This window comes from Bubalus bubalis, chromosome 13 (assembly GCF_019923935.1).
Source record: "Bubalus bubalis isolate 160015118507 breed Murrah chromosome 13, NDDB_SH_1, whole genome shotgun sequence".
Classification (NCBI taxonomy): Eukaryota; Metazoa; Chordata; class Mammalia; order Artiodactyla; family Bovidae; genus Bubalus; species Bubalus bubalis.
The window spans coordinates 420,344-481,567 of NC_059169.1; the positions used below are offsets into that span (position 1 = coordinate 420,344).

Consider the following 61,224-nt stretch of genomic DNA (forward strand, 5'->3'; position numbering starts at 1 on the left):
CACTTTTAGCACACATGTATACACATCCAACACACGTGTACACACAGCACACACCCAGCACACACACGTGACACACATGCTCGGCACACACATTTACACACATGCTCAGCACGCATGCACACACCCAGCATGCACACACATTGTACACACATGCTCAGTACACATACTGTACACATGCTCAGCAGACACGTGCACACATACACACACTCGGCGCACACATCACACATGCACACTTGTGACACAGACGTGCACACATGCTCACACACGCTCACATGTACACATGCTCAGCACACATGTGTACACACTCACACACCTGCACACACATACACGCACACACTCAGTACACATCAGACCCCGGCCCGATGTGCGTCACACAACTGCAGCGTTCAGTGCAAGATGTTTCTGATGGTGACAGTGGGCACTGTCAGATGGAAACCCGTGCCTACATCTCCCCTCCAGGAGCGTCCCGCACGCTGAAAACCCCCCGACCGGGATCTTCTCACCAGACCCAAGGCACAAAATAAAACCCGCAGACACCCAGTTCCGTAAATCAAAAACCAATGAACCACGTGTTCACTCACCAGGGCAACAGGTTCCCATGGGGGAGGGAACAGGTACCCCTGGATGGCGCCCCCAATGCCACAGTCTCCCCCCCGCAGGCCTCGCTGACCTGGGGGTCTCACTGCAAGATTCCTGGAACTACCCCACGTGCACACGAAAGACAGCCCCCAAGCTCCAAGGCGAGTCCCACAAACCAGGGCCGAGGGCCCAGGGGCAATGACAGGCTGGGGAGTGAAGGATGGCGCTGAGACCCACTTTTCAAAGGAAACGTGGCAGCGAACCCCGAGGCGTCGGGCTTTGTCCCCTACCACAGGAAGGTTAAACACAGGAATAACAGTGTCCCGTCTGCGCGTCTCTGTGAACAACAGAGACTCACACCTCTCTGAGCACTAGAAACAGCAGCCCCAGGACAAGCCGCGGCTCAGAGCTCAAGCACGGCCCCCATCTCACCCTCCAGGTTCAGGGGAAGAGCATGCTTTTTCCTTGACTCGGGCCCACCCTGCCCGCCACCACTCCTGCAGGCCCCACAGCCCCAGCGAGGCAGACGGAGCACAGGGCCCGCGGTTTGGAGGTGCAGGGTTCTGAGCCTGATGCAGGCTCAGATGCAGCCTGAACAGGGCAGGGAGCATCTCCAGCTCGCCAGGGAGACCTGCCCACCCAGTGGGGATGCCCAACGCCACCCCTCCCCAGCCCCTCAACCTCCTCCACTGGGACCCCCAGCATCAACTCCAGCCCCCCAGGCCCCAACAGCCCCCACGGCGCCCCCAGAGCTCTGCCCCCATGCCCTGGCATCCCAGCCCACCCACTTCACCTTGAGGGGCTTCGATTTACATCTGAGACCATAGTGAGGCCCTGTGACCTAAGTCAACACTGGCTGCAGAGTCATCTTCCCAGACTCAAACGTCACACGCGCCTTAGACACAGTCAGCAGGAGAGGGGCCAAGCCTCCGTCTGCCGACCACCAGCCCGGCTGAGACCTGGCTCCAGCACACCAGACGGCTCAGCTCAGCACAGGCGCAGCCACGTCACCTGCGCCCCACTCAGCCTAGTATCATCTACTCCAGAGGCACCTCCCTACCCCACGGCGGATGGGCCGTGTCACTCCATCCAGCACCGGGCTGCACTCCGTGAGGCTGCATCTCCAGGAGGGACGGAGGACAAGGTCGCTGGGCAGCGCTTCTCCTGCAGCCGAGCGGGGTGACAACCATCCGCCCTGATACCCTCCAGGTGCCTCAGAGGAGTCAGAACCCTCGGGGCTTCACATAGCAAGGCAGCAAGCCAGGCCCCCGCCCGGCCTTCATCCTGGAGCAAACAAAGCAGAGGACCAGGTGGGACCGTGGACTCTCAGAGATGATAAGTCACCCCCACGGCACACGCAGGTCATGACATTCACCACAGACACGCCACCTGGGATGCCGGGCTCACCCCCACGAAAGGGCTCAAGTGTGCTATTCTGGCCCCACAGATACGGATACACTGTGCCTCGGGCTGTATTTCCAACTCCGTGCAACTGATGAGTAAATAAGTAAACAGCCTCTCGTCCCTGACATTCACAGAACAGCAAGTTCCAAGAAACACCGACAGACAGAGCTGGGGTTTCAGGGAATTTAACTGATGCTACCAAGGGTAGGACGGAGTGCCAGGGCCCATGAAGTCAGCTCCGCGTGGAGGCCTAAAAGCCTATTTCTTGCAAAATGTGAAAAAGTTTACTCACGATATTCTATGGGTTCATGACAAATGTAAACAAAGCAGATTGTTCACTTTTGTTTATCACCACATTTCATTTTTTTCTGAGAAAAACAGTTGCCAAGCCCAGTGCTGAGCGTTTTCACGGCTGGAAGCTGAACTAATTCCCAGTAGGCACACAGAGCAGGTGCTCAGGGAGGCTCCGCCTGCCCAGTGCCTCTGCAGGCAGGGGGTCCTCCCACAAAGCCCCGACTGATTTACAAGTCAACCAGCCTCCAAGAGACCAAGGAACGTGGCGGTGACCAGCCTCGAGACGCAGCTTGCCGCAGCTCAGGCCTGCGTGGCCCAGGCGGAGGCCAGCATCGCTCAGGCCGCGTGCGGCACCACCGGCTGTCCCCACCTCCTCACCTTTACTTTGTCTCTTTGCTTGAAAGGTCTGAACACCAACACGCCCGCAGTTTATGGGTGGTCATTCTGAAACAAGGTGGGGAGTGACCGAGAACGCAGTGCTAGGCAGACATCAGTCCAGCACAAAGCAGACACACGTACTCACATCTTTTGCCATGTTACCAGATCCGTGAAATCGATGCTAGTAATGGTCACCCTCCAGAAAAGAAAAATAGTTTTCCTGGTAAAAAGAAGGAGAGAGGAGGAATGAGCCAGGCTGAAATGAGAAGTTGACAACACTACCGTCCCCTCAGCATCACCACCCATCTAAGCGGCAGGAGTCCCTTCCTCTCCAAGCCCACACTCCGTCCCTGGGGTGCGGCCCAGAAACGCCCCCCACCCAGGGACTTTAAAGTCATCTCAGGCAGGGAAGCGTCCACAACCCGGCTGCCCGCCGGCCTCCCCGAGGCGCACAAAGACCCGGCGTGGATCAGCCTGGCACCGCGGCCCGAGCCCCCACCCGGAGCGGCCCCGCGCGCACGCGCTACCCGTAGACGCCCCCGGCCCACCCGCGACCACCGGCCAACCGGTAACTCTGACAGGTGGGCTTCCGGGGCCCCGGCCTCCGGCCTGTCACTAGGCCGCGGCCGCCTCCCGCGAGCGCGCCCCGCGCGCCGGAACCGGCAGTCGGCGGGCAGGTGGGGCTCGCGCCCCGGACCTCGGACCCCGGCCCCGCGCGCCCGGGCCCGCCCCGCCCCGACCCCGCCAGGCGCGGATGCGCGCGCCGCTCCGCCCCGAGGCTGCCCGCAGGCCCCGCCCGGGCCCCCGGCCCGCGCCCCCTCCGGGGGTCACCTGGGCGCCCAGGCGGCGGCCCCGGCGCGCGGGGACCGGGGCGGCGCACGCGGCGCGGGGCGGGGGCGGCGGGTCCGGGCGCCCGGCGCGCGCCCCTGGGGACCCCGGCCCGCCGCACCTGGCGGGCGGGCGGCGCGGGCAGCGGGCGCGCACCCGCGGGCGGCGGGCGGGGGGCGGCGGTCCCGGCGGCGCTCGGCCGGGGTCCCTGCCCTGCCGAGGCGCCGGGCGCGGGGCTCACCCTGCGAGCGTCGGGCGGCGTGACGTGCGCGGCGCGGTGACGTGGGCGGCGGCCCGACTCCCGCAGCGCGCCTGCGCGCCTTTTCGCGCCTTCGGCTCCCTCCTCCTCCTCCTCCTCCCCCTCCCCCTCCCCCTCCCCCTCCCCCCCACTCTCCTCCCGCCCGGCGGCCCGCGCTCGGAGAAGATGAGCTGCTCGGGCGCGTGCACGCGTGTGTGCACGCGTGCACGCGTGTGCGCGCGCGCCGGCTGGGGATGGAGAGGAGGGCCTGGTCCAGGACTCCGCGGTGCGCGTGCAGGGGAGCTGAGTCAGGGATATGAGCACATGTGCGCACACGGGGGACAGGCATGGGCGCGCGCGTGCGTGTGTGTGCACCCTGGGGATAGGAACTGGGACGTGTGCACCTGTGCGCACACAGGGACAGAGGCCTGGTGTGTGTGGATGTGCATGCACCTGGGGGTCACGGGCTGGGGGGGGTGTATGCATTTCGTAGGCACTTGGGAAACAGTGGAAGGTGTGCAGATGAGTGTGTACACACACGGGGGCCAGAGATGGGGGTACACTGGCATGTGTGCACAGCCAGGAGTAGGGGATAGATGCAAGAGTGTGCACACAGAGGCAGGAGTCAAGTGTGTTGTGGGTGTGTGTGTGTGTGCATGCATGTGCAGATGTGGGGACTTGGAGGAGCGGGGTCGAGTAGCACACAGTGTGTGTACTCTCGGAGGAGAAAGGCAGGCTGGGATTGTGTCCGTAGGCGTGTTTGAGCAGGTGCATATGTGTGTGCACAGGAAGGAGAGGAGGTCGGGTGTGTGCTCGTGCGGATGCTCGGAGGAGACAGTGTGTGCACGCGCAGCGCCCTGTCCGCCAGGTGCTCACCTGTTCCTGCCCAGCCCGAGGTCTCCATGCCCACGCCCGGCCTCTGCCCAGGTTCTGAGTCTTCTGGACGGAAGGTGCGGGCCTGTTCCTCATCGCCAGGTGGCCCGGGCTAAGTGGAGTCTGAGTCCTGGAGACGTGACCCCCGCGGTTCACCAGCAGCAGGGCCAGGGCAGGCGGGGCGTGGGGGCCAAGTCCAGAGTTCATGGGGCACAGAGGACTTCAGCGTGGATGCACCCTCAGGTGCTATCGCCTTACACGCAGCCTGGGACGGTTTCACAGTTTAACCACTTTCAACCTGCTTCTCTAGCAAGCCACTCCAGTCTTGAACTGTTAACCCTTAATTAGCGCTGGTTTCTTGAAAAGCAGGAATCTTTCCATTCTTTCTACTGATCAGTACACTGCACTTAGAGTAACAGGGATGATGAAAACAGGGTGGGAGGGGTGGGAAATAAAAGGCTTCGGAGGGACCGTTCCCTGTCCCTGCAGGCTGGACACCTCCGCTTCCCTGTGGAGAAACATGCATAGCTCCCCACTGGAAGGGCCGTGGTGCCTGGACCTCCCGCCCCGTTCTTTCTCAGAAAGTCTGCGTTCCTCGCTCCGCCGCTTTTTCCCAGAAACTCCATCTTTCTCACAGTGTTGGAGTCTTCATCCCCACGTAGCAGCCAGAAGCCCCTCCCTGGGCTCAGGTGCACAGACGGACAAGCCTCTGGGTGAGGGCTGGGTGCTCGGAGAGAGGAGAAACAAGGGATCAGAGTCCAAACCCAAGTCCTCTCCCCACAGAGTCCAGTCGTTGACCAGTATTTACAGGGGATAACCAGCTCTCATATTCAAAATCATTTCTGCACAGAAATCACTTGTGAAACACTCTGAGCTCGCAGGCGCTGCTGCAGCATTGAAACAAACCCCTGGTTTGCTCGGAACCTCTGCCTCTATAGTCAGTTACCCTAGAGAACGCCTGTGCCTGTGTTGAAAGGTGACAACATAATTTTGGTTGAAGATCCAAATGTTTTTGGCCACATCTCGCCTTGAAACCCCTAGGCTGGCAGAGATGTGACCTAGGCAGGTGATGACCCCACGCATGTGTCCATCGGTCCTGTCTGCTTTGGGGAGTGTCCCAAAAGTTGGGGTTTTAGTGAGCCTTCCACCAGTGTTCAGTTGGTCCTCCTCCCTGGGGCTGTGCCGCCACTGTGTGGGATGGTGCTGCTCTGTGTTCCGTTAGAAGGCTGGCCCGTGCTTCCCAGGAGAATGCCCACCTGTCACAGCGCCCCCTTTCTTTGTGGGCTTGATACAAAGCCTTACCCCACCCCTATTAAACTCTCCTTTGAAGGAGAGAAAGTTTTCTAATCCCTTGAAAATCTGAATTCTAAGTCTGTTAGATATCCAACTTGTCTTCGGCTCCCTCCTCCATGACAGGTCTTTTCTCTGTTTTCCATCTTCTTGGGTGACCACGGCAACAGTAACATCAAGAGGTGGGGAGACGGAGCGGGGCAGAGGCTCAGAGACTTGGGTGGGGATTCTGCGTGTGCACAGGTGACATTTTCTCTTTCTTTGACCAGATAGCAATAAAGGCGTCTTTGGAAAATTTTGTTTGCTTGCTTCTTTCTGCGTATCAGGAAATATAAGCGAATCAGGTGGCTTGTTGGCAAGCCTCAGGAAAAGCCCCTGGCCCCTCACAAAGAGGCCACCACTTCTGAGCCCCACCCACTACCTGGACACACCAAAGTGGCTGTGTTTCTCCCTCTTCCTTACTTCACGATTCCGTTTGAAAACTTCTGGCCAAAACCAAGCCGCCCTCCGGGAAAGACGGTCAGACCCTGGCCTTCCTGTGTCACTGTGCCTTTAGCGTCGCTCAGTCTTAAACACCTTCACAACCACCTACAGACTGAAGTCGTAGTCCTTTGAAAGGCTCCCCTTGGACCTGACAAGTTCTAGAAGGTCATGGCATCCAAGCTGACTCAAATTTACTCAAAGAAATCCCTTTCATTCCTTTGCCCATGAACTCCACAATCCACCCAGCATTGATCTGGGTGACCTGCCTATGCTCCTGTTAAGATGATATCCAGGTTGTTCTCCACGGACTCATACAACGTCAAGGCTCAGATTACTTCTCCAAGGTTGTCTGACTTCCCTTCATCTCAGCTTCATCGTAGCAGGTGGGCTGGAGGGCCTTTCTCTGAATCCACAAGGTAAGTGGACAGCAGCGGGGAAATGACCAGAGATGTTGAACGTCCACCTCTCCTTGTGTTACTTTCTTCCTCAAAATAATCCAGCCAGGAGCCCACAGCACGGTTTTAGGAAACCTGACTTTGTGTAGAATTTAATGTCTCCGGTCATTTCCCCGCTGCTGTCCACTCACTTGCTGATACAGAGAAGCGCCATCTAGCCCACCTGCTACGATGAAGCGGAGATGCAGGGAAGTCAGATGACCTTGGATAAGTAATCTTAGCCTCTCTGATGTGCAAATCCCTTTAGCTGAGAAATAAATAGAAAAAATAGTTCTTTGCTAAAAAGACAAACCACAGTTTCAAAGGCTTTGCCTGTTCTGCATTCCTCACTCACCTAACATTTCTGAGCCATGAACATGTGCAGCTTAGTGTGCTGATGCAGATTAATAAGACAGAGGGTTGCTCAGACGGGACGGCCAGACTCCCGTACGACCAAATATGATGGGGGCAAGGGTCGCTTCATGGCTGGAAGCGGGAATTGTGGAAGCAGAGAGCCAGAACCATCATGGCTCCTGTAGGCAATCAGGGAAGGCTTCATAGCGAAGGTGACGTTGAGATGGTCTGCGAGCAGCTGAGGGGTGTGTGTGCAAGTGTGCACACGTTAGGATTCGCGTGTTCCTGCAGAAAAGGACACATCTTGGAAAATGCTTGTGGCTGCTTACATCCATGTCTTAGGCAGGGCAGCTGCAATAAAACCCCACAGACTGGTAGCTCATAAACAACAGAAATTATTTCTGACGGTTATACAGGCTGGAAGTCCAAGCTCAGGGTACCAGCCTGGGGGGTTCTGGTGAGAGCCGTCTTCCTGGCTCACAGATGGCTCCCGCCTCGTCCTACGCGCGAAGGCTGCTGCCCGGCCCTCTTAACAGGCACTAACCCCGTTCGCAGGGCACTGCTCCCAGGACCTAATTCTCCCCAAAGGCCCCACCTCCGAATGCCACCTGCAGTGAAGGAGAAGTAATTCCCCTCCACTCTAGGCTGTGGCCCCCATAAAAGACAGGTTAACGAGAGAAAAGCAGAAGCTGAAAGTGTGCACCTCATGAGGACGGGGCGCACCAGGGAGAGTGGGGTGCTCTCAGAGTGGCTCGGAACTCAGGCTTAAGGACCGCCTCCAGCTGAAGACAGAGCGGCCGGGCGAGGAGGAGCGCGGAAAGGAGAGCAGGGTGCCTGCGGTGACACCCAGTCCCCTGCCTGAGGAGTGCCGCTTGTGGGCTCCCTGCCGTCTCCTCCCAGGTGGACAGGGAGGCGCCTGCAGAGACTCGAGGTGGTGGAGAGGGCGGCTGTGCTCTGAGCTGTGAGCCGCCCCACAGCAGGGGGGTCCTGCCGGTCACTCCAGCTGGGGGCGAGCTGTGAGTGGCGCACGCTCAGACCATGAAGTCCTACTGGCTTGGCGAGGCCGCACCTGGCTGTGAGCGACGCTAGAAAATGCAGGCACGGTTCTGGGCCCTCTGTCTGCCCAAGCGCTTCCAGGTCTGTAAAGAAAGGGGCAGAGAGCTGATGTTCCGAGATGACTAGCAGTTTGTTCTGAGCAAGGAAGAGAGGACTTGCTCTCAGAGACGTGAGCCCCACGTGGAGTGGGGAGAAGGGCTGAGCCTCCGGCGCCGGTGGAGAGGGGCCGCAGAGGCAGTGCCGGTGCGCGAGGCGTGGAGGCTGGAGGGGCTCTAGACGGCGCCCAGCGGGAAGGAGCCGCGGATGGGAGCCCCGGGGTCAGACCCGGACCCTCGTCCCGTGGGCCTCGCCCCGCTGCAGCTCCCGCAGTGGCGCCTGGGCCCCCAGGGTGGCACGCAGCACCTGCCTCCCGCCGCTGATGACGAGGGCACATTTGCTGACCACCGAGAGTTGCTTTGGACACCGGCAGCCTCCAGTGCGCAAGAGCCTGCGGCGGAGAGCGGGCGATGCGGCTGCCCGGGGAACAGCAGGGCAGCCCCAGGGCCCACGTCCACGGGCGCTGGGCGGAGACCCGGAAGGCGGGTGAGGGAGGGCTGGGCCGCTGGGCAGAGGACGGGGCTGGGCGGTCGCGCTGGCGTTTCTGACAGTTGCCTCGCAGGCCGCAGAGAAACGTGACAGAGACACGGGTGGACGTTCACGGCGCGAGACCGCCGGGACTGCACTGGCCGGGCGGCGCGCACAGGCCGGGCGCTCTGGGGGTGTCTCCAGGCGCCGGCGGAGGACGCGTTCCCGGGAAGGATGACCCTGCCGCCCTCCCGGCTGGCCTCTCATCCCCACCCCGCCTCCGGGCCGTTCTGCCCGTCCCTGGATTCGGCCACCAGGACGAGCTGCAGAGAAAGGCGGGAGAGGTCGGTCCACGGGGTTCTCCTCCTCCCCAGCCAGGGGGCTGTGTCCGCATCCCTCTCTGTCCACCGCCCGTCCTCCGACCCAGGCCGGGGGACCCTCCCCGGGGTACTCGCCACCTGCCCCGCCCACACCCACCTCTGCAGACAGTGCGGTCAGATGGGCCTCTATTCCTGCCAGAACGCTGGCTGCTTCAACCTCTAAACATAAAAAGTGGTCACTAATGGCACGGGTGGACTGACTCAAGGAACCAAGAAAGTATGTATTTCAAACAGGAGGGGAGATAACAGTGTCAGGTGAAGAGAGGTCATTCAGCTTGGCAAGCAAATGATTGATATTTATTTGAGCATTTTCAATAAAGTAGAGCAGCAAAGCCCTGCAGAAGATCTGCTGAAGGGAGGCAAGGAGGAGGGCATGGAAGGGCAGGCAAGGGAGGTTGGCAGGAAACCGGTGGTTTGGGGGCTCCAGCTGGGGGCTGGGGGGTGCCGCTGGGGAGATGAAGACCTGAGGGGTTTTTGCAGGCTGAGAAGTCTCTGAAAGGAAAGAGATGAAAAAGAGAAGGGCACAGGACCCAGGGGAGGCAGAGAGAGCATCAGAGAGGGCAAGAGAGTCTGAACTAGAGACCCACATTCTAAAACCAGTGGGGGAGATGGGCATTTAGTTGTTTGTTTTTTTTTTTTTCATCCAATCTATGATATTTCTGGAGAAATATCTGGAGAAGGGAATGGCAACCCACTCCAGTACTCTTGCCTGGGAAATCCCATGGACAGAGGAGGTGGTGGGCTATACAGTCCATGGGGTCACAAAGAGAAGGGTACAACTAAGCAACTGAGTGTGATATTTCTCTAAATTTTCATCTATACCATTCTAGACAGTCTCCTCATCCATTCTTTCCTCTCCCCACTCTAAACCCTCCAACACAACCGAGGTGTAATTTTTTTCCATCTAGTTTTCCATTTTATGACTAGAAAACAAAGTCCGTCAAGGCAACCTTGGTTTAAAATCTCGGTTTTGTATGCCATTGATGGGAGTGTTAGCTAGCGCAACTGCTCAGTAAAAAAAACTGGGCAAGATGATTGATCTTTAAAATGTCATGTGATACAACCAATGGTGAACTCACGACACTTCTCCCAAACCAGCCCCTCCTCACCCGGCTCCGGCTCACTCAGGAGAAGAACTGTGTCCACCCAGTTGTTCAGACTAGAAAAGTAGACAGAAGTCAAACACCTGACTCGTCCTCAGCAATTGAAACCAACCGCCAGCCTGAGCTATCTCGAGTTCTCCTGCTTTCCGCCCTGGCCAGCCGTCCTCTTCCTCATTGAGGGCTGGAGCAAACAATGCCCATCTCCTGTTCCTCCAGCCTTGACCTCCTCTCTCCTCTCTTCAGCAGCCAGAGTGATGTCTTAAAAATGGAAACCAGCTCAGGATTTCCCTGGCTTTCAGTCGTGGACTCCATGCTTCCACTGCAGCAGGTGCACGTTTGATCCCTGGTCAGGGAGCTAAGATCCGTATGTTGAGCCTTTTGGTCAAAAGACAGTGCTGTGCTCGTCCTCTGCTTCCTGTTGACCTTCTGTTCGGGTGTTCCATCCACTATCAAAAGAGGGACGCTGAGGACCTCCATGGTAGCTCAGTGGGTAAGAATCCACCTGCCAATACAGGGTTCCATCCCTGGTTCGGGAAGATCCGACATGCCGCAGAGCAACTAAGCCCACACACCACAACTACTGAAGCCCAAGCACATTAGACCTTGTGTTCCCCAACAAGAGAAGCCAGTGCATTGAGAACCCCACATACCACAGCGAAGAACAGCCCCAACTCTGCAGCTAGAGAAAGCTCAAGCAAAAGCAACAAAGCCCCAGTGTAAAACATGAGTAAAAATGAATTAAACTAAAACATCTTTTTTTTTAACATAAATTTATTTATTTTAATTTGAGGTTAATTACTTTACAATATTGTATTGGTTTTGCCATACATCAACATGAATCTGCCACGGGTGTACATCCTGAACCCCCCTCCATCCTCCCTCCCCATACCATCCCTCTGGGTCATCCCAGTGCACCAGCCCCAAGCAACCAGTATCCTGCATTGAACTTGGACTGGCGATTCATTTCATGTATGATATTACATGTTTCAATGCCATTCTCCCAAATCATCCCACCCTCTCCCTCTCCCACAGAGTCCAAAAGACCGTTCTATACATCTGTGTCTCTTTTGCTGTCTCGCATACAGGGTTATCACTACCATCTTTCTAAATTCCATATATATGCGTAGTATACTGTGTTGGTGTTTTTCTTTCTGGCTTACTTCACTCTGTATAATAGGCTCCAGTTTTATCCACCTCATTAGAACTGATTCAAATGTATTCTTTTTAATGGCTGAGTAATACTCCATTGTGTATATGTACCACTGCTTTCTTACCCATTCATCTGCTGATGGACATCTAGGTTGCTTCCATGTCCTGGCTATTATAAACAGTGCTGCGATGAAAATTGGGGTACACATGTCTCTTTCAATTCTGGTTTCCTTGGTGTGTATGCCCAGCAGTCCTGGGTTTGCTGGGTCATAAGGCAGTTCTATTTCCAGTTTTTTAAGGAATCTCCACACTGTTCTCCATAGTGGCTGTACTAGTTTGCATTCCCATCAACAGTGTAAGAGGGTTCCCTTTTCTCCACACCCTCTCCAGCGTTTATTGCTTATAGACTTTGGATTGCAGCCATTCTGATTGGTGTGAAATGGTACCTCATTGTGGTTTTGATTTGCATTTCTCTGATAATGAGTGATGTTGAGCATCTTTTCATGTGTTTGTTAGCCATCTGTATGTCTTCTTTGGAGAAATGTCTATTTAGTTCTTTGGCCCGTTTTTTGATTGGGTCATTTATTTTCTGGAATTGAGCTGTAGGAGTTGCTTGTATATTTTTGAGATTAGTTGTTTGTCAGTTGCTTCATTTGCTATTATTTTCTCCCATTCTGAAGGCTGTCTTTTCACCTTGCTTATAGTTTCCTTTGTGGTGTAGAAGCTTTTAAGTTTAATTAGGTCCCATTTGTTTATTTTTGCTTTTATTTCCAATATTCTGGGAGATGGGTCACAGAGGATCCTGCTGTGATGTATGTCGGAGAGTGTTTTGCCTATGTTCTCCTCTAGGAGTTTTATAGTTTCTGGTCTTACGTTTAGATCTTTAATCCATTTTGAGTCTATTTTTGTGTATGGTGTTAGAAAGTGTTCTAGTTTCATTCTTTTACAAGTGGTTGACCAGTTTTCCCAGCACCACTTGTTAAAGAGATTGTCTTTAATCCAATGTATATTCTTGCCTCCTTTGTCAAAGATAAGGTGTCCATAGGTGCATGATTTATCTCTGGGTTTTCTATTTTGTTCCATTGATCTATATTTCTGTCTTTGCACCAGTACCATACTGTCTTGATGACTGTGACTTTGTAGTAGAGCCTGAAGTCAGGCAGGTTGATTCCTCCAGTTCCATTCTTCTTTCTCAAGATGGCTTTAGCTATTTGAGGTTTTTTGTATTTCCATACAAATTGTGAAATTATTTGTTCTAGCTCTGTGAAAAATACCATTGGTAGGTTGATAGGGATTGCATTGAATCTATAGATTGCTTTGGGTAGTATACTCATTTTCACTATATTGATTCTTCCAATCCATGAACATGGTATATTTCTCCATCTATTAGTGTCCTCTTTGATTTCTTTCACCAGTGTTTTATAGTTCTCTATATATAGGTCTTTAGTTTCTTTAGGTAGATATATTCCTAAGTATTTTATTCTTTTCATTGCAATGGTGAATGGAATTGTTTCCTTAATTTCTCTTTCTGTTTTCTCATTATTAGTGTATAGGAGTGCAAGGGATTTCTGTGTGTTGATTTTATATCCTGCAACTTTACTATATTCATTGATTAGCTCTAGTAATTTTCTGGTGGAGTCTTTAGGGTTTTCTACGTATAGGATCATGTCATCTGCGAACAGTGAGAGTTTTACTTCTTCTTTTCCAATTTGGATCTCTGATTGCTGTGGCCAAAACTTCCAAAACTATGTTGAATAGTAGTGGTGAAAGTGGGCACCCTTGTCTTGTTCCTGACTTTAGGGGAAATGCTTTCAATTTTTCACCATTGAGGATAATGTTTGCTGTGGGTTTGTCATATATAGCTTTTATTATGTTGAGGTATGTCCCTTCTATTCCTGCTTTCTGGAGAGTTTTTATCATAAATGGATGTTGAATTTTGTCAAAGGCTTTCTCTGCATCTATTGAGATAATCATATGGCTTTTATTTTTCAATTTGTTAATGTGGTGTATTACACTGACTGATTTGCAGATATTGAAGAATCCTTGCATCCCTGGGATAAAGTCCACACAGTCATGATGTATGATCTTTTTAATGTGTTGTTGGATTCTGATTGCTAGAATTTTGTTAAGGATTTTTGCATCTATGTTCATCAGTGATATTGGCTTGTAGTTTTCTTTTTTGTGTGGCATCTTTGTCAGGTTTTGGTATTAGGGTGATGGTGGCCTCATAGAATGAGTTTGGAAGTTTACCATCCTCTGCAATTTTCTGGAAGAGTTTGAGTAGGACAGGTGTTAGCTCTTCTCTAAATTTTTGGTAGAATTCAGCTGTGAAGCCATCTGGACCTGGGCTTTTGTTTGCTGGAAGATTTCTGATTACAGTTTCAATTTCTGTGCTTGTGATGGGTCTGTTAAGATTTTCTATTTCTTCCTGGTTCAGTTTTGGAAAGTTGTACTTTTCTAAGAATTTGTCCATTTCTTCCACGTTGTCCATTTTATTGGCATATAATTGCTGATAGTAGTCTCTTATGATCCTTTGTATTTCTGTGTTGTCTGTTGTGATCTCTCCATTTTCATTTCTAATTTTATTGATTTGAGTTTTCTCCCTTTGTTTCCTGATCAGTCTGGCTAATGGTTTGTCAATTTTATTTAATCCTTTCAAAGAACCAGCTTTTGGCTTTGTTGATTTTTGCTATGGTCTCTTTTGTTTCTTTTGCATTTATTTCTGCCCTAATTTTTTAGATTTCTTTCCTTTTACTAACCCTGGGGTTCTTCATTTCTTCCTTTTCTAGTTGCTTTAGGTGTAGAGTTAGGTTATTTATTTGACTTTTTTCTTGTTTCTTGAGGTATGCCTGTATTGCTATGAACTTTCCCCTTAGCACTGCTTTTACAGTGCCCCACAGGTTTTGGGTTGTTGTGTTTTCATTTTCATTCATTTCTATGCATATTTTGATTTCTTTTTTGATTTCTTCTGTGATTTGTTGGTTATTCAGCAGTGTGTTGTTCAGCCTCCATATGTTGGAATTTTTAACAGTTTTTCTCCTGTAATTGAGATCTAATCTTATTGCATTGTGGTCAGAAAAGATGCTTGGAATGATTTCAATTTTTTTGAATTTACCAAGGCTAGATTTATGGCCCAGGATGTGATCTGTCCTAGAGAAGTTTCCATGTGCGCTTGAGAAAAAGGTGAAATTCATTGTTTTGGGGTGAAATGTCCTATAGATATCAATTGGGTCTAACTGGTCTATTATATCATTTAAAGTTTGTGTTCCTTGTTAATTTTCTGTTTAGTTGATCTATCCATAGGTGTGAGTGGGGTATTAAAGTCTCCCACTATTATTGTGTTATTGTTAATTTCCACTTTCATACTTGTTAGCCTTTGTCTTACATATTGTGGTGCTCCTATGTTGAGTGCATATATATTTATAATTGTTATATCTTCTTCTTGGATTGATCCTTTGATCATTATATAGTGTCCTTCTTTGTCTCCTTTCACAGCCTTTGTTTTAAAGTTTATTTTATCTCATATGAGTATTGCTACTCCTGCTTTCTTTTGGTCTCTATTTGCATGGAATATCTTTTTCCAGCCCTTCACTTTCAGTCTGTATGTGTCCCCTGTTTTGAGGTGGGTCTCTGGTAGACAACATATATAGGGGTCTTATTTTTGTATCCATTCAGCCAGACTTTGTCTTTTGGTTGGGGCATTCAACCCATTTACATTTAAGGTAATTATTGGTAAGTATGATCCCGTTACCATTTACTTTATTGTTTTGGGTTCGAGTTTATACACCCTTTTTGTGTTTCCTGTCTAGAGACTCTCCTTTAGCATTTGTTGGAGAGCTGGTTTGGTGGTGCTGAAACATCTTTTTAAAAAGAAAAGTGGGACATTGAAGTCTCTTATGACAAACCTAGATAGTATATTAAAAAGTGGAGACATTAGACAGAGGAGCCTGGCAGGTTGCAGTCGTGTCTGACTCTTTGCAACCCCATGACCACAGCATGCCAGGGCCCCCTGTCCATCACCAACTCCTGGAGTTTACTCAAACTCATGTCCATTGAGTCATTGATGCCATTCAACCATCTCAACCTCTGTCTTCCCCTTCTCTTCCCACCTTCAATCTTTCCCAGCATCAGGGTCTTTTCAAATAAATCAGTTCTTCATATCAGGTGGCCAAGGGTTGGAGTTTCAGCTTCAAGATCAGTCCTTCCAATGAATATTCAGGACTGATTTCCTTTAGGATGGACTGGTTGGATCTCCTTGCAGTCCAAGGGACTCTCAAGAGTCTTCTCCAACACCACAGTTCAAAAGCATCAATTCTTCGACACTCACCTCTCTTTATGGTCCAACTCTCACATCCATACATGACCACTGGAAAAACCACAGCCTTGATTAGATGGACCTTTGTTGGCAAAGTAACATCTCTGCTTTTTAATATGCTATCTAGGTTGGTCATAACTTTTCTTCCAAGGAGTAAGCGTCTTTTAATTTCATGGCTGCAATCATCATCTACAGTGATTTTGGAGACCCCCAAATAAAGTCAGCCACTGTTTCCACTGTTTCTCCATCTATTTGCCATGAAGTGATGGGACTGGATGCCATGATCTTTGTTTTATGAATGTTGAGCTTTAAGCCAACTTCTTCACTCTTCTCTTTCACTTTCATCAAGAGGCTTTTTAGTTCCTCTTCACTTTCTGCCATAAGGGTGGTGTCATCTGCATATCTGAAGTTATTGATATTTCTCCTGGAAATCTTGATTCCAGCTTGTGCTTCATCCAGCCCAGAGTTTCTCATGATGTACTCTGCAAAGAAGTTAAATAAGCAGGGTGATAATATACAGCCTTGACGTACTCCTTTTCCTATTTGGAACCAGTCTGTTGTTCCATGTCCAGTTCTAATTATTGCTTCCTGACCTGCATACAGATTTCTCAAGAGGCAGATCAGGTGGTCTGGTATTCCCATCTCTTTCAGAATTTTCCACAGTTTGAAATGATCCACACAGTCAGAGGCTTTGGCATAGTCAATAAAGCAGAAGTAAATGATTTTCTGGAATTCTCTTGCTTTTTCAATGATCCAGTGGATTTTGGCAACTTGATCTCTGGTTCCTCTGCCTTTTTTATAATCTTTCTATAACCTTTTCTTGAACATCTGGAAGTTCACAGTTCACGTATTGCTGAAGCCTGGCTTGGAGAATTTTGAGCATTACTTTACTAGTATGTGAGATGAGTGCAATTGTGTGGTAGTTTGAGCATTCTTTGGCATTACCTTTCTTTGGGATTGGAATGAAAACTGACCTTTTCCAGTCCTGTGGCCACTGCTGAGTTTTCCAAAGTTGCTGGCATATTGAGTGTAGCTCTTTCATAGCATCATCTTTTAGAATTTGAAATAGCTCAACTGCAATTCCATCACTCCACTAGCTTTGTTCATAGTGAAATGTTCCTAAGGCCCACTTGACTTCACATTTCAGGATGTCTGGCTCTAGGTGAGTGATCACACCATCATGATTATCTGGGTCATGAAGATCTTTTTTGTACAGTTCTTCTATGTATTCTTGCCACCTCTTCTTAATATCTTCTGCTTCTGTTAGGTCCATACCATTTCTGTCCTTTATTGAGCCCATCCTTGCATGAAATGTTTCCTTGGTATCTCTAATTTTCTTGAATAGACCTCTAGTCTTTTCTAGGTTGAAGTTCATGGGGTTGCAAAGAGTTGGACAGACACAACTTAGCAACTGAACAACTGCCCCCCATGGCTTCTAGTGAAAAATTGGCTATTAATTTTACTGAGCATCCTTTGTAAGTGATGAGTCATACCTCATTGCCTTCACAATTCTCAGTCTTTGTCCTTTGAGTTTGATTATAAAGTGTTTCAGTGTTGATCTCTGAGTTTATCATATTTGACTTCACTGAGTTTCCAGGATTTGTAGGTTCCTATTTTTCAACAACTTAGACACCATTTATTCCAGGAATACAGAGGTAGTTCAACATAAGAAAATAAATGTATCACACCACTAGAACACACACAGACACACACAGAGACACACACACTCACACACACACACACTCACACAGACACACATGCACACACACAGACACACACACACTCACACACACACACACTCACACACACACATACACACGCGCACACACACACACACACACACTCACACACACCTCTTATATATTCACATGCTCTGAGCTGCACACTGGACTCCAGTCTGTGCTTTCTCTACTGAGGGCCTTGGTGTGGGGCCTTTGCTGTTTGCCTACATATCCTTGCAGACTGTCCCAGAGGGCTACGTTAGTGCTCACGGCACATCAGTGCCCTCAACAAGGTAAAAACCTCTCTCCCCCGGGTGAGAGTCTGGTCAGGCTGCTGAGGGCTGGTGTGGTCGCACCTCCTCTGAACCCAGTACCCACCGCTCCCGGGGACCCTGTAGTCGTGGTCGCTGTTTCACTGACAACGCGGTGCTAGTTCCCGGTGCCCGACACCGTGGCCTGACGCTTGTATACGTTACGGATTGATCACAACTGTAAGTCTAGTTACAACCTGTCAGACACTAGTTCTTGACTATATTCCCCTTGTTGTACATTTCACCGTGACTCGTTTGTTTCATAACAGGAAGTTTGTTTCTCTTAGCTTCCCTCACTTCACTCATTCCCTCGTACTCCTCCCCTCTGGCAATCTGTTTGTTCTCTGTATTTTTCTATTTTGCTGTGTTTGTTCATTTTTAAGTTCACATACAAGTGAAATCATATAGTATTTGTCTTTCTCTGATGTATTTCCCTCCCTCTACCCTCTAGTTCCATCTATGTTCTCACAAATGACAAGGGTCTTTGTTTTTATTTTTTTATGGCTGAGTAGTATTCCACTGTATATAAAAACACCATACCTTTTTTATCTACCCTTGCACACTTAGGTTGCTTCCGTATCTTGGCTATAGTCAATAATGCCACAATGAACACAGAAGTGCATGTATCTTTTTGACTTAAGTGTTTTATAGAGTAGAATTTGAGATTCTCTTGTCTCCTGACGTAGGCTTCTATCACTGTGAGCTTCCCTTTCAGAACCGCCTTGCTGCGTCCCGTAGATTTTAGGACCACTGTCTCGTTTTCATCCACCTCCGGGTACTCTCACCTCTTTGGTGACCCGTTTGCCATTTAGCAGCATCGGTTAGCTTCCACGTGCTCGTGTTTTTGCAGTTCTCATTCTCAGCTGATTTCTAGTCTTATACTGTTGTGGTTGGAAAAGATGCTTGATAGGATTTCACTTTTCTTAAATTTAGGGAGATTTGTTTTGTGGCCGAGCATGTGCTCTGTCCTGCAGAAAATCTGACTTGTCTGTAAAATTTCATTTCTCCTTCAAACTGAGTAACAGCCTTACTAAGTAGAGTATTCTGAGTTGTATGTCTTTTCTTTTCACTTGAAGTATATCATGCCACTTCCTTCTGGCCTGAAGTTTCTGCTGGGGCATGCACAGGCCCAGAGGAAATGGTGATGGGTCAAGGCTTGCTTCTGGGAGGCAGGTGGTCTGCAGTCCCACACACAGGGGTTAGCAGGACTCTGGGCCTGCTTGAGTCTACACGGGAAAGGGAGCATGAGGACAGGGGTTGAGAGATGGGGTTGAGTTTGTGAGTTTGCGACGGGGTAGCCTGGAGCAGGCTTATGGATGCTAAGGACAGAGAGAGGCGAGGGTGAAGACACTGCTGAGTAAAAGGTGAGGAGGCCACGTCCCAGGGCCAGAGCGGAGTGGGCCCAGGCCGGTGCCGTCCTCATGACTCCAGGCAGTGCTAAGGGTCCAGGCCTCTCCAAGCACAGGGCTTTTCCAACAGTATTTCCTCTTCACAGAGTGGTATTAACTCCACATTTGAGGGAACACTTGCTGCCAGCACATCAGATAGGTTTCACGCGGTCTTACGAGCTCCTGGCTCTGCCGTGGGTGCTGGAGACGCGAGAGCAAAGAGGACGCAGGCTGGAGGCGGAGGCACGCGGACAAGGTGCAGTGCCAGCAGGGGCGCCGCAGGGCCGGGCTCCTCAGGCAACCCCGAGCCCCTGTGTCCACGTGCCCAAGGATCGGAGGCCATGGCACCATCTGGAATGGTTTAGAAACGAGTAAAACCAATGCTGGTTTCTAAAAATAAGCACATTCACATCATTTCTCCATGGATTTACTTCACACTAGTTCAGTTTACTTCATCTTAATGTTTTAGTTTATATTACTGCAACTCCTAATTTATGTCTGTGATCCATAATCACCCTTCACGTGTCTCCCTCTATGCCAAGGGTTCTGGTCAAACTGTTGGGCTCTTAAGGCCTGTTTATAGGAACTCTCCACTTAGGCACGCCTTCAGGAAAGCTTTGTAAGGATCAGATCTTAGCTGCATGGTTTTCTAAAATGGGGCACATAATCACCAATACACACTTTTAGAATTAAAGTCAGAACTTAGCCTTCACAGATAGCTATGCATCTATGCGATCTCTCAAATAGTAAGGTAACAGGGGACACATCTTTATTTAAAAATATCAACGAAGATGAGCTCAACATAAAAATCTAATGAAATCAATAAATTTCAATTATTTATATTTTGGTCATAAATGATCTTTATTAAGAATGCATAGTCTCATGATTCAAAACAAAATACTTTAAAGGAATGGTATTCCTAATAAAAATTGACATGAAAGTGTTTTAAAATTGTAATAAAAAACAAACAGACATGTAAAAGACCTTTGTCTCTAGAAAACACAGACTTTAAGTATTAAAAGTAACTTTCCAAACTGTCAGAATTAAAAGCTCACATCACAGAAACATTTAATAAGTACTGACCAACAGATTACAACAAAAAGTTGTTCAATAAATAAAAAAGCCTCCTTAATTTTTTCCTTACCAAAAAAAACACACAAAGTGATGGAGTAACAACATGAAGTTAACGGTAATTTCAGGAGAAAAGGCACATCCAGGCACAACCGCCAAGTCAGCGTTACACGGAGGCAGCCTCCCCAGACTCTCCAGTGCGGGCACAGCAGGCCCAGGAGCGGTGACAGCCCCACCGGTCACCTGGCCGGGGTCCTCAGAGGCTGGACCGCCTCTCCGGCCGGGGCGCGCACCGGGCGACGGCAGCGCGCCAGAGCAGCGGGGCGAGGAGGAGGCTGAGCGTGGTCACGCTCAGGATGAGCAGGTACACCTGCGGGGGCGGGGCATCAGCGGGGAGGGGAGGGGCTTCCTGTGGTGGGGGCGGGGCACTAGTGGGTGGGCGGGGCTTCCCGCAGCAGGGGTGGGGCCATGGAGGGCCCGGGACCTCGACCTGCACCCCCAACCCCCGACCCCCAGCCCCGGGGCAGACTCACCTCTCGGGAGATGACTCGGGCTCTGCGTGCCCGGCTCCCCAGGACCAGTGCGAACTCGCTGACCTGGGCCAGCCCAGCGGCCACGATCCACTTGATGTACTGGCTTGTCTTGGGCAGGAGCAGGGACAGGACCAGGGCTGCCAAGACAAACTGCCGGGGAGGTGGGTCATGCGGCCCACCAGAGCGGCCTGCTCGGCCCCCACCACAGTGCCACGCGAGAGGACACTGAGCCACCCCCACCCCGGGGAGACCAGGCCTGCTGCCCAGGAGTATGGAGCAGCGGTCAGGATGGAACTGTCCTCTAAACACACTGTGAGGCCTGAGCAAAGCAGCCTGGGGGTGTGTGGCTCCTTCGCTGCAAACCCCTCCTCCGCCCTCCGCACCTGGGTCACATGTTAACACAGGCACTTCAAGAGTCTGAAGCCACAAAGGATACAAGTGGGAAGTGGCAAGATAGTTCTCCAGGGCCATTAAAATGCACATTTGGTACAAGACTGGGGTTTGTGGTTTATACTCAGGACAAGACAAAGTACAGAGTGAGGGTCCCCTGGAGAGTCCAGAGTTTCTCACTCCCAGCTTCTAAGACCCCATTTTCAACAGAGTCTGAGATGGAGGCTCACCCTGACCCAAGAAGCCCGAGCTATCCCAGTGGCGCAGGGTGAAGGAGGGGAGGCAGGGGTCACACAGGCAGGAAGCGGCGGGCGGGGTGTTGGGTAAACCAAAGACAGAGTGGACCTCACAAGCACGACCTCACCTTCATGACCACCACCGAGAGCGTGAGGACCAGCAGGACAGTGAGCTCGTAGAGCACGAAGGTGGGGAACACGTGAAGGCCTGCAGGGACAGGGCGGGTGACCCTCCAAGGCCAGGCGGTCAGACTCCCTGCACCTCTGCGTCCAAGACAGGAAGGGACAGGGGGTCTCCCCACCATCCCACCCAGAGCCCCGTGTGGCAGGCCTGGCCTTCAGGAACCAGGACCAAACCAGGAGCCCATTTACACAGCCACGCACTCGACGTCTCTGGGGCCGATCAGGCCCACCAAGCAGTGCCCGGCGTGAGTGAGGGGCCAGGCTGATTCCCCCATCCCACGGGTGTTCCCAGGGCAGCAGCCTGAACACCAGTTTGGGTTTTTTGTACTAAAATCAGAATTTCCCCCCACACTTGGTGTGGGTGCACTGATGTGGACCTGCCACCCTGCTAAGCAGGGGCCACGCAGGACCACCTGTTAAAAGCCCGTGTCCCTCAGCTCAGACCTGCCCTCCTCAGTGAAAGTCCCTCAGTCCCTAGCCTCCACAGGAACTGTTTTTGCCGCACAAATTGTTAGTAGAAACACGTGTGAGCAGACAAGACCCGGCGGGGGCATCAGCCCTGGAGGACAGTCACCTATGGACGCGAAGAACACAATGGCCAGAAAGTCGCGGACGGGCTCCACACAGGACACGACCTCCTCGGCGGCCGCGTGGCCCTGGGAGGACACCAGGGCTCCAGCCAGGAAGCAGCCCAGCTCCATGGACACACCCAGCAGCTCGGTGACCTGGGGGGAGGACACAGGCCATGCCGGGCACATGCGGCAGAGTCTCTGCCAGGAGGCTCACGCCAGAGGGGTCCCCATAGAACCCCACAAGCCAGTTCCTTGGCCCCTGCCCAGCATCCTGGGAGGACCCCGGGGAGGACACAGTGGCAAACGCCAGGCCACTGCCCACAGGCGAGGAGGAGCAGCCATAAACCAGGTGAAACCACCATTCGGGGAGACCGCTGTGGGATTTCTGAGTGAGAACAAGTATTTGTGATACATTTTCTCTATCCTGAATCAATAAACTGCCCGACTCCTGAGCATTAAAAACGTGGCATAGGAACCTGTGCCCACCCCCTGGCGCCTGCAGGAAGGGAGCAGACATGTGTTTAACTCGGGTTAAACCAAGACAAGAGCAGCACAGGCCCTACAGACGACGATGCTGGAGCCCAAAACACGCCCGGGAGGGAGCAGACAAAGTGCTCACAGCCGCCACAGCTAACAGCGCGACACAGACGGCCGTGGACCAACAGCGCCCTCGGGCCTGGAGTCACGGGCCAGTCCCAGGACTGACTCCCTGCGCGTGAACGCTGACTGGCTGAACACGAGGTGGGTCGGCCCACGCTGAGGGGCGCAGCTGCTGTCCTGCAGGTAATGTCGCCACAACTCGGACTATTTACAGGGTCTCCTGGAACTCCGCCCTCCTTTACAAGAAGCCTGTCCCTCAGCTGGGACGTGTATGTGTAAGTCGTTCAGTCATGTCTGACTCTTTGCAACCCCATCGACTATACCGTCCATGGAATTCTCCATGCCAGAATACTGGAGTGGGTAGCCGTTCCCTTCTCCAAGAGATTTTCCCAACCCAGGGATCGAACCCAGGTCTCCCACATGGCAGGCGGATTCTTTACCAGCTGGAAAGGCTCCATCCAAAATCAGCCTCCATGCGAGCCTCTCACATCACAGCAGCAGAAGTTATGCTGCAAACTAGCTCGTTCTCATCAAACACGATGAAAACGATTTCACACTGACTCTTGCCTTAGGTGTAAGGCATGCAGGACAGACACTCGGGCACACCCCAGCCGGGAGCATGAGCACAACGGCGCACACATGAAAACAAGTGCCTCACACGTGCCAGCCGTGAGCAGCGTGAGCCAGAAAGCCCTGCCCCAACCACTCGCATGCCGAGAGGCCGGGTGTTACCGTCAGCATGAGGAAGGTGAAGGCGGAGACGCCCAGGACCAGGATCTCCTTGTTCCCTTTGCTCTCCACGTGCAGCTTCCGGCAGTAAGGGCCTACGAGATAGGTCCTCACCAGCAGACAGACGAGCAGAACGGCGGCGAGCGAGAAGAGGACCTGCCCGACCAGGGCCAGGAGCCGCAGGGCCTCCATGGCGACGCTGGGGAGAGAGATAGTCCTTATTCTCCCCAAGGCACACCCCAGTCCAGCGGAAAGACCTTCCGTTCCTTTTCAAGGTTACACAACAAATTACTCAGATCACACACATCTTTATTCCCAAATGCTGGAATAAAATCTATTTAACGTTAACCTCAGGAACTCAGTTACTTGAATCAAATATAGAGGCTGAATTGTATTGTGATCAACAAACACTCTGGAGCAGGTATGCTGTTCAGGATGCAAAGATCCACGGCTGACGGCTCATGTGTCCCTGCCAAGGGCAGGGGATAGAATTCCTCTCCAGGGTTAACTGCCACCTGAAATCCTGCATAAGGCAACCGCGCCCTGAACACCGCAGGCTTCCCGCCTGGGGGTGCCAGTCCTTCACCCCAAGCCAGAGCTCGGAGGCCCCTGTCACTCCATCACAGAGAAAAGGGCTCTGCACAAAGCTCTTTAGAATAAAGGCAGTGTGACCAATGCTGCCATGAGCACTCACACATGAGCGTTTCTGTTTACTGCGGTAACACGTTCAGGTAGATTCATCCCCATCAGCGTGTGATTCAGGCAGGACCATGCTGCTGTCGCCCACAGGGGACGCCTGGGGACAGGTGCTCCCATTTCTGTGGGGCATACGCCCTGGCGTGGAGGGGCCGGGGCACATGGCAGCCCCAGCTTCACCCAAGAAACGCTGTACGTGCTGCTGCCGTTTCTACAGTCTTAACACAATGCAGGGGACTTTGCCTTGTCAGTAAAGTTCTCAGTCAACATAGCATCTCGTGACTAAACTGGAAGGAAATCAAGGGGACCAGGACCTGTACTGATTGAGCTTTAAATCAGGAAGATAGAAAAAGAACAGCTTTCCCAGTCTCTCTGCATGTGCTGTGGCTGTCTAGCCAGCAGGGGCCTGCTCCCAAGTGATGCCTGCGCTCTGCGGCGGCCCAGCACCCTTGGTTCTGCCTCCGTTTCGGGAGAAGGCCCCTCCTCTCCTGGGAGTGACTTACTGTACATCTCAAACAGAACTCAAGTGACCTCCAGCTAAAATTAAAATCCTTTTTCTGTCCAGAATTTTCTTCAGTTACCCTGAAAATCTGTAGCCAGAAGAAATAAGGTTGTGACTAAGGTTGCTCTTCTGACAGTTAAAGAACTTAGGGTCAAAGGGACAAACCAGTTAGCTTGCCTTCCTGCTAAACAGGCTCTGACGGCTGCATGTCCGAGGGTCGCGCTCGCGGCTCTGCGAGTCTCCCGTGGGCGACCCGCACACATCGCCCAGGAGGCAGGCTGCGCCCACCGCGGCGACCCGCACACATCGCCCAGGAGGCAGGCTGCGCCCACCGCGGCGCATCCTGCCAGTGAGGACGCTGACGTCCCGCATGTGCAGGAAGATACCTCACCCAGGCTGTGCGGCTGGCTGATGGTGAGCTGGGGGCCTCCACCCCCTGGAATCTCAGGTAACCAGCTGCCCTTCCTACCCTCCCCATCGGGGTGAGCTACCTGGGAGTGGAGCAGATATCTGAATCACTTTTGGATTGCTGAGATTCAGTATAACATCTAGCGAAAGGCAAATACATAAAATATAAAATGCTTCCACCTGCCAACGGGCGATGAGGCAGGCTTGTCTGAGCTCCGCCAGGCCGGGCCCAGCCGGAGGATGTCCCCCCAGCCCCCACCACACCTCAACATGGGGCCTCTGGCTTTAAAATGAGTCAAGAATCAGAGACTCATCAGATACAAAACTCCAACAATCAGGAAAACCACAACTTGAGTGAGATTCCAACATCAAGACCCAGTCGTTGTTAGAATTATCTGACAAAGATTTTAAAGCAATTGTCATAAAAATGATTCAACAGTAATTAAAAATCCTCTTGAAACAAAGGGAAGAAAAAAACAGAAAATCTCAACAACGAAACGAAGTTTAAAAAAAAAGAATCAAATGGAAATTATACAGCTAAACAACATACTAACCAAAGCTGGATGAGCTGAAGAGCAGAGAGGCGACGCCGGGTGCTGGGACCCCGACAGAATCTACCCAGTCTGAACCAGACAGAAAACAGACTGATGAAGAAGCATCTCGGAGGCCCGTGAGGCAAGAGAAGAGCCGTGTTGGCCCCATGGGGTCCTGGGATGAGGGCTGAGGGGGACTGGAAAAGCACCTGAGGAAACCAGGGCTGAAATCCCCGAATCAGGCAAGAGACGGAAACCTGTGGCTGCAAGGAGCCGAACGAACGCCGTGCAGAGCAGACCCAGCGAGAGTCACAGACTCACAGGTTCATTGCTGCGGCCCCAGTGCATCCACGTAGAGGGAGGCCTCGTGCGGCAGGGCAGCAGTGGGATCAGCGGCCTCGCAAGAGAGGCCAGAGGGCGCCCGGGGACACGTGAGAGGCCAGCGGTCTGGGAGGACGCCAGCCTCAGAACCACGTGCGCCGTCAGCCCAACCGAGATGCCAGGACACGCTGTAAACCCATGTCTGAAAACTAAAACAAAAGAAGAACAGCTGGAGCGGAGCCGTGCGCTGCTCCGGAGAAACGCAGCCCGAAGGAGCCAGTTCCCCGCTGGGCCGCCAGAGGGATGGGCAGCACGCACGACCAGGCCCTGGAAGGAAGACACCCCCCCGCAGACTAGATGGGAAACCGAGAGAGCCTGCTGCCCCCGGAAGGAAGACACCCACCCCGTGGACGGGCGCCCTCAGGACGAAGCGGGGAGATGCTCAGACGGGGAAACCGAGAGAGCCTGCTGCCCGCAGCAGGCTAACAGCGAGACAGGGGCCAGAGTCCTCAAGCAGGAAGGAGACGCACAGAAGGGAGGAGAAGGAGGGTCAGATGGGTGAAAGACAGGAAGTATAGTCAGTAATACTTCTCATGAGCTTCAAAAATCCTATTTCAGGGGAATTCCCTGGCAGTCCAGGGCAGTCCCTGGACTGCAAGCTTTCACTGCCAGAGGCCCAGGATCAATCCCTAGCTGGGAACTAATATCCTGTAAGCTGCATGGCAAGGTAAAAAAAAATAAAATAAAACTTAAAAATCCTATTTAATTATTGAAGCAAAACTTTAAAAAGCCATCAGATAACAGTACTCAACGTAAGTAGAGAAAATACAAAATACAACAATTACATTTAAAAAGTAGGGGAGGAAAAAGCCCTAGAAGGAAACAGGATCCACATTTCACACAAGTCGTGGAACGTTCTCCAAGAAATGGTGAAATGCTAACAGCGGTGACCAAGTCCACGTGGGGACACTGACTCCCGAAGGGTCACAGAAGGGGTCACAGAAAGCAACACATTAAAAAGCACTCTAAACAAACTAAGACGGAACGCTTAAAAATAAGCAAGTGCCACTGGGATGCAAGGGAAATGGAAAAGGACAAGAAACAGAGACAACAAAATGAAACATCAAGACTTAAGCCCCAACGTGACAGTATTCACCTTAGACGTAAATGGTCTCAATACACCAACTGAGAGACAAAGACTTGCTGAGTTGATCACAAAAACATCATCCAAAAAAACATGGTCCATAAGAAACTTGCTTCAGATACAACAGTACAAGAGGCTGAAAGCTGAAGGAAAGAAAAGATGTACTGTGGTCTGCATGAATAAAAAAATAATCAGGAGGAACTATGTATATTAATATCAGATAAAGTGAATTTCAGAGCAAGAAAGATTACTAGAAACAAAATGACACTAAATATGAATATACCAAACAACAGAGCCCCAAACACATAAAGCAAAAGCTGATGGGGCTAAAAGGAGGAGCAGACAAGTGGGGTTACAACTGAGGTTTCCAACCACCTCCCTCAACAGGTGGCTGAACTACAGCAAGAATTCAGAAAGACTGAACAACGTGTGAACAAACAGGAATGACTGATACATGTGAGCACTCAACAGTGATAAAAAAATACACATTTTGTTTTCAAGCGACTCAGAAGCATTTACCAGATCATATCTGGGGCCAGAAGACAAACCTCAATAAATGAGAAAGAGCTGAAATCATACAAAGTGTGTGTTCTCTTGCCATGGTGGAATCAAACTAGAAATCAATAAAATAAAGACAACAAGAAAATCACCAAACACTTAGAAATTAAGCAACACATTTCTAAACAATCCAGAGATCAAATAGGAAGTATCAAAGGAAAAATCCTAAATGCATTTAACTGAATGAAAATAAAAATTCAACATGTTTAAATAAGTCAGTGCAGCCAATAGTGCTATGAGAGAAATTTATAGCACTAAATACTTATAGTAGAAAAGAAGAAAGGTTTCAAATCAATAATCTGAGTTCATACCAAGAACCTAGAAAAAGAAGAGCAGAATAAACCTAAAGCGAACAGAAGGGAAGAAATGATACTAAGGAGGGTAGAAAACAATGGAAGCGAAACCGCAGACAGACAGCAACCAGTGAAACAAAGAGCTGGTTCTGAGAAAGGGCTAATGCAGAATCAAAGAGAGGCAATCCCTGCAGACCTCAGACACCAAAGGGAGAGAAAGTACGACAAACGGCTCTACACTTATAAACTTGGCAGTTAAACGGAACGGACCAACTCCTCAAAAAACCGAACTAGCAAAATTCAACAATAGGAACAGATAATTCCAGCAGCCCTGTAATTATAAAGCAAACTGAATTTCTAATTCCAGAAAACTCTCAAAAAGGAACTCTCAAGACCCAGATGGTTTCACTGGAGAATTCTGCCAAACATTTAAAGAAGAAATAACAGCAATTTTATGCAATGTCTTCCAGAAAATAGCAAACAGAAGAGGAATGAACACCTCCCAAATAATTTCATAAGCCTAGTATTACTCTAATACCAAAAGCAGAAAAAGAGAATAAAAAAGAAAACGACATGCCAGTATCTTTCATGACACAAAAGTCCTCCACAAAATACTAGCAAATTACATGATGCAATGCATAGAAAGATTTATACACCAGAACCAAGTAGAATTTATTCTAGATATGCAATGCTGGTTCAACTTTCAAAAATTAATCAATGTAATCCACCATATAAACTGGGTAAAGAAGAAAAGCCATACAATCATATCAGTAGGTGCAGAAAAAGCATCTGACAAAATCCAACATGCACTCAAGACAGAACTTCCGAGCAACCCGGGAACTGATAAAGAATAACTACAAAAATCCCAGTTAGCATCACACTAAATGAAGAAAAGAATGAATGCTTTCCCTTTCAGATCAGGAAGAAGCAAGGACATCTACTCTTACCATCTTCATCAACAAAGTACTGGAAATTCTAGCCAGTGCAATAAGGCAAGAAAAAGAAAGAAAAAGCATAAAGGTTAGAAAGGAAGAAATAAAGTGAATGCCCACAGCCATGGAGCTGGATCTGAGCCCAGGGGTGTGACGGCTGTCACTAAGCTCTGAGCCTGTGCTGCACAAGTTCCATGTCTTTGGGGAAAAGTGCTAAGCAGTGTTTCGATAAACAAATGATCTGAAGCCAGAAAAACAAACTGCGCTAAAGCACAGCATAAAGCATACCTGGCATGAGCACCAGCTCCCGCCTGGATGAGCGTGGGCAGGATGGCGATGAACAGCCCCAGCTGCACGTCCTGAGTCACCAGCATCCCCAGCAGCAATGCCCCATAGTCGATGTCGCCTGCTCGGGAAGACGCCACTAAGAGCGTGCGGACTCAGGTCAGTCAACTCCAGCATCACTCGGAACACACGCCCACCTACCTTCCTTGTCACTGCGCGCGCTGCCCACGAGGAACTTGGACACCAGAGGTGTGCTCGACAAGGACAGGCAGGCAGAGATAAAGACGCTCTGGGTGGGTCTGATCTGCAGAAGGTGGCCCCAGACCAAGCCGAAGGCCACCATGAGCAGAGTCATGTAGCAGGGCCCCTGCAGGGAGATCTTCCATACCTGGGGGAGCACAGGGGCGTGCACACACCTCAGCGCCCACGGCCCCGAGGAGCATGTGTGTACATGCCTCAGAGCCTATGGCCCCAAGAGACACGTGTGCACACGCCTCAGAGCACTTGCACGCACACCTCAGAGCCCACGGCCCCAAGGAGCACGCGCACACACGCCTCAGCGCCCACAGCCCCAAGCAGCAGAAGCGCCCCTGCTCAGGAACCAGCTGGCCCTGTAGAAAGCGATTCTGCAGTAAATGCAGGGCACAACACCAGGAAAACCGAGGTGCTCACACGTGACCCCTGAGCACTGGGCACTGCTGAGGACTAAGCACGCCCCCCCTCTCCGTGTGCACCCCATCCTCAGAACACAACTGGAGCTGAGGACCCCATGGCCCCTCTTCAAATGGCAACAGCGCCTGTCCCTGATCCTGGGGGTCAGGGTTGGGACACACCTGGGCGGCCCAGGTGGCTTAAGGATAAATGACACAATCCAGGGCACCCAACGGCAGAACAGAGATGTGTCCTCAGCCACAAGGTCCAGGAAGGAGCTCGCAGAGCCAGGCATCTCTGAACAGCCTCTAATCAGGCGTCTGGGAGAATTCACCCAAGGCTCGAGAGGGGCCTGCCCACAGTTACTAACACCTCAAAGCCCTACCAGTAATCTCCCACATGTACTCAACACAGCAAGAGAACTGTCAGCTCAGAGCCAACACACCGAGCCCCCAGCCTGCCTACGAACCAGTGGGCTGTGCCCCTGGTGCAGGTCAAGGGTCAGGGCCGCCAGGCGGGGAGCAGCCAGAGCTCAGTGGCGCTTGGGGATGTCGGAGCTGAGGGGCCGTCAGACCCCAGCTCACCCCAGACCCAAAGGCAGCCACTAGGGGCCAGTCCCACCCAGGCTCCTGCCCCAACTCAGGACACACACTTGCCCTGTAAGCCCTGCTTCAGGCTGCAGCGACAGGTGCAAAACCCCCAGAGCATCACAAACGTCACCCCGACAAAGACAGGGAAATGTCGCGGTGGGCGGCACCGCTCTCATTCAGCACTGAAGCCCTCAGTGCAGGAAGGGTAAATCGCAACACTCTGGAGCCAGAGGACACCTGTGTCTCCCCAGTGTTCACGGCCTGGATGAGGACACCAGCGACTAAGACGGCCAAGCCAGGGACACGTGGGGGCCAGACGCTGGCCCCCTCGCTCCCACCTTCAAGGCAACACCATCTGCTGTGAACGTCTGTAAAACGAACACACGTGAAAACCCAGGGACCTGGGAGCTGCCCTTCCTGCAGCCAGTGGCGTCCATCACCACCCCATCCTGTCCCCATCAGCTTTTTCCTCCTACGTGATGTGTCTGTTCAAACACAAAGTGGCTTTTCATTAATTTACTTCTAATCTAACTCCATTTCCATTCTGGAATATGCCAGCTTTCCAAGTAATCGTTCTAGAAGCCAAGCCACTTAGGGGAACTGCAGCTTCCACTAATTTAATGCTTATTGATACACATGGTCCTAAACGTGCACTATTAATCTTTCAGATATTTTCATCTCACAGTGACAGAGCAGTTAAGTCAAAATCTGCCCCTCATTTAGGAATTAGAACCAGGAACTTCCCCTAGAGTAACACACTGAATTTTTAACCCCTATGGTATTTCAGCCTCTAGCAGAGTTGGACCCTCTTGGTGGGACCCATAAGTTAGTAAGTCTGAACGTATCCCTTCTAAGACCTGGTCTGGAATTAGACACATAAAAGCTAATTCCACTTATTCATTGTATTTTCACTTAAAAAAAAATTTATCTTTTGAAATTTATGTTCCAAAAATAACATCAAACTATAACATCATATTCTACTCTGCTGGGCAAGCACGAACGTGGACGCTGAGCACAAAGCATGTTAGGCTGGAGGGAACACCAGCACAAGCACACGGGCGCACTCACCTTCCTTAGCTTCTCCGGGGAAAATTCTAAGCCGACGAGGAACAGAGTAAAGAACACACCAAATTCTCCTAACGTCTCCACCTGCACAATCGACTGAAAAACAAGAGAGTTCAAAACCATGTAACTCAACGCATTTAAGATATTCACAGAATCGTCCTAACTCAGTGGGACTACCCCAAAAGCCTAGAATTTAAAGAAAAAAAAGAAAAATGAGTGACCTGGACTTCCTCTACATCTGAGAAGATCTGGGCTTCCTGAGTGTGGTGCTTTTCTTCCTTTTTTCTTGATCAGCTGGAGGAATATTTTTATTTATTTTCTAGGAACCAGCTCACAAATTCATGTGTTTTCAAGCTCATTAACTGCCACTACATTTCTATTACTTCCTCCCACTGGCTTCCTGTGGGGATGGGGAGGCACTAACGCTGAGGTTGAAGCTTAACTGATAAGAGTCTCACGTTCCCTGGGTCTGGTGAGAGGGAGTGTGGAATCCCCCTGGGCCACGGCGGGCACCCCCACAGGCCCTGATGGACGGGAGCGTTCACCCCGCGTCCCTGCTCTATAGGAGAGAACACTGCTTTTGTATTTGGTGCTATACACATTATTTACATTTGAGGTTTTTGTGGCGGCCACCAACTGGTCAGTTTTTCCAGTGTTTCCTGAACACGTGACACTAGAGTCCGGGTGTTCGTGTGACAGTTGATGCCCTGGCCCCACTGGGCACGTCCACGGTCCACAGGCCGTGAACAGCAGCAACCTGGCCGCTTCTGCCAGCACCTTCCTCCTTTCACTCTCAACCTTCAGTCATTTTATTTTGAGTCAACCTTGTTTATGCTTTTTCCCGACACCATCTGCGAACCTGTGTCTTTTCATAGCGAAGTTTATTCCACGTATATTTGTTATAAAACATGTTTGCTCTTGCTTCTTTTACGTCTTCTGCTTTTCACACTTCTTTACTGCTACTATTTTTCCCCTTTTGAAAACTGGGCTCCAACCTGACTTTAAAGTAACATACTTAAACCTATATTCTTGACTTAGAAACTGAAAGTCTATTAACTCCCTATTAGGTAAGATAAATACTGGGGTACAGTTAAGTACAATTACACTTTCTCCATTACCCACTCCCACTTTTGGCTACTATGATCTTGGATTTTTATCTTACTATCTTTATCTATTATATTATTTTTCCATGGTATAGGTAATTTATCAAGAACAATTTTCAGAGTACCCAGTTGGATTTGATAGCCTTAATTCTTTGCTATTAAGAGAAAATGGAAAGGAAAATACGTCTGTGTCTCTACTGTTGGCAAGAGGGAGGAACAGGGCAGGAGGGGATTTTCCACCGACAGCCTTTATGCCGTCTCCTCACACGAAAACTGCCACTTAAAAGCCAAGTCATGAATGAAACCAGGCTCCCAGGAGGCGGCCACGCACGTCTCCCCACCGAGTCTGGGCTCTCGGCCGGCAGCACGGCCCTTCTCACCCGGCAGCCTGTCCGCGGTCAGGACTGCTCAGCGTGAAGGCCTCCCGCCTGGCCTGTGTGGTCTGCGGGGAGCCTGGGCTGAGGCGGGCGAGGCCGCAGGGCAGTGTCGGGCAGGGTGGGGACGGACGTGCCCTCCCATGCCCTGCGTTAGGGGTGCCGCGGCAGGGGGCCAGGATGCTGCTTCCTGGCTTTCTCTTTCCCTCGTGTCCACACTGTGCTTTCCTGAAAGGACACAAGGCCAGGGACTCTCTCCTCACTGCCAGAAGAGCCGCTTGTCGGCAAGCGGCCTCCACAGGGGCTGCCTGGGTCGCCCTATACGCCCCTGGTCGCACGACACCATGGCCTGATCACCGCTCAGCTCTCAGCTTCTCAGTGTGCAGAGTACTTAATCCAGCATATTCAGCTCCTTTCAGCATCTGAATAATCCAATCCACTGTATTACTGCACAGAGAATCTTTAAAACAAGTATCATTTTAAAGACGTGAACAGGGTCATTTTCTCTGGGCAACATGCTCACTCATTAATGAACAAAACGATGTTCCTATACTTTAGAGATTTCCTACTAAATTCTAAAGGACATCTCTGATGTGCTTTATAAGAAACGGCCACGTTCCTCGATTTAAGCTCAGCAGGCCCTGCACAGCAGATTCTGTTCTGACCTTGATGCTGTTGAGTCCGGAGGGCCCCAGCAGCACGCCGCAGATGATGTAGCCGAACATGGTGGGCAGTCCGATGGTGGTGCAGAGCCAGCCACAAGGCAGGGAGAGCATCACAATGCTGACGAGGTCCTGCACGAGGGCGAGACGCCGGTCAGCGGGGGAAAGGGGGCCGCCGGCCGTGGGGGACAGCGCCCTGCCTTCCCTGAAGGGGAGACGGAGGCAAGGAGGTGGGGTGTGGTTCGCGGCGCCTCCCGAGCATCCGGGGAGGAGCTGCGGCTCGCTCCCGGGGGTGTCTAACAACTACAGAACCAGAACACGTGAATCCGATCACGGGGGGCGGGGCGGGGGGCCAGGCTACCTTTATGAGGTGGTGGTCAGCCCGTGGGATGGTGGCATCCCGGGGACGCGTCAGGATGTACTGGTTGTTCTGGGAGTCGATAAGCATGCTCAGGCCCAGGTCCTCCTCCACCTCCCGCCTGCTGAGGTTCTGTTGAGGGTCGGCCTCCTCCTCCTCCACCCGCAGGACCGCCTCAAAATTGACCCCTTTGACCTTCAGGAAGGAACAATGTCACGTCACTGAAACCAGCCAGATGCGTTCAAATTCACGTATCCCACACAGAGAGAGACAGGAACGCCTCCAGGATTCTGTCAGGCGGGAGGCAGACGGGCCACCAGGGGCAGGGGTGCGGGGGTGCAATGATGGCCAGACGCCGGGCCAAGCAGGGGAACCAGTGCACGTCCGCGGGGCCACCCAAGTCCCTTTTGGGCACAGTGTTGCCCTCCCGCCTGCGCTTCCAGCCTGTGCCAGCACACACGTGCGAGCCAGCGCAGCCGCACACCCCTGCAGGGGGCACCGCGGCCACTCACCGACTTATTGTCATCGAAGGCATGCTCCTCGATCTCCAGCTCCAGACGGTCGGCTGCCCTCCGCACGTCTTCAAGGATCTCATCCAGCATGGACAGACTCTTGTTTCGATGCTGCATGTTTTTAAGGGCTTCAACTTGATGTTTTTCTGCTGCCAGAAGTTCCACATATTCTGTCTCCTCCTATTCATGCGTGAGAAATGAAGAGTGATGCTTATTAAGAAGGGAACCTGGCCAGCCCGCACACACCAGGAGCAAGCTCTCAGAGGTTCCCGGTCGCACACGGCAGGGAAGCACACAGGCAGGCAGGTCCTGGTCTGTGTCTCATAACAGACAGGCCACACCCGGGGGCTACGCACCCCATCACCTTACTGCTGGCAGAAATACCCACTTGGGTGAAAAAAAGCTTAATCATTTGTATCCTCTCACTTTTAAAGCTTGTAATAATATAGCCTTTCCAGGAAGATCAATAACAATACTTTGTATATTTAAAGTGTCTGCCACATAATAGATGGCGTAAATGATAGCTTTAAAATGTTATATAAATATTACATCTGATACAATAGTTTCTTTTAATTTTAAAAGTATCCTTTATCAAAGTCCTTAATTCAAGTGTATACATTTGTTTAAAGCTACCTTAACCCTTTGGTTTTCAGAGTGTGGGCCTTTAAGAAAATCAGCTTTTGCGCTAAAAGTTCTCATCAGAGACTTGAAACACGGCAGCAACACAGGGGGTTCTGCCTCCACGTGGGGTCACTGCAGAGCGCAAGCCGCTCTTCTCAGGACGCAGGGATTTCCCACGGGCAGGCGCCTGAGAGACCCAGCGAGCTCAGGTGTGGCCCTGTGCAGCGCGCTGGACCGGATCACAGCCCCGGGCGCGCCCGCCCCAGCCCTGGACCTGCCTTGATGGCCGCCTCCCGCAGGGCCTCCAGGCGCTGCCGGCTGCTCTCCTTCATGTTGGCCACGTCCCTGTAGTCACCTTGGAGCGCTCTCTGGAGGCCGTGCACGGCCTGGAAGACCGAGTTCTCGCTTTCATTCAGCTCTTTCTGGAAAATCTCAAGCGTGTGCACCCGGAACAGCTTCTCTTGGTCCGAGAGGCTGGCGTCCCTCTCCACCGCTCTGATCGCGTCCTCCAGCTTGTTCAGAACCACGGCCTTCTGGCGCAGGAGCCCGGAGAGCCTCCTGCAGCCATCCAGGACCCACGGCCTCCTCTGCGGGACGGCCGCCCCCCGGCCACGGGGCAGCTCGACGGCGGGCCCCGCCACGCCCTCCTGCTCCGCGCCGCTCGCCAGCAGCTGCAGGAACGGAAGCCACATCCAGAAGCGGCTCCTCCCCGGCACCTTCATGATCTAGCCTCAGGGACAGGGCCGGGCTGCCCAGGGACTCTGGCTACGCTGAGCGGGCATTTCAGATACACATGTTCAGCTGAAGAAGAGACGAACTGTCACATATAGTTGAAGGATGATTCATTGCTATTGAGATTAAAGTATTACATAATTACTAAAAGCTATCACTTTTCTGAGGAAAATGTTATTTTTCCTAGATGAATAGAAACACCTGAGTTATTTAAGGCATCTAGATTACAGTCAATACTGAATGTAGAGTACGGTGCCTGGAAGGTTACACCTGAATTTAAAAGCAATTTTTTAAGGGAAATTCAGCCTCATGTATGTACCACATCTACCACGTGCAAACGACACATACCAATTCCATTCAAGGCCCAGGGACACTACCCGCTTCCTCATCACAGACGAGGGGCCGGGAAGCAGCTCCAGGGCCAGAGGCGGCACTGAAGTGTCACCAGACGGCTTGGACCACCGTCCACGTCCCTGAGCCACCTGGACCTCGGTCCAATTTCCAGCCCGAGTCTACAGGTGCAAGCTAACAAAATGTCAAGGACAGAAAAGAAACAGTCATAAACCACAGCCACACTGGAGCATTTTCCCTGCCGCGGACCAGGCCCCTCCACTTCCTCCCTCAGGGGGGCCTCAGGCAGAAGCCTGGAACACCCCGCCTGTGGCGCGAGGGGCTGCACGGGGCCCGGTCTCAGCGCCGCCTGTGGGGTGAGGGGCTGGATGGGGCCCGGGTCTCAGCGCCGCCTGTGGGGCACATGGGACTGGACGGGGCCCGGTCTCAGCGCCGCCTGTGGGGTGAGGGGCTGGACGGGGCCCGGGTCTCAGCGCTGCCTGTGGGGCGAGGGGCTGGACGGGGCCCGGGTCTCAGCATCGCCTGTGGGGAGAGGGGCTTGGGGCCCGGGTCTCAGCGCCTCCTGTGGGGCGAGGGGCTGTGCCACCTCGAAGAGGCCTGGTGGAAGCGCGGGTGGAGGCTGTGCAGGAGGTGAGCAGAAAGGATGGCCACAGAGGCAGGCGGGCACAGGAGAGGTGCAGACGCGGGAGAACAGAAGGCGACCTGACACCCCTGAGCCGGGCAGCGAGGCCCGAGCTCTACACCAGGGAGAGCGCAAAGGCCTCTGTTTCCAGGACGCATGTGGTATTCTACAACGTGCAAATACTGTTCACTTCACTGGGAATCCTGGCTCTAATGAGTTTAATCTGGTTTCCCAGGCAAAGTAGATTAGACGCAGCAAAAATAAGAACATGCATTTCTAAGAATCCCAAACAAACCAAGAACTCAGAGCCAACAGAGAGCTCACGAAGGCACAAGAGGTTGCTGCAGGGCTGTGGCCTGTGGTCGAGTGGGGGCCGACTGTCCCAGGCAGACCCTGAAGAGGCCACCACTGAACAGGAGAGTGACCCACGTTCAGAATGACAGTCAGAAGTCACCCACTGAAAACTGCATGCTGGCCCAGTATTCTGATGAAGTCAGGAATCTTTTCAGTACGCATTTAGACCCTCTGGGTCCGCACGTCTCCCAGAGGACCACAGACTCTGGACAGCTCACTTTCCGACAAGCCAGGATACACAACTAGGGCTGTTTGCATTACTGTTTCCTGTGCAGTTTCAGTACAGCTTTAAGTAAATGTTACCACCTTAAACAAACCAACCACTGACCAATCACAGTGATACCAGCAATATGTGCTGATCTGTTATTTTATTGACTCACATGCTAAGATTCTACTGTTTCAAGGGAAGGAAATCAAGCTCAACTTCAGATGTGCACACATTCAGTATTTTTCAGAACCGAGACACAAATTTCAGATGCTGAGTTAATGGCACAGACCTAGACACACACGTTTTCTCCAAAGATCACAGAAAGCAAATCTCTTACAGATTTCAAACTTCAGAAAAATAAACTGCTGCACAGAGAGTTCGGGAATAACGCCCTTTGTCCACTGCGATGGCTCCTCCCGCGGACAAGTCCCTGAAGTTGGTTCTCCCTCCCCCAGCACCCAAGGGGCGCAGTCACTTTAAGGAGAAACCTTTGAGAATTTCAGTCGTAGTCATAGTGCCCACTGAAAAGAGCGTCTATCTTTTGATAGATGTCTATGAACATGAAGCTGAAATTACCTATAGACCCTTAAAATGTGAACCAGGACTTCCCTGGTGGTCCAGTGACTGATACTCTGTGCTCCCAGAGAAAAGGGCCTGGGTTCAATCCCTGACCACAGGGATTGGTCCCCACAGGCCACAGCTAAAGGTCTCAGGCTGCAACAAAGGCTGAAGATCCCTCAAGCCACAGAGAGGACCCAGTGCAATCAAATAAATATTTTTTAAAAATATGAATCACTCCTTTTTCATAAACTTCTCATTTTACCTTCAAATTCAACTACCAAATCCTATGGACTACTAAATTGTAACATGTTTTCTCTTCAGTAAATGGTGTCATTTTGTTATTGCTATTTTTTTTAATAAATGGCATGTATTTTCCTTTTTAAAAAATTCTATTCACTTATTTGGCTGTCCCGGGTCTTAGTCGCAGCATGTGTGATCTAATTCATTGACCAAGGACAGAAGGTGGGTCCCCTGCATTGGGAGCCTGGAGTCTTAGCCATTGGACCACCAGGGAAGTCCCTGTTATTGCTATTTTTAATTATTAAAAACAGACACTTTGGACTAGTTTTGGTCTTATAATGAATTTTTAAAATTCCCACACCCAGCTGAACCCCTGGCCCTAAGTTGGGGGAGGGGGGCCTGACCTGGCACCAGAGCTCCAGGCAAGAATTCCAGAGCGAGCCTCCAGGGTCCAGTGGGATCAGGGTTGGCAGGTGCAAAACCTCTGGAAACAAGAAAGCAGGAGGGTTATTTGCAGTGGACGGTTTGTCATGAGCATTTTGGCCAGATTCCACCAGAGCGTCCAGGCAGAACACAGCGACAAAGAAGGAGGCAGAGACACCTGGGTGGGAGCGAGCTAACCCAACGGGACTCGCAGAGGATTTTACCCGAAAAGCCTATTTTACACTTTAACAAGTTAGATGATGTAAATTCTATTTGTTAAAAAATAAAGCACTTATAATCCTGTAAATACAACTCATGGTTCATTTCTAATCACTAAAAGAACTGGAAAATGAATTTAAAAAGCAAAACAGAAAGGAGAGAAAATTCTTACGGACAACAATAAATTTTAAAATATGTAACGCTAATTAAACTGTACAAAATCCAGTATTCTGGACAGGTATCAACCCAATCACTGGCACCTGACCTGTGGCTGGCAGCCACCCTCGACATCCCCTCCTCGGAGTAGCTCCCCGAAGTTGGGTTGGGGGCTGTCCCTGAGTCACGCGCTAACTGGGCGCCACGCTGTGCTTCCTTCTCAAGGGAGCCGGAGGCCGGGTGACCCCTGGACAAACACGTGTGAGCTCCCAGGTGAGGTCCCGCAGGAACCGGGGGTGCGGGGAGGGGGAGACTCCTCCGTACACCTGATCTGGCTGGGGTATGGGGGAGGGGGCTGTGGACCTTCCAAGCCCGCTATGTCCACAGCCCCCGCCCGCGTTCCCATCGCGCCCTCCCCGTCCCGCATCTGCCCTGCATCCGCCGCCAGGTGTGCGGGCAAGGAAAAGGCGCTCAGATGCAGCACCGTCCTCGGCACAAAGCCTGGGGGGGGCGGGACCCCGAGAATGGAGAGAGTGCTCAGGGGAGGAAGCGGGGAGACCGGAGACTCTGGGCGGGAGGAGCCCAGACCCCGGGGAGGGAGGAACCCAGACCCCCCGTGGAGGGAGGAGCCCAGACCCCCGGGGAGGGAGGAGCCCAGACCCCCCGGGGAGGGAGGAGCCCAGACCCCCCGGGCGGGGGAGCCCAGACCCCCGGGGAGGGGGCGCTCAGACCCCCCGGGCGGGGGAGCCCAGGCCCCGGGGAGGGAGGAGCCCAGACCCCCGAGGGGGAGCCCAAACCCTGGGGAGGGGGAGCCCAGACCCCCGGGCAGGGAGGGGAAGGAAGCCCTGAGGGCCGCACTAGAGGCCGCGCCGAGCAGCGCTCACCCGGACGTTCCGGCCGCGGCGCGTCCTGGGTCCGGCTCTCCGGAGAGGAGGACAGGGAGGCGACTTCTCCGCATCCCTTCCCAGGCGGCAGGGCCGCCCCCGGGGCGGGGCCCAGGTCAGGCGCCCAGAGGGCCCGCTCTGCCCGCCGTCTCCCGAACGCGCTCGGCGCCGACGCAGCCGAGAGGGCGTCCCGGCTCCTTTAAGGAGGTGGGGCGCGGTGTCCCCGGCCCGGGGCGGGGCGGCGTGGTGCACGCCGGGAGTCGGAGGCCGAGCGCGGCCTGGGTCCCGGCGGCCCCGGGCGGCGTGGTGCACGCCGGGAGTCGGAGGCCGAGCGCGGCCTGGGTCCCGGCGGCCCCCGGGCGGCGCGGGGCACGCCGGGAGTCGGAGTCCTGCGTCCCCGGACGTTGTCCGGGCTGAGGCCCAGGCGGGGACGGCGCAGGTGGCTTGGTGGGCGCGAGCCGGGGCGCTGTGGGGCGAGGGTAGATGGCGCTGGGGGTCGCCGGCGGGGGCAGGACTGGGTCGGAGACCGGCGGCGGTGCCCGGGGCGGGGGTCAGCGACGGAGGGGCTTCTGGAGCCTTCGGGTTGTGCTCTGAGGCGTCGTGGAGGCGCGGTAACAGAGGGGTCCCGTGTGCGGCAAGCGGGTCCCGGGCCGACGAGACAGACGCAGGTCCGGTGACGCTGGGGCCGAGGCCCGGCAGAGAGGCCGGCCCGGGCGCGGGGCCCCAGCCCCTTCTCCGCGGTCGGGGCCAGGCCGGGGGTCCGGCCCGGGAGCCGTGTGGCGGCGTCAGACGCTGAGCCCGTGGACGCTCAGCCGCGGCTCCTCGATACGAGCTGAGCGCTCCGCCGTGGGTGGGGCGGGGGGCGTCCAGAGGGGCGGGAGGGGCAGACCGGGGTGCCCTCAGGAGTCGGAAGGCGGCCAGGAGAGGACGCAGCCGGCTGCGCTGGGGCAGCCTTCGCCGTGCTGGCAGCGGGGTCCTGGGGAGAGGGCTCCGGGCAGGAGAGGGGGTCCAGGAGGGAGGTGCAGGGGCAGCGGCGGCGTGAGGACACCCTCCCGGTGGGGAGAGCCGCCGTGGAGGAGGAGATGGAGAATATCCGGTCAGAGCCGGGAGGGGTCCAGCAGGTCCAGAAAGCAGAGACCGCGCCCCAGCTCCCCGAGGGAAGGGGCTGCGTGGACAGGAGCCTGGCTTTCTGACGAGGTTGGAGGCGGGAGAGTGAACGGGGCACTTGGGTCTGACTCCTTGCCGCATTCCCCCCGCCCCCCCGCCCCCCACCACCGCCTGCTGAACCCAGAACCGTCAGGGTGACTCAGCTTACACCATTAACTGGGTCAGCCCCTTGGAAGCGACCCTAAGAGGAGATTTTGTTGTATTCGGTGTCTCTGGAAGGGTATTTTAAGGGCGTATCTTCATTCGATATATGGTCAGTCTTGATGTCCACATCACAGAAGTGGTTCTTCACAAGGTCACAGTTAAAAGGCTTCAGACCTTTTCCAGAGGTTAGAGAATTTATCTGATGTTTCTCCTAGATTATCCACATTTCTAATGAAAATTTTGGACATTTTAAGAGAGTAAGACAATGAAATGTAGGGAAAGCCCACCCACGTCCCTTAAAAGCCGTGGATAAGAATTTAATTTCCTTGGCATGGTGAGCCTTAGTGAAGTCCATCAGAGCTTGAAGTGTAGGCTTGTGGTCCTGCCAATTTATGAACCTTTATTAATTTATTTTTTAGGCATGACCTCCAAATGGCCCAGCTCCTCCTGGCACCAAAACTGAAGAAAGTGGTGACATGAACTGTCCCCTCTGTACTTTGCTTTGGCAACTGAGAAGCTCAAAGCTTAATTTTCAGCTTTCAGCTCATATATATGGTATGCGTGTCTGTATCTTATCTCTGGGTTTTTTGGTCTATTTTCCTCCTCCTAATTTCTTCATCTACATCTCGTTTTCCAGTTACACGTTTTTGTAAGTTACAACTTATTTTGTGTGCTTCTGTAAACTATGTCATCTTTTTTTGAACAAAACTGAGTATAAATCCTTTTAAAAGTAAAATTTTCCCCTTTGTCATATTGTTTTTTATAAAGTATTAGCATCTAGTAGATGGGTCTGGTTTTGTTTTGGGGGGACACTTTGTCCACACCATGCAGCACGTGGGATCTTAGTTCCCCGACCAGGGATCAAACCCGTGCCCCCTGCAGTTTAAGCGTGATGTCTTGGTCGCTGGACTGTCAGGGAAGGCCCTGGCGTCTGTTTTGATTTACAGGCTTGGTGAATCACTGTCATTTCTGCTGTCGTTTTCATCAGGTTACCTTCAATAAATAAAACCTTAACCATTCTGGTATCTGGAAGCATCGAAATACTATTTGGTTTCATCATGTGCTGTATATAGTGCAGTTACAGGGCAGTTTTGGTGCTCACTACCCATCCACAGCCTCTGCCCTATTTTTCCATTTTATTTTTGGTATTCACTACCCATCCACAGCCTCTGCCCTGTTTTTCCATTTTATTTCTGTCACATGTACATGAACTTCTCATTAGTATCTTTCCTTAATCACCAAAGGCTTTTTGTGCCTGCTTTTGAAACTTTTATAAGTTACTTTTCACACAATTTTTTGTTACCTGTGTGTGTTTTCATCAGTGTTCTGCTAATTTTAGACAGACGAAGGCTTAAAATAATGTTTCTAAATCTCAAGGGCCTTCTTCTGGTCATTAGGGCCTGAAATTAATTGAAGCTGAGGAGGACCCACAGATGGGCTGTGATGTTATGGTCAGACCTCAGGTTACTCTCTAGACTCACCTCATCAGATGGTACATGTGTGTTATAAAGGGGGATTTCACTGAGACTCGGAAAAAAAGCAGCATCTGACTTCCTGCAAAGGGAACCAGATAAAGATCAAAATGTATTTTGCATAGAATACTGATATTTCTAATCTGGGGGAGTTTAGACATTCCACATTTGTTACTATATAGATACTGTCGTTTGAATTTTCAGAAGGCTGTCCAGTGTTTTTATCCGATGGGCAACAAAGCTTTGTATTTCTGTAGTTCTGAAGTGCAGTCTGGTCACCCAGGAGAAGTTAAGTCCAGATACAATGTAGGTGCTGGTGATTGAGCCGTAACAGCTTTCTGGGCTGGCCTCATTGGCTTTCCTGCCTCTTTCGCTTCCCAGAGCATAAACTTAAATCATCTCAGAAGGACAAGGTCCGCCAGTTCATGGTATTTACTCAGGCTGGCAAGAGAAGTGCCGCCCACTGCTTAGAGCAGAGCAAGTAGACACCAGACCTGGCCACAGACAGCTGCTTCCAGTACCCGAGCTTGTTCACAGGGAATCCATGAGAACCTCCGTGGACAGGAAGAAACTGGAGCAGCTGTATAACAGGTACAGAGGTAAGGGCACCAAGGCGCCGCACGTCCAGGGCACAGGGGTGGTGATTGGGAGTTTCCCATGCCGTGTCCCAAGGCCTCCGACCGTGTGCCGTGTTAGGAGCACAGTCCTGTCCTTTGCTGATGGTCAGCTATACAGTTTAGTTAGTTTAATCGGAACGTGGCTGCTGATGGCTCAAGGCTGGGGTGGGACAAGGCGCACAGAGTCTAAAGGCTGATGGGCAGCGAGGCCTCCTATACGCAGCCTGGGTCAGCTGTGGGGAGTCACTGGTGGGAGGCTTGGTGTCCAGGTCAGGGGGCTACGCCCGCTACGAGAGTGCTTTTCCCCAGCACTTCCACTGGGCAGGAGTACCTGGTGAGAAGGCTGCTTGAGAACTAGTCCACATCATCCAAGTAGTTCTGACAGGAGGTGCAGGTCGCCCTGCCCGCCACGGTTGGTGGTGCCCGAGTCCTGCAGCAGTGCCAGTGGCAGAAGCTTCTGGAAGAGCTCTTGGCAGAGAACCTGGTGTTGTCAGTTGGAGACAGTGGTTGTTTTTATTGAGATCTAGATTAAAAAAATAACCAAAAATGGCATTCTTTTTTTTTTTTTAATCTTAGTTCAGAAACCTTCTGTGGTTAAAAAAAACAGGTTTGTACTTGTAGTTCTCCAAAAAGGAACATTGTTTTCTGTGTGCTTTAGATTTTTTGGCTAAGTTAATTACTAAGCTGATTTTGTAAGTTCTACGCCCTGCAGATTTTTTAAGTTATTCAGATATGTGCAGCTGCCTTTGCAAAAATATTTTTGTATGAAAGTTATCTTTGTCCTTTAGTTCAAGATTTAGGCCCTAAAAATAAATACATAGAGACTGTTGACAAACATCTGTCTTTGCAGAATGTGTGCACGTGGACAGGCGCTTCCAAGCTGCTGCAGCACGCCCAGAGGCGCCGCGCGTGACGCCTGTCAGGGTGGCGTCAGGTGAGGCCACGGGAGACCCAGTGGCCTGCCCTCCTGACCTGTGCCGTGCTAGGAGCACGGGCTTGAGTCGGAGCGTGGTGAGCCCCTCTGTGCCGTGAGCCCGCTCTCAACCTGGGAGCGTAGAGTTGGAGGGCCTTGGTGACTGCTGGAGCGGTGGGCCAGTGGTCTCCTTGGGTGACGACGTACGTTAGAGGTGGTGCTGAGCACTGAGGAGTCTGACCTTGTGTGGTGAAGAGTCTGCTGCACTTGACCTTGCTCCGAGTGAAGTGCCACGGCCTGCTCTGGCGCCTCCCGCAGCAGCAGGCGGACGTCACCGCCAGGCAGGCCGGGAGGCCGGTGACCTCGCAGGGCCTCACCCGTGTGCCCTTGCTGATGCTTTAGTGGGCTTCACTGTTTGGTTTTCCCATGGAAAATTGCTAACTTCCTTAGTTGTAGTTCTAAACTAGAAATTAGGGGAGGGGTAAGCCAGAATTTCTCAGCTGTTAAACGTGGGTGTATAAACTAAATGACCAAAAAACAAGTGCTGTGCAGTGGTATTAGCACTATAACAAATGAAATCCCTTTTGAAAAATACATTATCTTTCTTTCGCCGTGACAAGGTGGTAACAAAAACTTGAACTCCTGTGAATACTTCACTATGCAATGTTTTTCATAGCAGTTTGCCTTTGGGCAGGCTAAAATTCTGTAAACTTGAATTTTTATTTTACTCTAGGGAAATCAAAATTTTTATTCATGGTGACATTTTCAGAGAAGTTTCAGTGATTTTTTTTCCCCCCTGAAAACCCAGAAACCTAGATTTTAAAAATAGGAGTATTTTCTGGATAAATTATTATCTGTTACTATTTCTTTCATATATACTTGAAAATTGCAGTGCATTCATCAATTGATGCATTAAAAATACATTCTTTCCACCCATTTTAGTAATACTTTTCAAAATATCCAAGTTTTTAACTTATTTTTCCCTTAATGTTAACTGTAGACCCACAAGATGAAAATAAAATTGGAATTTATGGGATTCAACAGTTTTGTGATGATTTAAGCCTAGATCCTGCCAGTATCACAGTTTTGGTTATCGCGTGGAAATTCAGGGCTGCAACTCAATGTGAATTTAGCAAAAAGGAATTTGTAGACGGCATGACACAACTTGGGTAAGTAAACTGGTGTCAGTTTAAGCTTTTTCAGAAAGGAAAGTATTTTAAATGTTATTTTTCAGTGACCTGTAAATTTCATATCAATTTGTGTCCTTTGTATATTTTACAAATTTCTTGTGCATTTGTACTATTAAACCTTTAGTTTTCTTTTAAATTCCAATTAAGGTTTTGTTCAGTATTTTTATTCAGATTAATTCCTTTTGTTACACTTTCTCCTTTTTAATGTTTTCCTTCCAGTTTTGAGTTATCATAAACATCCAGGTGTTTTTGTTTGTTTTCAGCCATTTATTTCATAATACTGTGTACTAAGTGTATAATTTGCTGTGTTGCTGCATTAAGCATTAATAAAATGCCATTCTGTCTTTTGCGTGTAAAACTTCTCTGCTCTACCTATAGTTGGAGTAAAAGGTTCATTAATACCTTAAGATGTTTCTTACTTATTAGGTGAGTCAGAGAAGTACATGAAAGCACATAACATAAATAGCTTTTAACCATTAAGCTTACTGCACTGTTTCATGAAGTGTGTAGAAGCCGACCTGCTGACTTGCTGACACTCTGAGGTCTCAGTGTTGACAACTTAAACTCACTTATTTTTAGCTCCCAAAGGAGCTCGAAAGCCTTAGGTAAACATGTTCTAAGGCTGTGCAGACAGGGTGCTTGTTTTCAGTAAAACAAGAGGAGTCTGTCAAGATGATAAGTTCTATGAGACTTTATTTCTAATATCTTACCACATTCCAGGTAGTTGAATAAAACCAATTTAAAACCAACCAAACAGGTATCTTTATAACAGTGTTGTAACCGCACTTGTGTTCATATTCTTTGCACCTGGGAAAGCCTAGAAGAAGCTGCAGTGATCTTAGAACTGGCTGCTGCTGCTGCTGCTAAGTCGCTTCAGTTGTGTCCGACTCTGTGCGACCCCATAGACAGCAGCCCACCAGGCTCCTCTGTCCCTGGGATTCTCCAGGCAAGAACGCTGGAGTGGGTTGCCATTTCCTTCTCCAATGCAGGAAAGTGAAAAGTCAAAGTGAAGTCGCTCAGTCGTGCCCGACCCTCAGTGACCCCATGGACTGCAGCCTGCTGGGCTCCTCTGTCCGTGGGATTTTCCAGGCAAGAGTACCAGAAAGACTGGTTAAAAGAGCAGTCCATGACTGCTGGACCACAGTTACCCCACCTGTTAAAATTGCCCCCAAATAGGAGCTTTTGGAAATAAGTGCTTCTTACAGAGACAATTAATGGTATTTCTTAGACATTGCCTAGGAATACATCATACAAATAAAATTTTTAAGTTCCTATTAGCCTATGACGTGTCATAACTTTAAATACATATATTAACGATTTTGAGCATGGATCTTCCCAAAATGTTTTTAGATCATCTCACACCCTGTTATCTGGAGTTTACAGAATATAATTTAAGGTCACAAGTTAGTGATGGTCAGTGGCTTGCTCTCTCTCCACACCTCATGGGGCGGTTAAAGGTGAAAGTACCATTTAAAATATTAAACAAAAGTTTTATGAATGTATTAGTGAACTGTGCTGTGGAGAATAACCTGTGCTTCTAGGGACGTGAAGGACTATTTGCCTCTAAATAGTGCTGAGCTCTAGAAATACTCGGGCTTCTGTATCTGCTCTGTTATGATTTCCTCACACTTTTCCTGGCTGTTGACTCCTGACTGTGGTTAGAATACCTGCCTTTAACAGTTAATTCTACACCTTTTCTTTGGGTGCTTGAGGATTCTTAGATAAACTGAATAAACTTTATGAAATACCTTGACATTTTTAAAAACAAAAAATTGTGTGTGGGTCTTCCCTGCTGTACCCATGGGTCTTTTTATCTGTCTTTAACCCAGCACCACATATTCTTAATTGTTGCAGCTTTAGAATGAGTCTTGATGAGTTAGTAAAGTCTTCCCACATTGTTCATCCACTGCAAGACTGTTAGTGTCCTTATTTCAGCGGGGGAAGAAGAGGCAGCGGGGGAAGAAGAGTCTTTCCCACAAACGGTGCTGACACAGTGAGCAGCCTCGGCGCCTCCTTCATTCCGTGCCTGGAGGCTGCTGGGCGGACTGTGGCCCGTGCAAGACACTGAGACCCAGAGCTTAGACAGAGGAAGAAACTATAACCTCGGGTTAAGCTTTTTCAGAAAAGACAGAAAAACTACTAACCATAAATGAAAAGAGTGGTAAGTTGGACTTGATCAAAGTTAAAAACAGCATCAAAAGATGCTGTTGGGAAAATGAAAAAGATAAAACAGTGGGAAAAAATATTTGTTCTCTCTTTGTGTATGTTATAATCACTATAAAAACATAAAATTCAATCTGAAAGAATCCAAGAAAAAAAGGACAAAAGGAAAATTAACTTGCGGTGGGACAGATAGCAAGCCCATGATAAAATGGAGGATTTAAGCTAAAAATGTTTGCATTTACATAATCACATTAAATGTAAGTGAACTAAATGCTAGGTGGGTTTTTAAAAGTCAGCTACTGTATATACTGTCTGCAGTAGATACAACTGAGACATAAGGGCACAGAACAGTTTGAGGGACAGAGTCTAAAGTAGTGTGCAAGCAGGAACCAAAAATAGGCTGGTGTGGCTGTTAATATGTTAGAACAAGCTTTAATGCAGAAAGTAATTCTACAGATAATGAAAGACATTTTCTTTTTTTTTTTTTTGGTGGAAAAAGAAAAGGTGCTTTTACTCAGGAGGCCAGCAACCTGGGAAGATGGTGGGCTGGTGTCCTCAGACCACCTCTGAGTTGCTGGTTAGGGGACAGAAAATTGAAAGTGGAGTGCCAGTCAGCTCCAGCCACTCTCTGGAGGCTTGCCCTGCAGTGGTCGGGACATGTCATCTCCATGGTCTTCTGCCTCTGCCATCTATGGCCCTGGAGTCCTGTGGATACACATCCTGTGAGTTCCCGGCTCCCCAGCTCCAGCCCAAGGCAGGCAGAGCAGGATGGTATTAGCACCTGGATCACATTCCCTGAAGACCTCATATGATGTCTCAACTAGAGACATTTCGACACAGAGAAACCAACCGGCGTGTAGATGAGTGAGACAGCAAGGAGGGAAGGTCGTATGTAAGTGAATTAAAGAGCGAGGAGAAGAGGGAAGAGTGGAGGCAGGAGGAATCTGAAGACCATCTCTTAATGATAAAAGGTTTATCTTACCAGGACAGTACAGTTTATTTAAAGCAGAAATCAAAACTCTAAAGAAAATGATAGACATCTGCCAGCACAGTGGGGAATACATCTTCCTATCTTCTCATACACATCTTACCAACTGGTAGACTAAGTGGATGAAAAATCAGTAGTGAATAGAAGATTCGGAAAAGGAAATAGAACACTGCCCTTGATGTTGAGGAATACGTATTCTTTTCAAAAAGAACGCTTAGGAATATTGACATAAACAGGGCACAAGGTAAGATGCAAGTGTCCCAGAGTTGAAGTGATACAGCGTGTTTTCTGACCACAATAACAAAAAAGAGAGCTAGCTAGGTTGAAATCTGTATGGATACTGGACCTCTGAATAACCCTTGGGTTGAGAAAGAAGTTACGACAGAAATTAGAAAGCTTTTCGAGTGATGAAACTATGAGAACACGTGGGAGTCAGCCTCTGAGATGCATATTTTAGAAAGCTGAAACTCAGGAAGGAAAGCATCCATCTCAGCAAGTAGAGAAAAGAACAGGAGATTAAACTCAGAGTACAGACACAGGGAATTACAATTTTAAACAGGCAGTAATTTAATGATATTTTTAAAAAGCTATAAGTAGAAATGATTCATAAAGCCAAAACCTTGGTATTTGAGAAGACCAGTAAAGTAATGAATGCCACATATGGCATATAGAAAGAAAGGGGACGTCACTATAGACCCTGCAGATAAATGAGACTGTATTATGAACAACTTTATGTTTATAAATTTGAAAAATGAAATACAGCAGTTCTTTAAAAAATGACAACTTACTGAAATGGGAATGTGAAGACATAGTTCTGTAAATCTTAGAGAGTCAGAACCCATAACTTAAAATCTTTTCAAGGAGAACACTCGTGGCCATGATTGGTTCACTGGCACATCTTACCCAACTTTTAATAAAGAGAATAACACCAGTTTCACACCAGAGAAGAGTAAGGAAAAAAACACTCCTAGCATGTTTTGAGGCCAGCATAGCTTCGATAGTAAGACCTAGAAAGGACATGTTGAAAAGGGAAAATTATAAATCTCTCTCAGTCATAAGAATCAAAAGACACATATGATGAACAAAAATCCTAACCAGATTTTCAGCAAAATAAATCAAGCCTCCAGAACAAGTCAACCAAAAGTCAGGATAAATTGTGATGACAGGTCATTGTAGTCCAGGAGCGCGAGATCTGTTTCCCATCACACAGTCACCCAATGGGATTTCTTGCAGTAACAGAAAAGGGAGGACTGGCTGTTTTATCAGTGTGTAGCATGGCACTTGCAGTAATTAGCGGTACGTGGAGTGGGGCAGGATGAGAGCCGGGAAACACTTGGGTTTCCAGAACACTTGATTTATGGCAGAGGTAGCCTTTTAGAGATGTGGAGAAGGAATGGCTTTTCACAAAAGGGTCCTGAGGGAACTGGCTAGTTGTATGGGAAAACTCATATGGCTTCCCTGGTGGCTCAGATGGTAAAGAATTCGCCTGTAATGCAGGAGACCCAGGTTCAATTCCTTGGTTGGGAAGATCTCCTGGAGAAGGAAATGGCCACCCACTCCAGTATTCTTGCTTAGAGAATTCCATGGACAGAGGAGCCTGGCGGGCTGTAGGCAATGGGATCACAAAGAGCTGGACACGACTGAGCGACCAACAGTTTCGTGGGAGAAGGTTCGTCTTGGTCTCTGCCTCAGACTGTACATATAGTCAGTTCAGTGAGTTGTAGATCTCAGGGCAAAAGGCTGCAGGCAGAGAATACCTACAGCCGTACGGTAGCGCAGGTGGTAAAACGTCATCAGAAACCCCCGCAGACAAGACTAGTGAGTCAATTGTGCTGCCCTGAAATCAGAACTTCTGACCAGAAAGCACCAGGAGGCATTGGCATGGGGAAGGAGGGGCAGGGGCCGTGAGACGCTCTGCTGACCTGAGAACCCCCAAACAACAAAAAGGAGACCTGCTGAGAACGGACAGGAGACACGGCCACGCCCTTCACAGAGGACGCTTTCCAAGGGGCTAGTGAAGATACAGCAGGTACTCAGCCTCACTCACAGGGTGGGGTAGGGGGTGCAGACTAGGAGCACGTCAAACTAGGCCCTCCCAGGCCCTCTTCTAGGGCAGCTGGTGCGTCTCGCCAGTGGGCAGTCGCCCTGGAGAAGGGTTTGACAAGAATTGTGGACTTGTGGGTGGGTGTCTGCCTCACACATTCACGTGTGTGCCAGGATACACATACGGGAACCTTTAGCATTCTTCGTGACCAGAAAACTAGAAACAGCCAAAATGCTTCCCTGTAGCACAGCGGCTCGCAGTGTGACTGCGGTGGCTGAGACGGCGGCGATGAACCACCAGAGCCCACGTGTCGCACGCGTGAGCCTCCACACAACGTAGGCACAGAAACCCAGACACAAAGCAGAACTCGGGAGTTCCCATTTGTTAGCTGCAAAGCAGGGATAACTGATGGGCCCGCCAAGGAGCGCTAGTGCTGTGGTGGAGGCGCGGAGAAGAGCGGGGGTGACAGCCTGGAGGAGGAGGGCGGTGGTGGGAGGGGCTGGGGTCCCGCTCACCCGCCAGACGCCGAGCTCCACGCGGGCTCGGGGACCTGCCACACCGGGGCACGCGGGTCAGTGACGTGTGGCTCTCAGCCTCCTCCTTGCCCTGCAGTCAAACGACAGATTTTATGTTTCGTTGTTCTGAACCCTGCTTTAGTGAGGGCTTTTAATTATTCCTGAAGGTTGTTGACTTTTTGGAGGAAAATCCAGTTTTAAAGCGATAGAGTGCTTTTCCTGTGTTGGCTGTTCTAAGTCCAGCCCACTGTAATGAAGCATGCCCTGGACACTGGCCCGAGTCTGCGGGCCTGTCGCCTCCGGGATGGTACAGGCTGCAGGTCGGCTCAGCTCTGCCCTCAGCGAGGGCCCAGGTCTTCCCGCCCCGTCTCCATCATGCCCGGCTGCAGGGCTTATCCCTGGCTGTATTCCAGCCCACACAGCGAGGAGAGCCTTGCAGCTTCTGTGGGTTTTCTTTACTTTTAATGACATCTCTGTGTGCGTGGTAAGTCTCTTCATTTATGTCCAACTCTTTGCGACCCCAGTGGGCCAGGCTCCTCTGTCCCTTAGATTCTCCAGGCAAGAACACTGGAGTGGGCTTCCATTTCATCCTCCAGGGGATCTTCCCGACCCAGGGATTGAACTTGGATCTCCTGTATCTCCTCCGCTGGCAGGTGGGTTCTTTAACCACTGCGCCCCCTGGGAAGCCCAGTGGCCTCTCTTCTAAGATGCAGTCCATGTGCCATATAAATCAGTGGGTTTGGTTCACAGAACGTGAGGTTATCACCACAAACAGGGCTAGCCCTTTCTAGCCCTTGTAGCCAGAGCAGGGACCTTAGCTCCGCCCTTAGGCCCGAGCCTCAGGCCGCATCGGAGCGCGGGGAGGCTGGAGGCCTGTCCGCCACCCGCGACGCCCACGTGAGGCTCTGTTCCTGTCCCAGGTGCGACAGCACAGAGCAGCTGAGAGCCCTACTGCCTGGACTGGAGCAGGAGCTGAAGGATGCGGTGAAGTTCAAGGCCCTTTACCAGTTCACCTTCACCTTTGCTAGGAGCCCGGGGCAGAAAGGGCTAGGTGAGCATACCTGCCAGACGCCAGTCAGCTCGAGAGGCCGCATGGGCATGGCCAGCGGGGCTCTGGGCGGGCCCCTCCTCTGGGGTCCCGACTGAGGGTGCCCCTTGCCACTGGGACAGTTCCACGTGCTCCAGCCCCTCAGCCTGCAGTCACTCCTGACGTGTGGAGCCAAAAATACGATTTTAAATGTGGAGTAATTTTCAGATGCTCTGCATTCTCTCCTATTGATGTGTAATTGTCTAATGGGTTAGAGACGCGGGCAGGTGACATTAATCTCGTCCTGGGCTGGGGATTTAACATTAACTTACTTAAACTAATTCTGATGCGTGTTGGATTATATTTTTCTTCTTCTTTCAGAGATGTATGATTTTGCCAAAATGTTACTTGCGCATTACCGTATGTGGTATATACAGAAAATCTTTAGCTTGTATTTCCGGTTTGAGGTTTTGGTTTATTTGAGGATTATAAAATCCGCTTATTTCTGTTGCCATGTCACAGAGAACCTCAAACTCAGGGTTTCGAGCAGCCATCATTTTTATGGCGTATGATCCTTTGGCTCAGGGCTCTGCAGGGCTCCGCCAGGCAGCCCTCTGTGCCACGCGGGTCGGCTCAGACGCCCAGCAGTGTTCCCGCTGCCGCTGGACGCCGCCCGCACTGGCTGACCGGGGCTCCCCTGCAGGGCGGTGATCCCGCTGGAAGGCTGCAGGGCTGCAGGCAGGGGAGGTGGGAGCTGCCTGGAAGTCCTCAGCATTGGTTCCATCTGAAGTCATCGCATTTGCCGTGCTTTTAAAATTCCACTGTAACTTCTAAGAGGTTGTAAATTAGTCCAAGTTAATCACCTGTTTTAAAGTTTTATAAATTTACTTTCTTTGGTCATGAAGTTCGGTGTGAGGAGAAGTATTTTGAAGCACTTTTGCAGCATGGAGCCCAGCATAGCCTCTATTTTAAGTAGCTTTGCCTGAGTATCAGGCAGCAGAAAAGGAGAAATTTATAGTTTATCCTGTAATTCCTTTACTGAGAGAAAAAAAAATCATTATCTTATCTACTTTATACCTATAGACAAATGAGATGTTTATCAGAAATCAGTCGCTGAAGAATTGGAACAGTTACTGATTTCGTGTCTGTGCTTCATGAGACTCATTGAAAGAACATAAAATCGTATTAAAGGGAACAATAGCTTCTTCAGGAAAATTATTACATACCTGGACACTTCACAGACATCACAGTTTATTTTAGAAGATTTTTTGAGGGTTTTTTACAAAAAGATAACAAAGCCGGTGAGTATAGGGGAGCAGAAGGGAGGCTTGAGGTGGGAGGGCAGCAACCCCAGAACTGATCCCCGTTGTTCTATCAAAGAAACGGGCACAAGGTTGTAAAGCAGCTGTTATTTGCTTTTGTTGCTCAGTGACTCAGTTGCTTCTGACTCTTTGCAACTCCATGGACTGCAGCATTCCAGGCTTCCCTGTCCTTCACTATCTCCCAAAGCAGCTGTACTTCAATTAAAAAAAAAAAAAAGTAATTTTACAGCTGTGAACCCCAGATGGAACAATTGATTTTACAGTTTCCAAAGTTTATGACATTGTCTGTCTTCTGAAGGGTTAAATATAATTTAAAGAGGTTGATTCAGGTGTTCCTGTAATTCCTAAAAAAGTGTGGACAGCAGTGGAAAGGGGTGGAAAAACAGCCTACAGGTCAAGGCTTCATCCCCTTCAGACCTGTGTGCCTGTTGTGTGGCAAGAGGGGCACGTGCCGTTTAGTGGCGGTTCCTTAGCCTAGCGCTGCTTCACTGCTGAGTCGTGTCCAACTCTTTGCCACCCCACGGACTGTACCTCGCCAGGATCCTCTGTGCATGAGGTTTTCCAGGCAAGAAAACTAGAGTGGGTTGCCATTTCCTCCTCTTTAGCCTAGTTAAAGTCACTCAGTCATGTCTGACTCTTTGTGACCCCAGAGACTATTCAGTCCATGCAGTTCTCCAGGCCAGAACACTGGAGTCGGTAGCCGTTCCCTCCTCCAGGGCATCTTCCTGACCCAGGGATCAAACTGGGGTTTCCTGCACTGCAGGCGGATTCTTTACCAGCTGAGCCACTAGGGACGCCCCCTAGTAGAGGAGGTGATTAACACTCCTTGACGCTTTGCTTTAATGTGAGATACTTGGCATGGCTTATACTGGCTAGAGTCTGTAATCAGCTGGCTTTGAGAAATCATAATTTTTGAGGAAGTAAAGTTTCATGATTATTAACTAATTTTTCCATCAGCCCAAAGATTCTTTTTTGACAGAATGATCATCTTTATGATCTAATTCTAAATGGAGCATCACAGACATAAATTTTACTTAGGAACATCTTATAATCATTTTCTTACTCAGGAGGTAGGGTTTTTCAGAGGTTATTAGAAAGAAAATAGCTGCTCTGATGATTCCTTTCATGGTCAGTAGATTTTGTTCTTGATCTCAGCTCTCACGTCTATCACTTGGAGTGTTGCGGTGGTTTTGCAAGCGGCCGGGTCCATCAGGACAGCACTCAGCGTGTTTACTGAGGTGATGCTGGGGCTCTGAAAATGCAGGCAGCTACTATGAGTTGTGTGCTTTACAAATATGCACATCGGGAACTTTATAAGAAGGGTTTCTAGGACCAAACGAACCCAAAGGTGACCAGATTTAATGTCTGCCATAAAGCTTTATTTTTCTCTCTTCCCCAGGTTTGCCTCCATTTCTCATTGTGAGACTTTCCCTCACTAAGATGAGTTTAGATTCTCCTCAGTGATAAGGAAGTAGACTCAGCAGGACGAGGGCCCACGGGCAAGGTCCAGCCAGCCTTCTCTCCTGCCTGTTCCTCAAGTTTTCTGACCACTGCTTTCTTGCTAGGACTCCAGGTTATTTCAGACTGAGTTATCTTGTGGACGTTAAACACACAGGAAATAGAGGCATTTTATTTGAGGTTGGCTACTACTCACGTATTCCTTGCTCATCCATTTCTAATGATTGACCTGGGAACCTCAGGTCAGAACTTCAGCTTTTATGACTTCTGTCCAAGTCGGGCCAAACGAGATTTAGATGAAAATCTTTTGGAAGGTGTTTAGTAGAATATTTTGCATTGAAAGCATTTGTTACCTTAAACATTTATTTATCGGCTTTTTACATTCATTCTCCTGGCACACACACATAAGCACTATTTCAGTGCAGGACTGTTGTATCATCTGAAAGCGATGAGCTCTAGCCAACCTAGTTGAAGGGTGTCAGCTTCAAAAAGTTACCTTCTCAGGCCCTTGATGTTCTGGTGTATCAATCACACAGAAATAAATCGACACCAGCCTTGCAGTGAGCAGAGAATGAGTCCCTCTCCTGCAGCCCTGACGCTCAGCTTCTGTGTCCGTGAACATCTCATCTCATGATGCAGCCCACGGCGTCAGTCTGTTTAGACATGAAATCGTTGCTACCGTCCAGCTGGGGGAAAATGAGGACATTGACTTTTACTAGTGACCAAACAACATGCTAATTTGTCTTGGCTTTATCTTAAGAAATCCCAAGAGTTTATGATACTTAACGGGATTGACTTTTGAATCAGATTCCATCTTAGTTCTTACCGTGGCAAGGAAGGTCTGTTTGGAAAGCACTGTGTCCCTTCCTTTCTAAACAAGTTTTTAACTTGTAGTTCATCACTTAGAAAGTGCGTGGGGCTGTTTTTTTTTTTTAATGGGTATATAAATGGTATGCATTAATCATATCCAGCTAATCATATCCAGGTCGGTCCAGGTGTCAAGAAAGCCCAGTACATGAGAAAAGCAGAGTCTTCATAATGGATTAATTAGGGGATAATTATTGACACATCCAGCTATACTAGTACACAAATCGTTTTCCAAAGCCATTTTCCCCAAGGTACCAAATAAGATTCAGCTTCAGGAGCTCTTCTATAAGCCTTAGACCTCATGCAACCATGGGTAAGACTGCCGAGTGTTACTAAGTGACACCAGCGTACCAAGAAGTGGTCACTGTGCTGTGTTAAAAGGAGTTGGGACTCACTGAGCGCTTTCTCTCTTTTTGCCAGATTTGGAAATGGCCGTCGCATACTGGAATCTGGTGTTATCTGGAAGGTTTAAGTTTCTAGATCTTTGGAACACCTTCTTGTTGGTAAGGGTCTTCCTGCTTGCCGGATCCCCATGTGAGGGATCAGCCAGGCCGGTTACTGTCCTAATAACCGATTGCTTGTCTGTGGGCCCAAGGAACCAGTGTCCCCAGCGGTGATCCCAGGGAGCCCACCCGCGGCCACACTCTGCCTCCCGCGGAAAGTGGTGCCCATGGGCTCGGGCCAGGCTGCTCGAGGCCACCTCCAGCCTGTGTGTCTGTGGTCCCCGCCCCAGGGTGTTCATGGGCTGAGACTGCTCAGTGACCATGGCCAAGGGGAGGGTGCGGGCTGCCAGGCCCGTCCCTGACTGCGGGAGGTGACTGTGTTGTCCTGCTCAGGGTCCCCCGCTCTGTGAGGACCAGTCCTTCTAGTGGAGGGGTGTGGGACAGCCCTCTAGCAGCAGCCTGGGGAAGGACCCCAGCATGTGCAGTGGGAGGCCCGGGGCATGTGGGGGGGCAGTGGGGGGTCCAGGGCACACGGCGGGGCAGCCAGAGGCCGGGCGTGCGGTGGGCAGCAGGAGGCCCGGGGCGTGCGGGGGGGCAGCAGGGGGGCCCGGGATGCACGGGGGGGTTAGCGCTGGGCCCGGAGTGCGCACAGGGGGCGCAGCGGGGGGGCCCGGGGCATGCGGGGGGCAGCAGGAGGCCCGTTCTGGGGGGACAGGCCTGCTGCGCGGGGGGACACACCTGCTGCGCCGGGGGACACGCCTGCTGCGCGGCAGGCAGCAGGAGCAGAAGAGTGATGCATCGCGTGCACGTGCTCTGGAGTGTGAGACGAGCTTGGGAGCCATCTGTGGACACACACACTCACGTGTGCAGAGACAGGCCTTAGGGGGCTGGGAGCCTCCGGGAGACCTGGGGCTGCTCTCCAGCTGGGGCCCCCGAGGAGCAGGGCGGGTCCTCCGGTGTCTGAAGCGTCCAGTGGCCGGGCGCGCCCACCCCTGCAGAGAGCCGCCTGGCTCACAGGAGGTGAGCACCTCCAGATGCTGCTTGCCCATGCTGTTTCTGAGCTGGTTTCAGGCTTGGACAAAGAGATTAAAAATGCTGCCTTTCTATTTGAAATAAAAGTCAATAATTTTTGTTTTATTTTGTGTTTCAATAAGTCTGCCTTCTGCAGCTGCACGTTGGCATCATGCAGCTCTTAACACTGACCCAAAGCGCTGTTGCTGGATTAACTTCCGACAGTGCTGGTCTGGTCCTCACGCCTGGTCACATTATGTCCTGAGATCACCAGGCTGAGAGCTCCGTCTGAGCCAGCGGTCTGCTGGTTTTTCCTCTTGTGTTTTAGGAGCATCACAAACGATCAATCCCAAGGAACACTTGGAACCTTCTTCTAGATTTTGGAAACATGATCGCAGATGACATGTCCAACTATGATGAAGAAGGTAGGCAAAGTCCACAGACCTCAGGAGATGGCCAGGGGGCAGGTGGGTCCCCGTTGACCCCTGCCCGACCCCATGTGTGAGACAGGAGTGATGAAGTGCCTAGTACTCACTTACTACGTCCTGTAAACCCCACAAGAGAAAATACCGCTCACATTAAAGTCAGGAGGACCTCTTCTGAGCTGAAGCTTTCACGGTGGGTGTGCAGAGGCCCCGAGGCAGGACCACAAGCAGGACGGTGACTGCGGCCCGCTGACCCCGTGTGGCCAGCGGTTATTCCATCACGCCGCCGAAGCACACAGCGGAGCCCCGCCTGTGTACTCACCTGAGCACGGCCACACCTGCTGCACTGTGGGCGCTGCCCGCTCGGAAAGAATGTCCACCCCGAGCCCCCTCTGCCCAGCGCGGACGTGACCGCGGACATGCTCAGCGGGGCTGGCGGTGGGTGCTGCTCACAGACGCGTGCACACCGGCACACAGCACCTGCCACTCCCGGCTGGCCAGAGCCGAGGAGGGTAATTCCAGCTGATCCATCACGTGTAGAAGTTTAAAAAGTTTAAAATCATTTGAGTTCATGAGATATAAATGTTGGATTGTGAGAAAATCCTTTGACTATAAAAAATATTGTTCTAAAATGCCGATTTTTTCACACCTTTTGCTTTCCTTTAGGAGCATGGCCTGTTCTCATAGATGATTTCGTAGAATATGCACGGCCAGTGGTCGCAGGTGATAAAGGCAGTCGTGTCTCGGCAGAAAATTGAGTTGGATTTAGATGAAAGGGAGCCTCGTCCTGCAGGAGATGCTGGCCAGCTGTGCCTGTCACCCATTTCCTCCTGACCAGTCGTGAGCCTGGAGACCCTCTTCCGCTGCTTAGAGAAGACGCCGCTGACTATTGGCGCCGCACGGAGACCCTCCGCGATCGCGGCCGGGCGCCTGGGGACGGGGCCCTAGCTCTGCTGTGGAGCCCTCCGCGTGACTGTGGAGGGGCGGGGCCTGTCTGCAGTCTCCCACCTTCAGATCACGGCGAGCCCTGCGCCCACACCCACTGGTTGTCTGGGAACCACACCTAAGAAACCGCCGGTCAGGCGGCCGGACACATGTCCTGAGAAGACAGTCGTAGACACTGAGGTTTTTAGATTTGGTGCCAGGATTAAGACATAAGTTTTTTGAATCATCCAGATTTATCAGCTCTGTTTCCTCTGGATGATCATGGGAATGATTTTACAGGTCGGCGGGCTGTTGAGGTTTGCACAGCAACTTCAGACCGTGTGCAAGTCAGCGGGTCTGCTTACTGCTAACAGTGTCAGTTCAGCTTCCTAAGAAGCTTCATAAAGTATGCAAGTATGCTTTTTTTTAAAAAATGTATTTTATTACATTTAAAAAGACATTTTTCTGTGAGAAATTATCTCTTTTGTGATAAATTTAAATTTAAAAATCAACTGTTGGCTCCTTTCTACGGTCTGTAATGTGAGCACTTGCTGTCCACCCTCCTGCCCTTCATGTGTGGTCACATTCAGAAGGTAAGACACACGTGGTTGTCCCCAAAATGCCACAAACCGAAAACCACATCACACGCACGTGGAGCGGAGAGTCAGCACCCTGAGCCGCTGGCCTCTGGCATGTGCCCCGCCACCCCCTTCCTTCCTGGGGGTCACGCCCAGCTCGGGGGCTGGGAGGGCGGCTGGCCTGCGTGCTGTCCAGGTGGGCGCCGTGACCCGCCTGCCCATCGTGGAAGTGGCTTCGTGTGGCTGTGTGAGAAGCGCTGGGTGGGCCACACCTCGAACACAGGTGATCACGTCACGGCACGCCCGTGGCCCCACTGCGGCCCCACTTATGAGACAGAAACTGCGGCAATTCACAGGAGAGGGGGTGCCCTCAGATTTGCAGAACGCGTGCCTAAAATGTGCGGTTTAGTTTGGCTTCCAGAAGCATGAGCCACCCAGACCTGTGTCCCGAGACCCAGCCGGGCGGGCGGTGTAGGGGTCAGCCCCTCTCAAGGTGCAGGGCCGAGAAGTCACTGACCTCTCCCAGCCCCACTGCTGTGGCCGCAAAGAAAACACAGGCTACCTCTACCCACAAGCCTGGGCTTCTTAGAGCTTTAACAGAAGCCTCAACAATCATTCAGGGTCCTTTGAGGGCTTTTGGGTTCTGACGTGTAAGAGTTCCAGAGAGGTTGCAGAACTCAGGCCTGTGAGACTCACGAGGTCCGCGGCACTGCTTCATCCTGAGGCTTAAGGCTGTGTGGGAAAGGCAGTCCGTGCACGAGGGCCTTCTTGTTCACCAGCAGACGCCAGACAGAGCTCAGTGACTGGACCGAGTCTCTCGCACACGGCCAGTGTCTGTCCTTCTATCATAAGCATTCCCGTCAGGCGTGCTGTGGAAGCGCCGAGCACTTGGAAACGCTGAAGTGCTTCTCTCTGGGGCCATGGTGGCTTTCTGCTCCGCCCCGGACACGCGGACACCATGCACTGGCTGTCCTCCTCCGCCCCACGTCGGGAGCAGCCGCCACACCCGGGGCCCTCCCTCCCAGCTGTGTCTGGCCTGCCGCCTCCTTACAGAATCGCGTCCCACGTGGACAGTCTGAACTCTCTCCTCTCCTTTCTTGGTGTCATGAGGCCTCTGCTGAGCATGCCTGCTTTAGGTGGGCATTACAGATCTCAGGACACAGAAACCTCAGGGTGCACAGAAGCCTCAGGATGCATAGGCGTTCCTTTGGCTGATAAGAACTGCGCCCGCCTGACCCACCGCCACACACACTGCACACACGCTGGAGACACACGGGCTCACCACCTGAGAGATGAACAAGCGTGGACGCCCCGTGCCCAACGAGATTCCTGGCCTGAGCGCCGCCTTCTGCTGTAGTGGTGAGGGCATGCGTGCCAGTCTGTGATGTCGGCTCAGTAGAGGCTCGCGAGGGCGGGTACGCACGTCTCTGGCTCCTGGCTCTGCGGGGCGGCCACCCCCACGCTCAAGGCACAAGGCCAGGGCTCACCTCCCTGCGTCCTCTCGGCTCACGTCGGCCGAACGGTGTGCAGTTGCCCTGAGCACCTCTGACGGTGCCTCTGCCTCAGCCACGAGTGTTTCTGCCCAGCGGTGCCCTTCTCCCCACAGCAGGCAGCTGGCAGAGGGCTGCCCTCAGGGAGGGAGCTTGCGTGCCCAGCAACCCGATGGCACTCACTGTGAGGCCCCTGGCTTCAGGGTCTCCCAGAACTGTGCCAGCTGGAGTCGTGTTCCAGAGCCTCACTCTCAACACGGGCTGCGAAGATGCCACCGTTCACTTATGGGCACCTTAGCATCTTAGCATCTTAGGATCTTAGCATCTTAGCATCTTAGCATCTTTCTGTTACCGAAACTTTATCAGATGTGTTCCTCACGTCCTGGTGCCCTGGTCTGACGTAGGACCGGGTCCTGTGGTACCATGGGCCTGGGGACACAGATGGCGGCTTTTCTGACCCTGGGCTTTAGGCCCAGACACCTGCTTTACACCTGGACCCCCCAGCCTCGGCACCGCCATGAACACTCCTCCCGTGGAACAGGGGTGGGGGCCCTGCATCCCACCCCACACGGAATGGCCTGTGTCTGTCAGGGAGGCATTGCCAGCGCTGGGCTGGGGGACACCCAGGTCACTGCAGCTCCATCTGCTTCTT

At 51.1% G+C, this 61,224-nt stretch overlaps 3 protein-coding genes across 20 annotated transcripts in view; 1 reads left to right on the forward strand and 2 right to left on the reverse strand.

Annotated features, from left to right (window-relative positions):
- Positions 1-3,795, reverse strand: part of TFDP1 (transcription factor Dp-1) — a 17,634-nt gene extending 13,839 nt beyond the window's left edge. The window contains exons 1-2 of one of the 6 annotated variants that reach the window (XM_006076616.4): positions 3,725-3,795; positions 2,801-2,875 (exon numbers count right to left, since the gene is read on the reverse strand). In XM_006076616.4, coding sequence (XP_006076678.4) covers positions 2,801-2,812 — 12 coding nt within the window. In that variant the 5' untranslated portion in view covers positions 2,813-2,875; positions 3,725-3,795. Of the gene's footprint in view, positions 1-2,800; positions 2,876-3,203; positions 3,313-3,486; positions 3,507-3,604; positions 3,628-3,724 lie in introns of those variants that run through there. The other 5 variants (XM_044927026.2, XM_044927028.2, XM_044927025.2 and 2 more) reach the window with 5 other exon arrangements.
- A 14,494-nt stretch (positions 3,796-18,289) lies between these two features.
- Positions 18,290-40,088, reverse strand: TMCO3 (transmembrane and coiled-coil domains 3). Of its 13 annotated transcripts, none has more exons than XM_025262534.3 (14): positions 39,815-40,074; positions 38,537-38,616; positions 35,343-35,865; positions 34,444-34,623; positions 33,935-34,126; positions 33,577-33,705; positions 31,438-31,530; positions 29,330-29,516; positions 29,132-29,249; positions 23,460-23,655; positions 22,130-22,280; positions 21,501-21,580; positions 20,747-20,896; positions 18,313-19,493 (listed from the first exon to the last, which is right to left on the reverse strand). In XM_025262534.3, the coding sequence occupies exons 3-14, from the start codon at positions 35,784-35,786 to the stop codon at positions 19,257-19,259; spliced, it is 2,157 nt and encodes a 718-aa protein (XP_025118319.2). In that variant the 5' UTR covers positions 35,787-35,865; positions 38,537-38,616; positions 39,815-40,074; the 3' UTR covers positions 18,313-19,256. The 13 variants fall into 13 exon arrangements, with proteins under 13 accessions (XP_044782976.2, XP_044782974.2, XP_044782977.2 ...); XM_025262533.3 differs by having other exon boundaries at positions 35,343-35,912; XM_044927035.2 differs by having other exon boundaries at positions 19,347-19,493; positions 20,747-20,883; positions 39,815-40,071.
- Positions 40,089-40,202: 114 nt separating this feature from the next.
- On the forward strand, positions 40,203-59,016 carry DCUN1D2 (defective in cullin neddylation 1 domain containing 2). The gene is given in 8 exon segments (XM_006076618.4): positions 40,203-41,680; positions 42,979-43,113; positions 43,116-43,196; positions 45,128-45,296; positions 51,948-52,078; positions 56,122-56,204; positions 57,484-57,580; positions 58,247-59,016. Coding segments are annotated over 8 exon segments (867 nt in total). The 5' UTR covers positions 40,203-41,601; the 3' UTR covers positions 58,339-59,016.
- Positions 59,017-61,224: the final 2,208 nt, after the last annotated feature.

Excerpts from the sequence above, each read along its gene's own strand:
- TMCO3 (XM_025262534.3), bottom strand. The coding sequence starts at position 35,786 with ATGAAGGTGCCGGGGAGGAGCCGCTTCTGGATGTGGCTTCCGTTCCTG. Across the intron at positions 31,531-33,576 it reads CCGGACTCAACAGCATCAAG|TCGATTGTGCAGGTGGAGAC; the intron begins GTCAGAACAGAA and ends CTTGTTTTTCAG. Across the intron at positions 19,494-20,746 it reads CCCGAGTCATCTCCCGAGAG|ATGGTGCCATGGCCTCCGAT; the intron begins GTGAGTCTGCCC and ends AAACCATTCCAG.